We start from the raw sequence: 72,089 nt of genomic DNA, 5'->3' as shown, positions 1-72,089 counted from the left end.
CTTCTCTCAATATTTTTTGCATTTGTGACATCCCAGAGAAGCAGAGTGACTTCTCCAGGTTCTACGGCAGACGGCTGGGGCTTCTGCTTTAGGATTTGAGGTTCCAGCTCTGTCTTGGCTTAGTTCAGGGCAAGGCTAATCACTTGTCTGACAGGAACCAGATAGGGAACATCACAGTGTTGGTCTGGGGACTGGTGGATGGTTCATGCTGTTAGTTGTGAGGGGAGTAATGGAGTCTGATTCATGAGGGGAATTAGGAGAGAGGACAGAGAGAGAAGGAAGGGAGCTGATACCAGGGTGTGGAGGGGAATTGCAGTCTGGGGATGGATGAGTCTCTGATTCTTGTCAATTCCCCATCCTCCTGACCCTGCTTATTTTTCTCCGCCTCCTAAAATCCCCCACTGTTTGATGATATATAACAGTATCTTCATTGTCTGACTCCTCCTAGTAGAACGTAAGTTCCATGAGGGCAGAGCTCCTTGTATTGGCTGCCACTGGGTCCTCCATGCTCAGTGCAGGCCCTGGAGCAGAGCAATATTGATTGTCAGAATAACAGCGGCCATGGATGCACATGCTGAAATAGTCCCCATCGTTCACACCAGGGATGGGACCAGTCATGGCTTCATTTACGCCTGAGGTGCTCTAGGTGACTAGCCCACTGCGATGCTGCTGAAAAGTAGTTGCTGGTCATTTGGACCCAGAAACCAGTCCCCTTATTCTAAGCATGGGGCTCAATCCCCACATTACTTTGCACATAAAGTCCACAATCTTGGCAATACCACTTTGACTGTTGCTTCAGTGTTTGTGAGCGGAAAGGGAGATCTGAGTTAAAAGCTTGAAATGTAAGAGATTCCTGGATAGAGTACTGTATTACTCTGAATTGTAGTGGTTGACACCAAGACAGAGCGTGTCATATTGAAATAAAAGTGATATCAGTTTTATTCCCAAAACTTTGTTTGAAGTTGTGATCCAGATGGAAAGATGGAAGTGTTTCCTGAGTTTCAGAAATAAGGTGGGAGCCTCAGTCCTGACCTGGTGCCCAGACTTGGAGAGCCCTCAGTGAGTCAGGAGATTACTCCATTCATAGAATTACGGCTCAGAGGCTCACAAGGCTCAGGGCTGAATGGACCTTAGAAAAAACTATCTGGCTCCAAGTTTTACAAAGAATTGTGCATAGACTCTGGTTAACAAGAATATGAAAATTTTATATTTTAATAGTTACTACTTATTTTAATGTGTAGTAGACAAAAATAACTACTTCATTAATCCCACCATGTCAGGCTATTGTTGTTGAGGGGAAGGCTTGTAAAAAAAAGTGTTTTTAAAAAGAGAAGTATTAGGTTAATTAAAAAATAGGGATATAATAAAATGGCAAAAATCCTTTTGGCACATAAATGTCTGAAGTTTGAGAAACATAATTTTGTAGCTGAGGAAAAAAAAAAATCAAAGTCACTAAGCAAGTTGTGGCAAAGCTGTGACTTAAGCACAGGTCTTCTCTTTCACTCCCAGGCAAGTGGAGTGCCAAGGAGGGAATGTCATCGTCCCAGCCTCATCAACAACTGTGTTCATCCTTTCCTGACTGCACTGCTGTGTCATCCCTCCATTCAACAAATGCTTCTTGAGCAGCAGTGGCCAGGTATTGGGTGGGATAGAGAAGTTGTGGATGAATTATGTCACTCTCCCTGTCACCAAGGAGACTTCAGTCTATTGGTGAAGCAAAGCACTGACAGGAGGCAAGAGTGATCACCATACACTTTTAAAAAAAAGGTTTATTGATCCAATTTTATTTTTGGCAGTGTTGGGTCTTCATTGCTGCACACAGGCTTTCTCTAGTTATGCTGAGTGGGGCTATGCTTTTTAAACTTTTTTTTTTAATTGAAAGATAATTGCTTTGCAATGTTGTGTTGGTTTCTGCTGTACAGCAACATGGAATCAGTCATAAGTATACATATGCCCCTTCCCTTTTGAACCTCCCTCTCTATTCATTATGATGTGCAGGCTTCTTATTGTGGTGGCTTCTCTTGTTGCAGAGCACAGGCTCTAGGCACATGGGTTTCAGTAGTTGTGGCCCACGTGCTTAGTTTCCACGTGGCATGTGGGATCCCCCCAGAGTGGATATGGAACCCATGTCCCCTGCATTGGCAGGCAGATTCTCAAGCACTGTACCACCAGGAAGCCCCCATTATATGCTTTTAATCATGAGCCCCATCAGTCCCCTTTTATGATTCAGTTCCGTCACTCAGTTGTGTCCAACTCTTTGCAACCCCATGAATCACAGCACACCAGACCTCCCTGTCCATCACCAACTCCCGGAGTTCACTCAGATTCACGTCTGTCGAGTCGATGATACCATCCAGCCATCTCATCCTCTGTCGTCCCCTTCTTCTCCTGCCCCCAATCCCTCTCAGCATCAGAGTCTTTTCCAATGAGTCAACTCTTCGCATGAGGTGGCCAAAGTATTGGAGTTTCAGCTTCAGCATCAGTCCTTCCAATGAACATCCAGGACTGATCTCCTTTGAAATGGACTGGTTGGATCTCCTTGCAGTCCAAGGGACTCTCAAGAGTTTTCTCCAACACCACACTTCAAAAGCATCAATTCTTCGGTGCTCAGCTTTCTTCACAGTTCAACTCTCACATCCAAACATTACTACTGGAAAAACCATAGCCTTGACTAGACGGACCTTTGTTGGCAAAGTAATATCTCTGCTTTTGAACATGCTATCTAGGTTGGTCATAACTTTCCTTCCAAGGAGTAAGCGTCTTTTAATTTCATGGCTGCAATCACCATCTGCAGTGATTTTGGAGCCCCCAAAAATAAAGTCTGACACTGTTTTCACTGTTTCCCCATCTATTTCCCATGAAGTGATGGGACCAGATGCCATGATCTTCGTTTTCTGAATGTTGAGCTTTAAGCCAACTTCTTCACTCTCCTCTTTCACTTTCATCAAGAGGCTTTTGAGTTCCTCTTCACTTTCTGCCATAAGGGTGGTGTCATCTGCATATCTGAAGTTATTGATATTTCTCCCGGCAGTCTTGATTCCAGCTTGTGCTTCTTCCAGCCCAGCATTTCTCATGATGTACTCTGCATATAAGTTAAATAAGCAGGGTGACAATATACAGCCTTGACATACTCCTTTTCTTATTTGGAACCTGTCTGTTGTTCCATGTCCACCTGTTATGATTACTTATTTATAAACCATATGTATGTCTTTCTGCACTAGTGTTCTATTTAGGATAAAACATACACAGAATTAGAGACTAATTGATAGTGAGCTAAAAACAAAATAAGTAGCACTTTAAAAATGTTTATTAGTTGCATTTATGAATAGGACAAAAGAAACTAGATATAAAAGGAAATAAATACAAAGGAAACTAAGTACTTATAGAAACAAAGTCCATGGAATAAAGGTGCATTTATTAACATTTTTTAGTATTAAAAGGTTAATTTTGTTAATGGCAAAAGGCATTTTGTTCTCATTCAGAATTATTATTAGTTTTAAAAAATGTATTTGAATATGTTTTAATGTTGGTTTAGCCCTTTGTGATAGACCATTGGATTCAAAGCTCTGGTTCTAAGTTTGGTTTTCTAAAAATACTTAGTTTTAATGGTGTCAGAGCTGAAACAAGAATTTTTATAAAGACATTGAAATCCAAATGGAAGAAATGCAATGTTGGCTATGCTTACTAAATCAAGATGCTCATTAAAAAAAAAATCCCATCTAGCAATTGTGCAAAGGTTTTTATTGAAATTCATCTAGTCAGCTAGTCAGTTTCCATCTTCCTTAATGTCAATTCTTGTAAACTAATCAAAAGTTATATTTTTAACAAATGGGTTCAAGATCCACTGAAGCTCTCCTTGGAAATTTTTAAATAGGTTAGAAAATTGTTTCCAAGTTTTTTTTTTTTTTAAGTGTGCAAATACTAGAGTTTTATAAAGAAAGAGTATTACATATATTATCTTGGGGAATAAAATCACACAGTGATGGAAACATTTACAAACATCTGTTCTCAAAGTACTTTTATTGTAGCACATGTTGCTTGGGCAAAATGGTTATTTATCACTCCTTGTGAAAATATTACCTTTACCTGGAAAATATAGGGGTTTTTTGTTGTTGTTGTTCTTTGTTTTAAATTAAGAATATTCCAGCTGTTAAACTACAAGAGCCAGTTCCATAACAGAAAAGTCCAGCAAATCTAGAACATTTTTTTTTTTTTTGCAAAAGAAAACTATACTCACCTTTACTTAAGAAAAAAGATTACTTTGCCAAGAGATAACCTACAGTCCTCTTATGATACAAAAGATTTTCATGGTCACCCCATATCTTATTTTAAAATATTATAAACATTCTACTATTTAAGATGATGTAATCCATAATTTCCACATATACTATATATATCACAAGATGCTGAAACCATCAGAAAAGTGAGGGAGGCGCCATCATTCCCACTGTATTGTCAGCCAGCCACTGTCCCCTCTGAATTCCCCACATACCATGTGACACATGAGGGTCTGACTTAATGAACGGGTGAGGGCAGCAATGCTTAATCCTGAATTAGATATTTGTAAAGTTTGTGTTACTCTCTAGCCAGGTAATAACACGAATAGAATTTCCTATTCTTTCTTCATACATCCTAGCTTGGAGGTGATTGAATTGGAGACAATCCAGAATGATATACATTGCAGAGTCCCATGGACAGAGGAGCCTGGTGGGCTGCAGTCCATGGGGTCGCGAAGAGTCAGACACGACTGAGCGACTTCACTTTCACTTTTCACCTTCATTTACTGGAGAAGGAAATGGCAACCCACTCCAGGGTTCTTGCCTGGAGAATCCCAGGGACGGTGGAGCCTGGTGGGCTGCTGTCTATGGGGTCGCACAGAGTCGGACATGACTGAAGCAACTTAGCAGCAGCAGCAGCAGAGTTATGTATGGGGTGTAGACTTTAAGGAAAGTGGGCTTGGATGTCAGAAGGTGGGTATGGGTTGGGGCACTGGGTGAGTGAGGTGATCTGGAGGTGAGAGAGGAGCTGATCAGTGTCCATCTGGCAGGACCCCGGGCAGCCTCTAGAAAGGTGTAGGTTCCCTTGTGGCCTCTCCTCCCCACAGAGACTGACAGCCCACCTCCTCAGATAGAGAGTAGAGCAGAGCAGTATGATGGGCCCACTGTTGGTGTTTCTGCCCAACTCAGTCCAGTGATGTCATTTGGTATCTTGAAATCAGCCAAAGGGACATATTTGTGTGTGTGCTCAGTTTCTCAGTCATGTCCGACTCTGCAACCCCACGGACTGCAGCATGCCAGGCTTCCCTGTCCTTCGCTATCTCCTGGAGTTTTCTCAAACTCATGTCCATTCAATCGGTGATGCTATCCAACCATCTCATCCTCTGTCAGCCGCTTCTCCTCTTGCCTTCAATCTTTCCCAGCATCAGGGTCTTTTCCAGTGGGTCAGCTCTTCACATCAGGCAGCCAAAGGATTGGGGCTTCAGCTTCAGTCCTTCCAATGAATATTCAGGGTTGATTCTCTTTAGGATTGACTGGTTTGATCTCCTTGCTATCCAAGGGACTCTCAAGAGTCTTCTCCAGCACCACAATTAGAAAACATCTTCGGCTCTCAGCCTTCTTTATGGTCCAGGAGATATTCCTGACCCAGGGATCAAACCCATATCTCTTGCATCTCCTGCACTGGCAGGCAGATTCTCTACTGCTCCACCTGGGAAGCCTCAAGGGGACATATTTGCATCACAGAAATTAGCAAAGTCTACAAATGAGGGTTCTCTGTTTTCAGCAAGAATCCTGTTAAGTTGGTTTAACAGAAGCCCCTTACCCTTGATGCCTCCTCTTAGGAATTTCCCATCCACCGATGCCCTCACTCTGCTGTGAGGCCACAAGGGAACCTATGCCTTCCCAGAGGCTGTGTTGTCCTTGGAGTTGAGCCCACTTCTCCCCTGTTGTGATGGTTCACCAATTGCAATAGTTCAGAATAAGGTCTTCCCTATCACTTAAAGAAGTTTCAGAATAAGATTTTTTTCTTTAACCACAGCAGGTGTGAGGAGTGTCTGTACCTCTAGAAGCTTCCCTACCCTTGTGTAGACACAGGGCACACATCTCCAGCTCTCCTCTTGGCTCCCCATCCAGGTTTCTTTTCAGAACAGCTGGGACTGGAGTGTCTGCAACACTTTGTCTGCACCACTGAATGCTGCTCTCTCTCAGTTCCTCCTCACATGCTGCTCTCTGTCTGCTCCTCCTTCTGTCCTCACTGTTCTTCCTGGCAAGCTCTCTTGGGGCTCCTGCCCCACAGGGAAGTGCTCTGCCCCTACCCAGCCCTGATGCCCACTTCCTTCCATGTTTCTTCTATTCCTTACGGTCCTAATCTCAGGCCCTTCGTCTCCATTTTGCTGTGGTTATTCCCAGTTATTCTCTCTTCCTGGTCCTTTCAGACTGATAACAGGTTGGAATGATTCATCTAGCTTCTGATGTTCCAACCAAACTGAGTTTTCAGAAATCTTAAACTTCAGCATCAACTGATGCCAGTGGTGACGTTTGTTTGATTGGAACGGGTGGAGACTCAAGGATTCCTCATAGGAGCCCATCACCTCTGTTCACATTCCTTGGCTGGGCTGGGAATGTCAGCAAGGATGAGAATTCTTCTTGAGGTGACCTTGAAGGGAAGCATGACGTTAATGGCCCCATGATCAGACCCTGACCCCACATGTCTGCCCAAAGCATTCACTGGAAAGTACTTGGTGGGGTCCTGGCCCGGCCTTGAGAAGCCACCATAGTTTGTCCTGGGCTGTGCAGGTTGGTCCATGTGGCCCTGGCACAGGCAGCTTCTTGGCCTTTTTGTTGGTGTCACTGTTGTTATGCCTAGTTCCTGATGGATAGGATTTCACTAGGCTAGTTTCCCCCAGTATTAATACTCTGACCCCAGAAACCCTTGAAGATCTAGCTTCTACTCAAGACTCATCTTCTGCCACGCCACAACCCATTCCTAGCCCCACTGCCCTTCCATGCTGAATGGAGGGGCAGGTCCTTATGCAATGTGCTTTTATCTGTTCCAGCTGCCTGAATTATTCCTCCTCTTTTCCTGGTTATATTTTCTTGCCCTTCAACCTTCAACCAAGGGACCATCTCTGTTAGGCTTCTCGCTTGATTTCATTGTCTTTCTGCCCACCCAAGCTGGCACCCCTTTATATCTTCCTGGCACCTGGGCATACATTTTGCTATACCTGACCTCACCTTTACACAGACCCTTTCTCAGAAGACACAGAGAAGCCTGTGCAAGGGCACAGCATAGATTTTTTGAATGAATGAAAATGCTCAGCCCTTTAAACCTGACCCAAAGATTCCTTCCTTTTTTCCTTCTCTGCTTGTATTTCTGAGTCCCAGACATCTGCCTTTCTGTTATGTTTATAGGGGCCTGAGTTTGCCCATGAAACTCTCAGGTTTATTGGCCTTGAACTCAGTGGGGAAGATGAAGGCAGAGGCAGGGCACCAGGTCTAACTTTGTGACTTCGTGTTGGCTATTGTCAAGCTACTCAGGCCCATGGTCCTCTCATCTCATCTTAAACAAGGATGAAGGCATCTCATTCCCTCCTCTTCAGTTTTCACCCCTGACATAAACCCAAGCTACTCTTGTTCTCACTCAGTGTGCCCAGTGGTTCTTTTTGCTGTGATTTCAACTTTTTTAGCATGACTCTCAGGACTTTCCAACTTGGCTTCTGTATTGTTTTAGTTCTTCTCTCATCCACCATGTGGTCCACTCAGTTCACTGTTTCCTAAACATATTGTGGCTTTTTCATACCTTCTGGGACTTTGCACATACTTTTCCTCTCACAAAGAATGCCTCTCCTTCTCTTCCCTGACATACCACCATCCCCATGACCTGGCTTGTTTGAACCTCCTTTAGTTCCCATAGAATTGGCTACTCTTTCCTCAGGGTCCCCATAGCACTTTGAGTTGAAGATCTATGACTCCTATTTATTGAATTTCACCTTAACTCTTTATCCATACTTTACTTTAACTGGAGATTATGCTGATGTCCAACTTTCACATGTTGGACATGTGAAAGTTCCATGTTGCCTCTTGGACTCCCCAACCTCAGGCCTTTGGACATGGGTCTGATCTGTGGAAGGTCCTTAAGAAACACTCGATGTAAGTGGAATATTCTTTCCTAGCTCCATTTTAACACCCTAATGCCTTGCTCTATAACACATGGCCTGTGGACCAGAAGCTATGGCATCATCTAACCATTGCAGTCTGCATTTAATAAGATCCATTCTGGATTCATTAAACACACATTAAAGTTTGAGAAGATCAGACTTATAGTCAAAGAATTCCTTTACGTCTGCCCAAAATCCTTTCTGCTTTTAGCTGACTGCTGGGACAAAACACCATTGCCCAGGCCCTTTATCTTCCCAGTGACTTGAGAATGTTTCGTTGCACCTTTGCATGTCCTCAACCAGAATAAATGAGAACAGTCTTCTTAATGTGCCAGCCAGCAGGTTCTTTTCTTTTAATCAAGTCCATATGCTGTTTGTGACTCCCTTTCTGGAATGTAAAAATAACCCCATTACCAACTCCTCCTTCTAGTAGCCTTTTCTCTGTAGCCAAGTTAATTCCAAATAGAACATCTGGAAATTCTATTTTGTTGCCTAATTTAAACCAGACTAAAACCAATCTGCATAAAAGTTTATGAACTTTCTAGGGCCTCACACCTTATATTTTCCCATCTGCAGAAGCCTGCAATTTGGAAGCTAGAAGAGGAGGGATTTGGCCATCTCTTTCTCTAGGACTGCGGGGAGTGTTTGTAGCTTTGTGCATTGGGGCAGGGAATTGGGGTGGCAGTATGGTGGGTGGGTGGAGGGAGAGGGAAATGAGGGCAATGAATAGAGCTGTACTTCCTTGTGCAAAAATAAATCTGCATAGGTTAAAGTTCTTTTAACTCTAAGCTAAGGTGATAGGTGGCAGAAGGGGCTTGGGAGAGGGAGAGTGCTGGGAGAGGGAGAGTGCTGGGACCGAGGGAGAGTGCTGGGTGAGGGAAGAAAAATGGAGTGTCAGCCAATGGGAGAGGGGGATGGGGAAGGAGACATACATCACCAAGGATAACTGGAGAGGTGCATTTCAACAGCTGCCCATCGAAGCCAGTGGCTCAGGACTTGGGGAGAGGCTAAAGGGTTCTTGTCTTTGTCATTAGCTTGAATAGGGATCCCAGGTGAACTGAATGGAGGGGGAAGCCCAGAAGCAAGGGCCAGGGGAGAGTCTTTGTTAGCCTGGATAGAGAACAGGAAATAAAATGAACTCTAGATATTTTAAGCAAGAGTCCATATAATCCCATTCAAAATGGCAGCAGGCTTTATTTATTTACTTATTTTTGGAGAAATTGACTAGCTGATTCTAAAATTTATGTGTGGAACAGCAAAGTATGTGTGCTAGCCAAACAGCTTTTGGAAAGAAGAATGAAATTAGAGCACTTGATTTCAAGTTTTCCTATAAAGCTGTGGTAATCAAGACAGTACGGTATTAAGCAAGAATAGACATATCATGTTTTGAGCAGAAGGAAATCTCTTGGAATTGTTGTTGTTTCATTGCTCAGTCATGTCTGACTCTTTGTGACCCCATGGACTCTAGCCTTTCAGGCCCGTCTGTTCATGGGATTCTCCTGGCAAGAATACTGGAGTGGGTTGGCATTCCTTTCAGGGTATCTTTCTGACTGGATTGATCTTTCTTTCTGGATTGAACCCTGGTCTCTTGCTTTGCAGGCAGCTTCTTTACCATCTGAGCCATCAGGGAAGCCTTGTGTTACTCAAAAGATATGTCCAAATCCTAACTCCTGGTTTGTGAATGTAATTGTGTTTGGAAATAGAGCGTTTGCAGATGTAATTAAGGTATAATCTTGAGATGAGACTACCTTGGATTGGAGTGAGCCCTAAATCCAATGACCAGCTTCCTTATAAAAGAATATGAGGAGACCCAGAGAAACATAGGAAGAAGGCCAAGTGAAGATGGAAGCAGAGATCAGATCAGAATGATGCTGCCACAAGCCAAGGAATGTCAGAATGTCAGGGTAGGTGGATAAAGTAATATAATGTCAGGAGCCTCTACCAGAAGCTGGAAGAAGCAAGGAAGTATCATCCCCTAAAGCCTTTGGGGAGAGCATGGTCCTGCCAACACCTTGATTTCAGACTCTGGCCCCTGGAACTATGAGAAAATAAATTTCTGTCTAGTCATAACCACTGAGATGTAGTATTTTATTATGACAGCCTGAGGAAATTAATGCAACAGATAAGGAGATAGAGCTGTCCTTGATGGAAGAAATTTTCTTTGAGTTTTTGTTGGGTTGTCTTTTTAGAATTTATAATTGGTTTGCAGGCACCCTGATTTTTGTCTTTTGAGATTGAGCATTCAACTTTTTATCATGTTTTTTATTTAAAATAAAAGCATTTTTTCTCTCCATGAACTTCTTCCTAAATTTCTCTTGCTAATCCAAGTCCTATACCATGGAAGAACCCTGGAGAAGGAAATGGCAACCCACTGAAGTATTTTTGCCTGGAAAATCCCATGGACAGAGGAACCTAGTGGGCTATAGTCCAGGGGGTCGCAAAAGAGTCAGACATGACTTAGCAACAAAATGACAATGAGAAAGAGTAGGAAGATGTGGGCTGTCGGGTCAGATAGCTGCGGGTTTAGGCACTGACTCTGCTGTGGGAACTTGGGCAAGTTGCTTAAATTCTCTGGGCTTTGTTTTCCTCATCTGTGAAAATAGAGATGATCTCGACATGTCTTTCATAGTGTGGGTGGATAACGTAACATACATATCTAACATGATGTAGTATTCTCATTCTTTATCCCTTTCCTTCAAGACCAAAGTCAGGACCCTCTTCCAGGAAGTTTTCTCTCTGAGGAACATTAGCTCCAAAGTCTTTTCCTTGCAGTAAAAATGGCTCCCCTTGAGCATACGCTATGAGTGCTATTCCCCAACGTATATAGACCTCACCAGCTACCTCCTATCCTGGGAGGGAGGGCCAAGCAACAGTCTCCACTTCTGCTTCCTGTTTTTCTTTTGTGGCTTTTATCAGCATCTAGCACAGGGCTAGTGTGCACATGCACACACACACAACCATACGGAAGGGGCCACAAGGAGGTGTAACCCTGAGTGGATAGCAAAGCCTCTGCCCAGCCACTGGGGATATGTGTCTTTACCTCCCGAGCCCCATTTCCTGAGAGTGCCTGTGCAAAATCTCAACCTGGAAATACTCAAGTAGGAACAGGGTATCCCTAGGAGACACATTGTAGAAATGAGGGCTGTAGCCCTTCAGTGGAGTAGAAGTTTGTTAGTACTTACCTCTCTCTGTTGCAAACACAGTAATTCTTTAAAAAAAAAAGAAAGAAAAAAAAAGCCTGTCACTTTTGCCCCTTTTCTCAGAAGCTTCTGCACAGCCTCACTGAAGTCGAGCCTCATTACGAGGACTTTATTAAGCTTGCAAAACAGACGGGAAGAGCAGCACACAGAGCTCAAGTTGCCAAAATAAATGAACAAAGCACCTCCTAATGCCTGGGCCCCTCAGGGACGTCAGCCCAGGAGACCTCGAAGGCTATTAGGATGCAACTTTATTAACTTCACTCAGGCACGTGGCAGTTAGCCTGGGGCGGCTCCAGGAGCTCCTGGCTGGAGCACGAAATCCAAGTTCAGGACTCCTCCTCAGTCCTGTCCTGATGCTCACTGCCCTGCCCTAACACGGTTGCTGTTGTAGTCCACTTGTTCCTCTCGCTTCAAGGCCCTGGGATCAGAGGGTCTGTTGGGGGCATCCTTTACTTAGACGTGCCTCTCACTTGCCTGTACATCTACAGCCAAGCCATACTGAAGTGGAGAGGGGTAGGAGAGGGAGAGAGCCTGCAAGGATAGATCACTTTTGGTCAGTATTCTTGTCACACCAGTCTGCTCGACCATTACCCACTCCCACTCAGAATGGTCCACATGCTTGGAAGAGGTGAGAGGGAGTTACCCTAGGATGCCTTTGTCTTCAGGGAGAGTTATTGGGAAAGTCATGTCACCTCTGAGCCTCTCTGTCATCATCTATGGAATGGGACACACATGAACCCCAGCCCAGCGCCTGGCATGTAGCAGGTACCTGCCTGTCAATCCTCCTTGCCTCTTCCTCTCCCATCAGGAGCTGCTCTGGGCAGGGGAACCGAGGTGCATGGGGAGCTGTAGGCTGGATGGGGCGCTGCCAGCCTTGACCTCTCTCTACAGCCATGTGTGCTCTGAGTTGCTCTAAACACTTTACAAAACATCTGCTAGTTTCAGCCCATACTTCCCTGGGGGACTGTATGGTTCCTGTTGCCTTGAAACAAAGGATTTACGCTTTGAGACAGCAGTGTTGAAAGGGACTTTGGGCTGCCCAAAGGTGCCAGCCCCCTAAAGTATCTCCTCTTGAATCTCTTTGAAGCCTTTGAGTTTGGACTGTGATGAGACAGTGATGGAGTGAAGAAGGACCTGGATCAATCCCATAGGGATGTACTGGACAGGGAGGAAGTCTGGCCTAGATGGGGGAGAGTTACATGTGTTCCCACAACTATCTGTCAGGGTGGGCATAGTCAGGGCCAGAGATGGCCTGGCTGACATTGTGGTGAATAGGAGACCCAGCTTGTATTCTTCCCCACACTGAAGGTTCTTGCTCCACCTTAATGGACACAGTTGATTTCACTGATGGTTTTCTGGGCTTGTTTAAGTCCAATGTTGGTGAATTCACATTCACCTTCATGATTTTCTGCTACCAAGCCTGGGGGACCAAGCAGACTAGAGTGTTCTTAGGGAAGGTGACTGGAGAATAGGAAGTGCATTTTCTAGTACTACTTCCACAGACTAGAAATCTAAAACTAGAAATGGCCCTGAGGGTTTTTTCAAAAACAATCTTAATAATAAAAAAGAATCATAGGACCTCTAACACAGTCACACATCTTCATGAGGAAGTGATTTTTTTTTTTGACTTACTGGAAATTTGGGTCATTAATGCTTCTCTTCATGCTACCTCTGTCCTGGTTCCATCTAGAAATAATTTTCTCTGAAGAGTGATCAGTTGAATGCTAAACAGGGAAAGATCCTTAAATTGTCCTTTTGTCTGAAGCATGTGAGCTTGAGAAACTGAAAGAGGGTGCTGTGACTCCCAGCTCCCTGAAAATTGACTGAACCTTCAGGGAGCTAACTGCATTTGGAAAACTAAGGACTCAGCCTGGTGCTTCCTTCAGTTGAGCCTAAGCATAGCTTTCAGGACCCACCAGCTAAGTCCAGCTCAGCTCCAATCAACAGCATCTTCTTTAGCAGAGGGTTCCTTCGAGCACGCTCACTTTGGTAATAATAGTTCCACGTAGTGCCTTGGAGATGAAACCAGTCAGTCCTAAAGGACTATGCAGTAGTTGCTCGGTCATGTCTGACTCTTTGTAATCCTGTAGACTGTAGCCCTCCAGGCTCCTCTGTCCATGGGATTCTCCAGGCAAGAATACTGGAGTGGGTTACCATTCCCTTCTCCAGGGGATCTTCCCAACACAGGGTTAGAACCTAGGTCTCCCATATTGCAAGCAGACTCTTTATCATCTGAGCCATGTGGCTCAGCTAATCCTAAAGGAAATCAACCCTAACATTCACTGGAAGGACTGCTGCTGAAGCTGAAGCTCCAATACTCTGGCTATCTGATGTGAAGAGCCTGGAAAAGCCCCTGATGCTGGGAAAGATTAAGGGCAAGAGGTGAAGGGGATGACAGAGGATGAGATGTTTGGATGACATCACCAATTCAATCAACACGAACTTGGGCAAACTCTGGAAGATGGTGAGGGACAAGGAGGCCTGGCTTGCTATACTCCATGGGGTCTCAGCAAGTCGGACCCAGCTTGGCGACTGAACAACAATAGTGCCTTGGAGCTCTGGTTTTCTGTAGTGGTATCTGATCCAGCAGTCATTGTTGGCAAACCATTTCACGAGTGGGACCACGGACTGTATCAGGGAAGCTATAAGATCTGTCTGGTGCCACACAGAAGATTGGGGTTGAGCACAGAAAGAGGATCTGAGGCCCCTGTCTGTGACCAAGTGCACCCCCCCATCCCCACAACCCAAGACTGTCCATGTCACCAAACAGGCAAACTCAGCCCAGGCTGGACAGCTTTCACTTGTTCTTGCTCAATTCATCTACTCAGTTTAACAGAAGAGGACAATTTTGGGGGGTGGGTTGAGCTTGACTGATCTGGAGTGTGTTCCTAAAGATGCTTCGTTTGGTAATGGTGGTAATTGGTGATGCTGGACCTATTTTCATCCTTGAGCAACACTGCAGGGAGAAGCGTGCACTCGGACAGAGTATAAGCTTCTAAGTGTGAAGCAGTTATTGAATGCTTCCCACCATACAGATGTCTATAAAATAACACGTATATATGTGGGCATGAGGTTTCAAAAGCCATCTGCTCTTTCATTCTTCTTGGAGGCAGTCTTCACTTAAGTTGTTCAAGACAGAAGTGTCATTTTCATTCATTCTCCCTTTTTAAAGAGTGTCAACGAAAGAGAGTCCTTAACATCTGTGGGTCAACAGCTTTAGCATTTAACAACCCTCATGGTCAGGAAATTAATCCTGACATTTAACCTAGATTCTTCTTGTTGACTATTTCCTCCATTCCGGGACTCAGTGGAGTGGGGAACAGCTGCTCACCATTCTTCCTTTGCTCTACCTGCTCACAAATGAAAACTGCCACAACCTCTCTCTTTATCCTTTTCTCCAGGCTCAAGAGTAACAATTCACTTGAGGGTTTTCCCTTTCTTCCTAGGACCTGTTTGCAAATTTATTCTAAATCTTTTCCATATTCCCCACATCATTCTTGAACTGTGATAGTTCAAAGCAATCCTGATTAAGTGGTCCTGTTTTATCCCAGACCATGGACTATGTTCCTTTCTCTCCACTCCCAGGCAATCCCCTCCATTAAAAACAGCCTGACCCAAATGACTTGTGTTATACCTCTATATGCTTGTGGTCCGCTATGGTTCTCTGCTTTTCTTATATGTGCCCATGGTGTATAGTTTCCCTACCTATTATTTCTTTATCCTGAGTCTGAATTGTTTTTTTTTTTTTTTTTTTAAAGAATCCTGCTTAACATATTTCCTTGCTGAATCAAATCTTGAAGATTACAGCCATGCCTGCAATATGGCCCACTGATGTTAGATGTTACAGAGGATTTTCTCATATTTTCTTTTTGTACTTACAGATTACTTGCATGCGTATACCCTTGTGCTTTCAAAATTGAAAACAAAAATAATAGTAGTAAGCACTCGGTGAATACCAGGGGAGTACAGATCTAAGTTCTTTCTCTCAAAGGTTAAGATTTTTTGATTGTACAGGATGTTTACATATAGCATTTTGAGAGCCTCACTTAAGATGGAATATACCCAGGGCTGGCCTGTGTGGTAACAGTGATGGTGAGGAGAGTGAACATTTGCTGGGCCAACTATATAGTAAGCATGTGCTAAGCACATTATATAACTCAATTGAAACAGATAATTAACAAAAGAAAAATTTCAAAAAAAGATTGGTGAGGGATACCCAATCTATCTATCTTATTCAGTGCTATATCCCCAACATTTGGGAGATGCTTAGCATACAGTAGGCGCTCAATGAATATCAGTTACACAAACATTAATTAAACGTTCCCCTCTGTAACACCTACAGCACTACTTATCTCATCACCTTTCATTCGGTCTCTCCTCTGTCAACAAATATGGTGAGCCTATTGTGCAAGGCCCTGTGGAAAATGCTAATATGACTGGGGGGATAGGAAGAGGTGTGACTTGAGTTGCACCTAGACTTGGCCCAGATGTCCTTGCCCCAAGTTCATTGCCTTGCTGGTGCTTGCTGGGTTTATGAAGGCTAACATTTCTAGAGACAAGAAAATTGATGGATATTTTTAAGCTGAGAAGTCTTGTTCATGTTATAATGGTATGTTGTTTAACATATGACTTCTGTCTTCATGAAGGATCATTAGTGCAGGTGAATTTGGGGCAAGGGGTGGCTTCCCAGGATATGGCCAGATTTTGCAAAATGATTTGCCATTTGACAAGAAAGTAATGGGCAAGGGGTTGTAGATAACTTGTTTTCTTAAGACTCCACATACCTGGGTCCATTTTCATCCATGCCCAATAACTGTATTCAAAAATGGCATAAATTCACACTTTTCTGTGCCAGAAATAGGAAGGAGGGTGAGCCCTCAAAGTAGGGTGAGGGTCCTGGAAGATGAGGGGGTGACTGTGCCTCCAGGGAGTTGTGGGTCTTTGGAGGTATAAAACATGAAAATAAGTAACAAGACGTGTGGTGGGAGATATGCTAAAATCAGAGCCTTCTATCTGATCCCACCAATCCAGCAGAAGGCAGCTTTCCTCTCCTCTGAACAGCCCCTGTGTAATAGCATTACACCTACCTGGTATCTTCTTATATATACATTCATATATATATATATATATTTGTATATGTGTATGTACTAGTCTATCCTCTCCTTGGCTGTGAGCTCCTAGACAGCAGGCTTGTCTGCTAAGGTCAGTCTGTCTCCCCAATCATTTTAGCATTTTCCACAGTGCCTCGTGCAATAGGCTCACCATATTTGTTGACAGAGGAGAGAATGAATGAAAGGTGATGGGATGAGTAGTGCTAGAGGTGTTACAGAGGGGCATGTTTAATTAATGTTTGTTTAACTGATATTAATTGAGCACCTACTGTATACTAAGCATCTCCCAAGTGTTGGTGATATAGCACTGAATAAGACAGACAGAAACCCTGCCCCCAGGATGCTTATACTCAGGTTGGGGACATTGTTTCTTACTTGAGGGCTGAGTGGGCTCTACTGTAGAACTGGTTGTGACCTTGGCCTTGGAATATGGAAGGGATTCTGGTGGGTGGCAAAGAGTGAAGAGGTCATTTTAGGTGCAGGGTGTGAGCACAGCCTGAAGTAAACTATGTACATTTCTATCACATGAACATGTGAGACATGACAGCAGATGACCTCACTACAGATTTTGCTGTCTGCTCGTGAGTACTCTCTGCTATAAGAAGACAACGTGGGGTCCATGCACTGATTCTGAAACTGAGGGAGACATAGAAAAGGAAGATAACTATTTATTGGGCTGGACTTTTTTCATTTACTCTGCACAGTGGTCCTGCAAGTTGGTTATTGCCATCTTCCTTTTGCAGAAGAGGAAACTGTTGCCCAGAGAGGATGTATAATTTGCTTAAAGTCACAGTGAAAAGCAAAAGTGTTAGACTCTCAGTTGTATCCAACTCTTCGTGAACCCATGGACTGTAGCCTGCCAGGCTTCTCTGCAATGAGGTTCTTCAGGCAAGAATACTGGAATGGGTTGCCATTCTCTTCTCCAGGAAATCTTCCTGACCCAGGGATCAAACCCAGGTCTCTCACATTGCAGGCAGATTCTTTACCATCTGAGTCACCAGTGAAGACCCTGAAGGTCACAGAGGAGGATCTAAATCCAGCTCTGACTCCCAAATGTGCACTTTTGACACTTTACCACTAAAGCAAAGGTTTGAACCAACAAACAAGCAAATAACAAGCTGAATCTCTTCTGGTAAACCTCTTGTCCCCTGGTGCCTACTTTATAAGAGTCTTCCTAGGAGTTCAGTTCTCACCATGCCATGATGACTGTATTCTCTTTCAAGTTCTTGGTAGCTGGAAGCTGGATGACTCTGCTCGGGGTTCATGCCTATTCTCAAATGTTAGCTAGAGGCAGTGAGGTCCATGGGAACTCCTCCAGGTTATAAATGACTACAGGGGAATTCACACGGGAGATTAGGAGGGACAGGAAAGGAATGTCACCAGACCCAACACAAAGTCATGGGGAGAGTGGGGAAGACTTCCTCCCATGCTTTCTTAGACTGTTTGGATGAAATCATGGAGCATTCTCATGAGTTTTGTAATGGTTACATCCAATGGGACACTTCCTTGATTTTCTCTAGTTTCCTATTCTTTTTCTAGAAGCATTGATCTGATCCATCTCTTGAATTTCATTAGCCTCAAGATTGTCTGAAGACTTGGACACTGTTTCCCTAGCCCTTCAGTTTTAGCTTTCCTGGGAATAAGCATATGAACTATTTTTCAAATAGGAGCTCTGATCACTGAGGCTGGATCTCTGCATCATATTTCCTGTCCCTCCTTTATAGCTGGGTAGAGCCTTGAGATTAAGTTTCCTCCAGTGGAATGTGAGCAGAAGTGATATGGCCATTTCTTCCTGACCCATCAAATCGCTCATGCTTTCTTTCTTGTTCTCATTGGCTGGAATGGTGAGGACCAGGGCTGCCTTGAAAACCTCTTGTCAAAGATGACAGAGCTATTGGCCTGGATCACTGACTGACTGTGTGTAGTAGAGCTACCCTCCAATATGGAGCTTGTCTCTGGACCACTATGGTAAACTTCTGTTGTGTTCCAGCCATTAGACCTCTTGGGTGTGTTGGTTACAGCTGTTTAGCCTACCAAACTGGATTCATTCCTTACAGCTGCTGTAACAAAATTTTCCTTGGAATGGAACTCAACCACTTTCTGTCTTCCCAAGGAGTTACCCCAGTTTCTGTGATAGATTCTGGGGTTACCAGTCTCCTTCTCTCTTCGGGGTTGGACTCAGGGAGGCAGCTGGCACCTTAAGCCAGTTTAATATATGGTCCAGCAAAATAGAAGCCTGTGTGTACATATTTATTACTTTAATTCCTCCTCCATTCCATGGCTCCCGATAAATAAGGAAATTTTAGAAATAGAGGTTGACTGTAAGATAAAATAAGAGGAAAAGTTGGAATGTAGAAATGCCTATAATAAATCTGGTGTCACTTTCAGAGATCATCTTGAGAATCCTGGTAGCCCAAGAAAAAAGTAACCAAAGAACATGACTGATTATGAAAATGAGCAGGTTGATCCTTAGGAGAAGCCCAGCTTTCTTGGCAAGGAGGTCTGAACCCTTATCTCCTGTGATCCTCGGTGCTATTTGTACACTAAATACACAGTGACTGCATACTATACATTTTCAGTTCAGTTCAGTCACTCAGTTGTGTCCGACTCTTTGCAACCCCATGGACTGTGGCATGCCAGGCTTCCCTGTCCATCACTATCTCCCAGAGCAGGCAAATTACATTTGTACTTACTTCTTTTATTTCATTATTTAAAATGATGGCTGTGATGCTCATTAACATATGTCATTAGGGAACTTCAAATTTAAATAAGATGTCATGACTTACCTATTAAAATGATCAAAATCCAAAATGTTGGCAACATCAAATGCTGGCGAGGACATAGGATAATAGGAATTCTTATTCATTGCTGGGGTAAATATAAAATGGCAAAATGACTTTGGAAGACCGGCTGGTAGTTTCTTACAAAACTAAACATATTCTTACCATTTGATCCAGCAATTGTGCTCCTCGATGTTTAACCAAATGAGTTGAAAACTTTTGTCCATAGAAAATCTAGCATACCATGCTTATAGTAGCTTTATTCACACTTGACAAAACTTGGAAGCAATTAAGATGTCCTTCAATGGATGAATGAATAAGCAAACTATGGTGCAGCATACAATGGAATATTAGTCAGTGATAAAAAGAAATGAGCTTTCAAGCCACAAAGAGACATGGAGGAAACTTAAATGAATATGGCTAAGTGAAAGAAGCCCATCTGAAAAGGTCACGTACTATATGATTCCAACCATGTAATGTTCAAGAAAAGGCAAAATTATGGAGCTAGAGAAAGATCAATGGTTGCCAAGTCTGGGGGTTGAGGAGGAAGGGTGGGATTAATAGGTTGGCGCACAGGGGATTTTCAGGGCAATGAAGCTATTTTTCTATACAATACTATAACATTCATCAAACAGGATGTATAATACAAGGCATGAAACCTAATGTAAACTATGGACTTCAGTTAATAACAGTGTATCAGTATTGGCTCATCAATTGTAACAAATGCACCACACTAGTGCAAGATGTTAAAAATAGGGAAAATCAGGATGTGTGAAGTGGTTTATGGGAATTTGTATTTTCACTCAATTTTTTTCTGTAAATCTAAAACTTCTCAAAAAAGTCCATTAATCAGAAAAAAAGATGCATGTGTAGATACTCCTGGAATTGCAAGACACTGGGGAATGGACTTGGCACCCCCAGCGGTGCCAAAGTCTTCCTTTTCTTGTACTCGTTTCATAGGGCCAAGGACCCTGCAGGCTTCCAGAAAAACCTGCTGACTTACCTCCAGTGAGGGAGCCAGGTCCCACCCAAGGAGGACAAGCCAGGGGGTGGGGGAACTAACATAGAAAAAAGGTGCCCCTTTAGTCCTTAAGTCCCTTCTCAGGGCTGCATATTTTACTCTCAGGCAGGATCTTTTAATAGCTTTTCATCTATTACCTAACCAGTGTTGTAAAAGTGTCACTTTTAGAGAACGTATTCAGCTTGTCTAGGGCAGCAATCCCAACCTTTTTGGCACCAGGGACTGGTTTCATGGAAGACACGTTTTCCACTGACCTGGGAGGGGGGATGGTTTGGGGATCATTCAAGAGCATTACATTTATTGTGCACTTTATTTCTATTATCACTATATCAGCTCCTCCTTAGAACATCAGGCATTAGATCCTGAGGTGGGGGACCCCTGGTCTAGGGGTTTATTATAACTCCCATTTTGTAGATCAGTAAGGCAATGGCACCCGACTCAAGTACTCTTGCCTGGAAAATCCCATGGACGGAGGAGCCTGGCTGCATCCATGGGGCCGCTGAGGGTCGGACACGACTGAGCGACTTCACTTTCACTTTTCACTTTCATGCATTGGAGAAGGAAATGGCAACCCACTCCAGTATTCTTGCCTGGAGAATCCCAGGGACAGGGGAGCCTGGTGGGCTGCCATCTATGGGGTCGCACAGAGTCGGACACTACTGAAGCAACTTAGCAGTGGCAGCAGCAGCAAACTGAAGACTGGAGACAAAGTCCACAGCAGAATTGGCAGGGAGGATTCAACCTAGTGCTAATGGCATGCTCTCAACAACACACAGATCTGTTCAGCTGGGTGGAGAAGCAACCTCCACCCCATCTCCACCCCATCCTTCCCACCTCTTGCATCCCCTCCATCTTCCTCCTGCCTTGTGTCCCTGGAGCCCTGCCCCAAGGCCAGTTCAGCCTTCACCTGGCCCCACCCCTGCCTCTGCCCCCAGCCAGTGTCAGCTCCCTGAACTTTGGGCAAAGCCAAATGCTTGGGAGATGCAAGTTCACATGTACTTAGCACCAGAAAAGTGAAAAAAAAAAAAAAAAAATTCTCCCTAGCCATTCATGTTAAAAAATATGTGACCCAAAAGATATGAAAAGTGTACACACAACAATAACAGATGTTGTTTAACAGGCTTGTAGGACATTCCCATAAAGTTATAAACATATCTTTCAATGGTTACTTAAGATAAACAGATACAAGTCACATATTTTTTGGTACAAGAGACAACTTGCTATTTGGAAGCCAAATAAAGATTCCTGAATGTGAGATGCACCTGAAAAAGATTAGGAGATCATATCAAGGATATTAAACTTGAGCCAAATCTAACATGCTTTGCTTGGAGTTGTATGTCTCAGCAAAACAAGGGTTTCCATCTCCATGCAGTGGACCTGGGGCTGATAAGGACTCAAGGGACATTTCTCCACAACCCTACTGCATCTCCCTTTTCTGGCGCAAAGCCACAGTCACTGGGGCAGCCTGTGCTGCCGCCCTATTGGCTCAACTTAGCCAACTTTTGCCCAGATCTTCCTGTGGGAGCTGGGTGCTGACCAGGGGCCAGGCACAAAGAAATGAAATGGAGAGCACTGTCTGATGGGAGAAGCAGATGTAAAAACAGACACTTTAATCAAACAGGACCATTTATGGGAGCATCATGTGCTCAGTCAATGGGCTCTGGAAGCCAGACTGCTGGGGTTCAAACCCTAGCTCTGACAATTACTTGCTCTGTATCCTGGGGCAAGTCAATTTACATCCCTGTGTTTGAGTGTTATCTTCTATATAATGGAAGCATAAAAGTACCTGCCTATATAATATATTGCCTTTTGTGTAAAAACTTACCCCAAATGTAGTGGCTTAAAATAACAAATACTTCTAATGTCACAGTTTCTGTGGATCAGAAATATGGGCATTGCTTTTGGGTGCCCCTCCTCCCAATCTCTCATGAGAACATGGTCAAGGTGCAGCTGGGCTGCGGGCACCTCGGGGCTCCACTGAAGATGGTCTGCTTCTTGGTTCACTCACAAGGCGGTAGGTGGCCTCAGGGCCTCTCTGGCTGTTGGCCAGAGACATCAAGTCTTTGCCACATAGGCCTATTGGACTACGTACTTCTGACAGCTTGCTTCTCCCACAGAGAGAGGGGGAGAGAGTGAGAGAGTCAGAAATCAGTGTTTTGTGATCTAATTTTGGATGTGACCTGTTAGCACTTTTGCCATATTCCTATTTGTTAGAAGCCAGTCTCCAGTTGTGGTCCATACTGAGGGAAAGGGGATCACACAGGGGCAGGAACCCCAGTGGGGGTACGGGGACAGGGGTTGCCGTCTAGGCCTTCATACAGGGGTAGCACTCACCACATGAAGGGGAGTTGTGCCTTTGCACCTGGGGCCCCAAGCCCATTTGTTTTGACCTCTTCAGAGAGTAGCCAGGTGCTGAGGTTTTCGCTGGGTCATGGGAGAAGCTGAACAGCCTAAAGAAGAGATAGGGGACGGGCTTAACAGTGAGGGCCGGACCTGTGGCCAAGCCTGGCTTTGACTTGCAATTCCTAAATTTGACCCTGGCCCCTCAAACTTTACTGTGATACTGTCCACCTGGGAGATATTGGATTTAGTCATGTGGGGTAGGGCCTGATATTCTGCCTTTCTACCAAGCTCCCAGGAGATACCAAAGTGGCTGGGCTGTGGACCACACTTCAGTGAGCAGCAGGGAATCAGGCAACAGGCCCTCCTTCAGTAGCTCTTCTTTACACAGACCCGGAAAAGCCAGAGTCTCCACCCCTTTTGTGCTTTGTCCAGCTGAGCAGTTAGGCTATGTGAAAACAGAAAGAGAACCAATGATACAGAAGCAAATGTAACTAGGGGTAGGGCCATGGGGAGAGAGGGAAGACCCACTGGATGAGGTGTGATTAACCCTGCAGGATAGGTTCACTCCATAAGGATGGAGAGCAGGGCTTTAAATTGGCTGGAAAGAGAAATTTAGGGTCCAGAGAGCAAAGGACCAGGCTAAATGCCAGGCTAAAGTGTTTGGATTTGGTTCTGAAGTCTGGCATTGCCAAACTCAAATGCCTGCAAGCGTACATGAGAGACAATAAGGAGTGGTGGGATCTGTGGTCAGCCAGAGAGAGCCCATCTATCAAAAGGGGCCGTTCCTATTCAGGCCCAGCTGATTGTAACCACATGGGATTGTAGCCAGACCATTTGGCTTTTCAAGCATGGTCACATCTGGAATTTTATGTAAAAATGTCCAACTTTCAGATGTTGTGAGGCTAAGTAAAATTAATTTCCAATCATATCTGGCTTGAGAGCCCCCAAATCATGACTTCAGATGAAGGCAGGAGACAACCAAGGAAAGTTTGGGTCAGGAAGCTGTTTAGTAGGGGAAACCAGCTTCTACTGGCTGATGTCCACAGAGAACATTGGTCAGGAGAGCGTGCTGCCTGATGCCACTGCTCTGCACCTGTGAGCTCCAAGTCTATTTCAGCAGTAACTCATCTGGGTAAGAGGGCTCCTGGGCACCAAGGGAAGGTGTTCACTCTGCGTGGAGACAGTTGCCTGCTTTAAACACAGAGCTAAACGTGCCTCCTCGTCTTCCATGGTGCCCTGAGACTGGCCATCTCCAGCCTTGTTAGAGGCCATTGTTCAATTTAAGGTCATGTAGCAAAGGAGAGTTGGGGATGTTTGTGCGCATCTCAACCCTGTCATCTCGTAGCTGGTTCTCTGCCAGCAAGTTTTGCCTGTTTCCTGTATTTCTAAAATAGTCACAGATAATTGTACTTCTCTCACAGGGTAGCTGGGAATCAAATGCAGTAATAGAGGGCAACTCCAGTTTCTTTCATGGATTAAGTGCTCAATTAATAATGTTTTTATTATTATCACTATCCAGTTTGGGGCATTAGAACACTAGCTTTGCAAGGGTCATTTGGAATTATCCAATCCCCTTTCTTTACAAAGTGGGAAACTGAGGCACAGAGCTGGTGGGTGACTTGGTTCAGGGTGAGATGGAGTCAGCCAAGATCCCCCAGCTCCTGCCCCTGTGTCCTGGCTTCTCTCTGGCGATGAGCACAGGACCCCTTGCGTGGCAGAGTTGGGAAAGAAATGAATGGACCAAACATTGTGAGAACCAGGAAATGAGAACTCTCATTTCCTCCATTTCCTCCTCCTCTTTGTAACACTGCATTCTTGAGTCTGGTGGCTCAGTGGTAAAGAATCCAGCTGCCAATGTAGGAGACACGGATTTGATCCCTGGGTAGGGAAGATCCCGTGAAGAAGGGAATGGCAACCCATTCCAGTATTCTTGCTTGGGTAATCCCATGCACAGAGGAGCCTGGTGGGCTATAGTCCATGGGGTTGCAAAGAGTTGGATACAACTTAGTGACTGAACAACAACAGAAATCCTTGAGTCATTTAAAAGTGTGTGAAGAGATGTATGGGATCCAGGGATTTGGGCATTTAGAGATGTTGAGGAATTCACCAGAAGTTGGACTTACTTGTTACTGTTTCTAGCTACATTCCCTCCCCGCTCCCCCCACCTCCCCTTCTTCCCTCCTTCCTTCTTTCTGCCTGTGTGCCTGTCTGCCAGTTTTTCCTTCATTTAGTCCATTTTTATTGAGTACCTACTATACTCCCGGTTCTTTGGGCACTGTATTAGGCACTGGAAGTACAGGACTGAATGAAGTTGTCATTGCCCCTCCCTCACAGGACTTACAGTCAAGAAGGAAAACCCTTAATCATCAAATGATCTCACAAAAGGGGCTATGCTTTGAAGGGCACAATAGGGGCTGTTATAGGGAGTATGTGTGTGTGTGTGTGTGAGCATGAGGGGGAGAGCAGAGCTCTGACCTGGTCAGGCCCCCCTAAGGACATGGCCCTGGTGTGAGCTGAAGGGCCAGTGTTGGGAGAGGGGCATATCCCAAGAAGAGGGAACAGGGAAGTGCAAAGCCCCTGAGCAAATGCAAGAAAGCCAGAGATGGTGGCTAGAAGGCTTGGTAAAGTTTTTTTTTTTAAATTTCTTTAGTTATTTAAATTGGAGGATAAATACTTTACAATATTGTGATGGTTTTTGCCATACATCAATATCAATCACCCATAGGTATACATGTGTCCCCTCCATTCTGACACCCCCATCCCTCCAATTTGTCACAGAGCAGCTTTGGGTGCCTTGCGTCATACACCAAACTCTATTTTACATATGATAAAGGTAAGAGTTTGATCTTGATTCTAAATGCTGTGGGAAGCCACTGAAGTTGTTTGCTTGTTTTTAGCAGATCTGCATTGTAAAGAGATCCTTCTGGCTGCTGCGTGGACAAGGACCTCCATGGGGCTGGGGGTGGAAGGAGGGAGATCAGCTCAGGCAGGGGTCAGAGCTGCAGGTGGTGTGGAGGCTGAGAAGCGTGCATCAAGAGAAATTTGGGAGGTAAAACTGTCAGGATATAGGCAGTTGTTAAATGGTTGTAAATACTTAAAGGATTTCCTCCACAGAGTGAGAAATCCCTGGGCTCAGGGAGGCAGCTGCTCTGCTCCCCCCAAACAGAGCACATCAAGCCCCAAGCACGGTCCCTGGGAAGCTGCTGTCTGCGTGCTAACACCGATTTTCCACCAACACCGCATCACTGAGGATTTATTAAGAGCCCACCATGGGCCAGCACTGGGCTAGGCACCATGGCCCTCTGCCCTCCTCAAATTGATGGGGTATGGGATGAAACCAAAGGCTGCATGCACAGCTGGTCACTGCATCTACTACCTGAAAGATCTGGGGGAGAAGCAGACTGGATTGTATTCTTCTAGATGTTTCCAAAGGTCCCCAGGTTGCTGTGGCCAGAAGGATATTTAGGTTTCTTATGGATAAAGGAATCTTTGTCCTTCAGAAATTTGTATCATGTCCAATAAATATCCATCTAGGCTTTCTTCGGAATGACATCAAACACCTATGTGCAAGTGGTGAGAAATTAGGATATTTTCGAATAGAAGAAGAATGACTTGGAAGTACTAGGAAATTATGCACTTCACAGACTGAATTTTTCAGGTTTTAGCCAGATGGCAGGGTTTGGAAAGCTCTTCTTTAGCACTGTCTGCGCAGCCATTCCAGAAAACTGGAAGGACGGTTTCTCTTTTGGCAGCAAATGGAGATGGCTGAAATGATAAGAAATAAGTTTTTCCTATTGTGTGTATGCTCAGTCACTCCGTGTCTGACACTTTGTGACCTGCCAGGCTCCGATGTCCATGGAATTTTCCAGGCAAGAATACTGGAGTGGGTTGCTGTTTGCTTCTCCAGGGGATCTTCCCAACCCAGGGACCAAACCTGCTTCTCTTGCATCCCCTGCATTGGCAGGTGGGTTCTTTACCAACTGTGCCACCTTTGCCCTTTATTAGCTGCATCAAGCTGTCTGTCCTCACAGGTTCCTGGGAGCCCAGCCCTCTGGAGGACCTCGGACTGAGCCTTTCTTTCAGTTCTGGACTGAGCCCTGCCCAACTATCTCCCTCCTGCTGCAGACTCATCAACTGGATGGTGGCAAGGAGGTGAAGAAAAGTCTCTAAGAGAGAAAAAACACAATCTCTCCAAGTGTTTCCAATGCTAGACCCTATGGGCACTCTATTTCTAACAAAGGCTGGTGGATAAGAAGTGAAGCTGCTGCTGATTTGTTGGTTTGACTTTACTGATTTGAGAAGTGCATTCCACGCTTTAAATGGCACTCTTGAGCATTTCTCTTCCCTCTACAGGTTCCAGAAAATTCACCAGGCTGCAAATATTATTGCTCCAGATCACTAGGGAAGGGCTGTATCGGTGACAGAACAAATAGAGAAAGAAAACTATGTTTGCAAAAAAATGCATGGATGAGTAAGAAGATATTTAGGCTCAGATTTACAAATTCTTGCAAATGCCACTTCTAGGGTGCTCTTCTTATCCAGAGCTATTCCCTTTTATGGAAAAATCATTCTTAATAAAGATCTCATCACCCTTAGTAAACCTTTCAACTCAAGTTTTCTTTCATGTCTTAGAGGAAATTTCTCTCCATTAGGACTGTTGGTGGATTGGTTTCCCAACAAGAGGAGACACATTTACTGCTTGCTTGTTTAACATGCGGGAAAAAATGAAAGAGGGAGTCTTTTTCCTCTGGTTGTTTTCTTGAGCTTATAATTCAAAAACTATCTTCTTCCAGGGTCCCTTATCCATTGACTCTCACAGAGCAGAAGTTAGGCAAAGGAGGTCTTTCTGCCTGCCATGTCTGCCTCCCGCTGTGAAATCACAACAATGCAGGCTGGAATAGCTGGGTGAGATTGCAGGTATAGCTGGGTGAGAATCCCCAGGAATAGCTGGGTGAGAAATGCAGGAATAGCTGGGTGAGAATCCCCAGCTCCAATGCAGTTGTGTAATTTCTTATGATAAATAGCTTGGACGACTGCTAATCAAAATTACTTTCTGGTTCTACCTTATTCAGCAAGACGAATGCATGACATGGCCCCAGAGGCTGGCATTTGTTAATTTGCAGATGTCTTTGCTCACGTTTGTCTGACCATGCTGGCAGACCCCACCTCTCTGTGCACACAGGAGTCAGGTATAGGCCCCTCTGTCACGGCATCCTGGCCTTCTCACATGCTGACCTGCTTCTACAGCCCGGGTACCAGCCATCATGTTCTTTCAGGGAAGCAGCTCTGAAAAACCTACATTCCAGAAAGTAAGAGGGCTCCCAGTGGTTAGAGGACAGTGATGCTGACAGTGTATATTATCATTCTCATCTCTAGAATTCCCTTCTTCCAGCAGGCTGGAGGATATATGTGGTCAAATGAGCAGGAAGGTGTGAGAAAATCTTTTTTTTTTTTTTTAATTGGATATTGGGACCACAAGATGAAATGTGTCAAGAAACTGCAGCTTGAGAAACCCTTATCCAAATGGATTGAAGGATTTTGGGAAGAGGCAAGAAGATAAGCTGAGATGATGTCACTGCTGTTTTAGGACTCATCTAATGGCATCAGGGAGAAGGAAAGGCTAATTTCAACCACATGAAGTGGCAAACATGTGAACAGTGATTTACAAGTTCAGCTTCGGGGTTTGCTGCCTTCTGTTTTGGTGGCTTTGTGAGAGCGACCAAGTAAAACCACAAGATGAAAAATATCAATCTGATGGGATCAAATTCCTCGGCGTGAGCTTGCACAGTCACACCTATGGACCATCTGAGTAGGAAATGTTGTCTGGAGTGAGAGTGATTCCAAGCATGGATGCTATTTCCCTCCTAGGTCTTAACCTTTCATAGAGAGACAGGCAACCAAGAATGTAGGAAGTCAAAACAAGTCATGTTTAGCCGAATTTTACCTTCCATAATCTCTTTACCATGCTTGATCCAGCAAGGCAGGAATGCTCTGGTCGGTCCATTCTGCACAAATCCATTCCAGAGGGCTGTGATTTACAGCTTAGCTCTGTTCTTGACTCTTCCTGAGAGTGAAGTTTAATGACTCAAGAATAACATTACTCTGCATCAGGACTAGTGAGATAGGTCTTCTAAAGGGTGGTCTCCAGAGCAGGTTTTTAACCAGGGAAACTTAAGCTCAGAGACCACTCCAAAGTCCTGGTAAAGGTCAGGTCTCCTTCCTATTTGCAGAGGTTGACAGCGTGGTGAGTTATGAGGTTGGAGGGATAAGTGGGGCTTTTTTTGGCCTTCTCTCCAATGAATCTTGCTTGATCCAGGCCTGGACAGTTCCACCTTCCTCCCAGCGTCAGGCCCTGTTGATAGTGATGGACCCAATGGAAAGACGAGAAGGCCCTTCTGCCTCAAGCTTGATGTAGAAAGATATCCGCAGTGTTGGAAGGCAGGTTAAACAGGTAGTCCCAGGCGGAAGTGTCATTGGTTAAAATATCCTGATGTAAAAGCAACCCTCTTGAAATACTCTGAGAGGGTAAAAAAAAAAAAAAATAAAGAACAACAACAAAAAAACCCATCAAGCCACCTGACGGTGCTTATAAATAGACGAGTGAGATGTTGAAATTATTTTAAGATGGATGCCTTTTTAAACTGCATTCAGAACACCTTTCGGGCCTCCTAGTTGCACAGTTCCTCAAGCAGGAGGTATTTCATCTTCACAACATCTGGAACTGTCAAAGAGGTGCGCTACAGACCTCAGATGCAGGCGCTTCTACATAAAAGTGCTCCAACAAATCATGGCCGTAATCGCAGAGCACCGCGCGTCGGGCACCGCGCACCTTGAGGGTTTCGGAGGCAGCCTTCAGAGAGAAGAGCGGCTCTGACCGGGGGCAGGGGAGGAAGACTTACCGTAACTCCTACTCCCTCCACTTTTAATGCTGAATCAACTGTTTAAAGCGGCTTCTCTGCCATCTCCACCAAGTGGCTAACAACTGCAAGCAAGTTTATTTTCTGACCTTGTAGGAGGTGATTGACACAAAAAGTCCTCCCTCCACCCACTGCGCGCCTCGGGTAAAATTTCCTCTGTCCTGTAAATCTGCAGGCTTGACAGAGTTGGGTAAATCTGTGCTGTTGTTTAAAGGCGTCTTCATGCTTACTTGCTTTGGGCTTTCCACTGGACCTGTTGGGAGGAGGGATGGGGAGAGTGAGAGCCCCATGCTACATGAAGGTGGCCTTACACCACCTTCTATGCTATGCTATGCTATGCTAAGTCACTTCAGTCGTGTCCGACTCTGTGTGACCCCATAGACGGCAGCCACCAGGCTCCCCCGTCCCTGGGATTCTCCAGGCAAGAACACTGGAGTGGGTTGCCATTTCCTTCTCCAATGCATGAAAGTGAAAAGTGAAAGTGAAGTCGCTCCGTCGTGTCCGACTAGTAGCGACCCCATGGACTGCAGCCTACCAGGCTCCTCCATCCATGGGATTTTCCAGGCAAAAGTACTGGAGTGGGGTGCCATTGCCTTCTCCGACACCGCCTTCTAAGTGTGGGCAAAGTCAGACCTGGCCAGGGTATCCAGCTGGAAGCTGAACTCTCAGCCAGTGAAGGGCCTTCCATGACAAACCACAAAAATACCAATGATGCTTGAATCCATCTTTTCAGGGGCAAAGGCTCAAATGAGCCTTAAAAACCTGTGGCTTGTTTCATTGCTTAAAATCTGTGTGTGTGTGTGTGTGTGTTTAGTGTGTTTCCAGAGAGAAGTAAAAACAGGAGGACCCCATAAAGGACTGAGTTTGAACTTCACAAAACTTTTCTGTAAATTCTAGCAATAAAACTAATACTGCTAATAACACGGATGCTAACTGTAAATGCTTTAATCAGTTTAACTAAAGCATTTTGGAGCTTGTGGGGCAGATGGGAAAATGAAACTGGCTGTTGGAAGCTTTGGAATTTATAAGGACCTCTCTGGTCAACATATAAAAAGAACAGAAACTTATGTGGGGGAAGGAAGAGCTGGTGTTATAATCTCAGTCATCATCACTGTTTTAGCTTTGCTTCCATGGCAAAACAGGCACTGCTCTGGTTTTCTAAAGCATCCTTTAAATTCATTTCCTGGCAAGTGGAGCAGTACTCCTGGAACTTGACAATGCAGGCTGCCTGGGCTACGTTAGGGCTGAGGAAACCCAGCCAGGCATGGCTGGGGGTGGCGATGGTTTCAGGGGTCAAATGTTTCAACATCTGGTGCCTCTGAGAAGCCAGCTTCAGTTCCGACACCTCTGTTGGGGCTGGGGTTGGGGGGAGGGACCGGCAGCGGGACAGGAAGACCTGCTGCCATTCTTTGCATCGGAGAGCTTGGTTTCTTTTCCCCTCTGCTTTTCAGAGAGGACGGCCAAGTGCATGACTTCTACCCCCCTGTGGTAACATCATGCCATGACATACGCTCCCGAGACAGGGGCCTTTGTTGCCGTGCTTGCGAGAAACATCACCCAAGGCACCCGGGTCCCCCTTTGCATTCTGCTGTCCACAGGGTATTTTTAGGGAAGTGTTGGAGGTCAACCCCAGCATGTATTTTCCAGGTTTGAGGTTTCTCAAAATCACCAGCCCTGGGATTTTAATTTTGGCCATGAAGCAGAACCAGAACACACGGCAGCCAGAGCCACCAGTGAAGTCCCAAGTCCAACACTCACTGAGGGTCAGGGGTTCAGGAGGACAAGTGGTCTGTCCAGTGATGCTGATACAGTTTTTGCAGTGTTTGCATTTTCTCACAGCCTGTACAGCTCCCAAATGTTCCCTTTGCACGGCATGCCCCCCACCCCCAGTTTTATATGGAGCAGATGGTCTTCAAAGAAATCAAGGAGCAGAAGCTGCAAAAGGCTTAAAGGAAAAAAAAAAAAAAGACAGTGAAACTCATATATTTCTTCAAACGATAAGATGAACTACAGATGTTTGCTGAAGGGTGATGGTGCTCCCTACAACTTAAGTCTTGACTTAAAAGAAGAGTCCACTTGTGTTTAGCGTTGGACAAGCCCGGTAGCTGTCAGGGTGTGATTTATGGAGGTTGTTTGTGAGATTTTATGTCACTGGGGACATGGCAATTAAAAGGCTCTGCTCTTCAACTTGCAAAGAATCTTTCTCCAGGACCCAGGCATCCCTGACGGAAGTGTGGTGTCGCCCTGCAGCCAGGGAAGGGTGGATGTGGCCATCCCAGGCCTGGCTTGCAGGTTCTTGAGCTTCCTGAGTTCTGACCAACGTGTCTTCTGACTCCTGGGCCTCCCCCCTCACCCTCCACAGGATTCTTGGTTTTTGCAAACAGAGTTCTGCTTTTACCTGACACCTGCAGTCAGATTAATCTCACAATAAGCTTGACAAAGTTGCTAAAAGAGAAACAGTTGTCTGTTGCAGGGCCCAGCTGCATATAGAAAACAGCTGCTCCTTGGGCACGGTTTTTAAAAAAGGAAGAAAAGAATCACTGGAAAGCGTTAAAAAAGAACATAGAGCATATATTGGAAGGGCCAGTAGAGGCCTGTAATTAACACAACAGTAAGTATCTGTGTTTCCATGAAAAGCTTCTTTTTCAGGACTTGTTGTAACTTGGTCATAAATACTTATTACAAACTGAAACTGAGCAAACTCTGCTGAAAGCTGTCTCCCCTCCTGTCTCTCTGCTCTCTGAGGCTCATTCTTAATGGGCAAAGAGAGCGATGCATCTTGGATGCATCTTGGACGCACTCCCAAACACAAGCCTCGGTACACATCTGTGCAGATGCAGTCATCTAGCCCATCACAAGTGTGCTTGGGGCCCTGATTCAGGCTGCTGAGGGGTGGGTTCGAGGCAGAGGCCGAAGGGCCTTGAGCAGAAGCAGCGGGAGGAGACCCCAGAGAGCCTCTGGCCTCTTCAGCAGGAACATGGGGAGCCTTTGAAGTTACCACAACTCAGGTGGAAACCCCTCAGAGCAGCCAAGGAGGAAATCATTCGTTTTCAAACAAAGGGGAAAATTCCTCAGGACCCTGGTGTTTCCACTCAAACAAATCTCTGAAAAGTTATTCTCCGGAGGATCAAGGCCCAGCTGTTCTCCATCTCCACAAGGTTGGGAATAGAGGAAATGGGCTGCCGGTCCTGCAGCAGGAAAGATGGAGGCTAGATAGCAGGAGATGGGCAAGGGCCTTGAAACGGGGACCAGGAAGCCCCAGTGGCTATGTTCACAGGCAGGGGGATGGAGGGCACAGCTTTTCAAGGTTGCCCAGTGTTCCTGTTGAAAACAGAAAGCCATTGCCTCTTCATACCAACACTGAACTCACTCACTATGCAACTCAGAATGAAAGCTGGAGGGACTCTGGCCCATCTTCTCTCCTTTCCCCAATTCAGGCAGAATTACATCCAAAAGCTTCTATGGAGATGAGAATCTTGCTTATTTTTAAAAGACATTAAATTATCCAGTAGTGGACACCTGTCATCTCGCTTTGTTCTGTTTTGATCGTTGACTCTTAATCCCCTTTCTTGTGTAGGAGTTCCCTATGTGGTGGATCACTGTGGGTGGCAGAAATCTCCTCTCATTTCCGAGACTGAGAAGTCAGGGCCCTTTGCGGGCCAGGACGGAGCTTATCTTGGCTTCATTCTGGCATCTCACCCGTGGAAGGTAAGTTTCAGGTGAAGGATGTGCATTGTGCAGTTGGGTTGACTTCAACACTATTCGGGGAGGTGATAATAGAACGAACAGCCACTCCGAGTGCCTGTCAGTCTGGGTGCATCTAACATTGGGTTCAGGTGTGAGGGCTGAGTGGATCCCATCAAACAACCCTGTAGTAGATAGATAAAAGCCTGAATAAGACCTGTGGACAGCTGGCCAGGGTAGAGGGAGGCAGGCTTGGCAATCTTTCATGAAACCACGGAGTCTGGTGACATAACTGATGGTTTCACAGACAGAGCTGGATACAGTTCTAGCTGAGTGACCCTGGGCAAGGCTCAGCTTCAACGAGCCTCAGTTTCCTCACCTGCAAACCAGAAGCCCTTTCAGTATTGTTGTGCAGGTCAAACGGGGCTCACTGCCTGGTTCATGGTAGGTGCTCAATAAGTGACAAGCTCTCTGCCCCAGAGGGAAATCCAGAGGGAGAAGACGAGGCTGAATGTTTGTGGGAACGTCGTGGGGTACGACACCATAGCCTTCACCACAGATCCTCAAATGGAAAATGTATGTCTCACAAATAGCAGATTCCTCCCCAGTTATCCTGTTTGCAGAGCCTAATGGAGGAGCTGGACTAACAGGGCTGTGCTTTAGTCTTCATTTCTGCCCCTGCCCCAGATCCCTTTGGTTCCCTGTCCTGTTCTCTGGGGTTGCAACTGACATGCACATACTGCATCTCCCAGGCTCCCTTGCCCTCTGGCTTCTGGGTTTGGCCAATTTCAGCCTGGCCTGAGGTCTCACCAGGCTCCAAGAACACCATTCCCTTCAGGCCAAGGGGTGGGTACAACTTCCTGCTGCTGCTGCTCTCTGGGACTTTGATTTCCAATGGTGGTTCTTTAAGTCCTATTCATATTCCTATAAATGGTCCCTCTATAAAAATTCTCCTTGGTATCTCATCTAAGTGTGTTTTCTTTTTCCTGCTGGGAAACCAAAAAATAATGAAATTGGACACAGAGTCCACCTAGGAAGACTTCCTGGAGGAGGGTGTTTCTTCTGCAGGTTTTTGCAGGAGAGGCACAACAGTTTGACAGCAATATAGAATAGAAGGCTGCTGTTCCTATAAGGGAGACTGGAGCCAACACATGCTTAGGACTTAGACTCTGCGTGGTCTCTTCATGAGGATGGCGAATGTACTCAGCAACAAGACATCCCTTCAGAGTCAAGAAGGGAGAGAATAATGATATTAAAAATAGAAAATAGCTGTCCTTCAGTTATTGTCTACTGTATGATGAGCACACACAACTGTGTAATAGGTATGGTATCACTGTTTTACAGATGAGGAATGAAGGGTGAGAGAGGGTCAGTAATTTGCCCAAGGTCACATTACATTGTGGAGTTGGGATTCATAAGGACTGCTTGGTACCCAGTCAAGGCTGCCCAATGATCCCAGGTTGCCTGGAGCTGAGGGCTTTCCTGGGATATGGGGCCCCCAGGGCTCATTTTGAGTTAATGGCAGAATCTATTGGGTAGCAATGGAAACTGGGCATGATCAATCATCCCTGTAATAAAGTTAATTTTCTTACCTCAAAAGATGCACTAAAATTGGTTGGTAAGAGTGGAATCACATGAAGGGGAGAAAAGATGGAGAAAGAAAACTACGGATTCAAATCTTCGGGCAGCAGGGAGGTGGTGCTGCCAATCCAAATGGTAGACACTCCAACAACATTTCTGTTTGTCTTGAGAATGTGGAATTGTTCTTCCCTCCAACAGATTTACCTTTGCAATTCTTTTTTGTGTCAGACTTTATTTTTGGGGGCTCCAAAATCAGTGCAGATGGTGATTGTAGCCATGAAATTAAAAGGCACTTAAACTTATTGGAAGAAAAGTTATGACCAACCTAGATAGCATCTTCAAAAGCAGAGATATTACTTTGCCAACAAAGGTCCGTCTAGTCAAGGCTATGGTTTTTCCAGTGGTCATGTATGGATGTGAGAGTTGGACTGTGAAGAAAGCTGAGTGCCAAAGAATTGATGCTTTTGAAGTGTGGTGTTGGAGAAGACTCTTGAGAGTCCCTTGGACTGCAAGGAGGTCCAACCAGTCCATCCTAAGGGAGATCAGTCCTGGGTGTTCATTGAAAGGACTGATGCTAAAGCTGAAACTCCAATACTTTGGCTACCTCATGCAAAGAGTTGACTCATTGGAAAAGACCCTGATGCTGGGAGGGATTGGGAGCAGGAGGAGAAGGGGACGACAGAGGATGAGATGGCTGGATGGCATCACCAACTCGATGGACATGAGTTTGAGTGAACTCTGGGAGTTGGTGATGGACAGGGAGGCCTGGCATGCTGTGGTTCATTGGGTCACAAAGAGTCGGACATGACTGAGCAACTGAACTGAACTGAATAATGGAGGGTGCATTCTTTAAAAGCACAAGGAGAGAAAAATGGTGGTATCTGGATTCTGTGGGCTTTGAAAGAGAGTTAAGCCCTGTTATTGGCAGAGTGTAACCTCTGGGTCTCTGGAGGTATGCACACTGTTAGCCCATAGACCTGCCATTAACTCAGACTCAGCAGGCAAGTGTGGAATGGATGGCATTGTCTGTGGTTCCAGGATCATCACAAGTCCAGTCAAGATGCCCCATAATAGCAACAGAAATGAAATGACCATGCATGGAGTAGTCATCTTTGTTCTAGGTGTGCCATAAGCATTATTTTAAATGTTCAGGAAAACTTTTCAGAGAAGGTGTAATTAATCCAGTTTGCAAGATGAGGAAACTGAGGGAGAGAGAACTTCAGGAAGTTCTCTGGGGACCTCTGGCATGACCCAGGCAGGTCTGGGCTCCACACAGACTTTTCTCCGGTGTCAAATCCTGAACCAGGATCTAGCTGCACAGCATCTGAGTACCCAGGGCTCTGGTGATGTCTGGTCGTGTTCAGTGAACATTCATGAGGTTCTGGAGTACTCTGCCAGTGGAAGGATGGGCTCTTGGAGGTGCTGAAGATCTTGGGCAGGTTTTTTAGTTCCTTCCCATTCCCATGATATCTGCCTCATGTTCCTCTAGCTTCTGTGCATTTGCACACGCTGTGTCCCTGCTAGAACAGCCTTTCTTCATTTGACCATCTGGATAGCCTCTACCCATCATTCAAGACTCAACTCAAGCACTACCCCATGGATAAGGCTCTCCCAGCTCTCTGCCCTCCAATCTGGGTGAGGTCTGCCCTTCTGGCATCTCTTCCTATCCCATTTGGACTGTGACTCCCAACACTGATTATTCTATAATCTTCTAATGACTTTTCTGCCATCTCCCTGCCCCCCACAACCCCAGACTGTGAGCTCCATTATGTATGTGCCAGTGGTTTCTTTGATTGATGCAAGGAGCATACTCAACTTTGTTGAGTCAATAAATGACAGAAGCCAGAGTATCCCAGGAGCTCTGGCTAAAGCTTGTTGATTTCCACTGCCTCTGCTAGCAGCTGGAAGAACCTCCACAGCACCTTAAGTTTGCCTTTTTAAAAAAAAAAAAATATTTTTGACTGCATTGAGTCTTCATTGTGGTGCACGGGCTTAGTTGCTCTGTGGCATGTGGGATCTTCCCAGGACAGGGGTCGAACCCATATCCCCTATATTGGCAGGAGAATTCCCAACCCCTGGACCACCAGAGAAGTCCCTTAAGTTTGTTTTATGTTAGATTCCCCCTCACAATCTCCGAGGAATCATGTTTTGTTAACCTGCACTGGGATGCTTTTTCTAATTTGGTGTGGTTTTTCACCTGTCAGTGCTAAGACTAGGTGCTGTCCTCATGTATTCTTAATTAAGGGTGGTGATTTGGGGAAGAGAGATGGAGGAGCCACCATAAAAATGTATACTGGGGCAGCTACCATCTCATTTTATCAATCTCCTGAGGTTTCATTAAAGAGACCTGTAAGGGAAGGGAGAGCTTAGACACAAGCTTAACTACAGAAAGTATTTTTCACAAGACTCTTCTCTGAGGAAGGATCCAAGCTCTATAAATGTTACATGCCAGATCTGAAGGGAGGAGTTGATTTACAAATTTCCATTTAGCCCAAAGTGGATCATCTGCTCTTTAGAGAGGGCTTTCCACCTGGGTCCCTCCAAAGTGGTTGGCAGCTTTGGGGTAGGGGAGGAGGGGTCAGAAGATTGGGCTCCTGACAAGATCTACCACTTACTAGCTGGGTGGTGCTGGGGGCGAGCAGAATCCTCTGGCTCTGGCATCTCTAAGATGGTGATGGTAAACGTCTGCCAGCCTTCCTTGTAGATCTAGATTGAGTATGGCTCATAGATACTTCCAAATGCAAATGAACATATCCTTATTTTAGCAGCTTTATTCATAATTGCCAAAACTTGGAAGCAGCCAAAATGTTCTTTAGTAGGTAACTGGATAAACTGCAGTACATCCAGACAATGGAATTCTTTCCAGTGCTAAAAGAAGTAAGCAACTGAGTCACAGAAAGAAATGGAGCAAAATTAAATACATGTTACTAAGTGAAAGAAGCCAATCTGAAAAGGCTATATACTGCATGATTCCAACTCTATATGATATTTTGGAAAAGGCAAAACTATGGAAATAGTAAAAAGATCAGGGGTTGGAGGAAGGGAGGGATGAATAGGCAGAGCACAGAGGATTTTAGGGCAGTAAAACTACTTTGTATTATAATGGTGGATACATCAAACCCATAGAATATGCAACACCAAGAATGAACCCTAATGTAAACTAGGGATGTAGGGATAATGGTAACAAATGTACCACTTGGGAAATGGGGAAGGTTATGTGTATGTGGGAGCAGGGAGTTTATGGAAAATCTCTGTATATGCCCCTCAATTTTGCTGTCAACCTAAACTGCTCAAAAAATAAAGGTTTAGAGAAAAAAAAAAAAATCAAAGCTAAAGAATGATTTAAACAAACAAATCTGCTTCAACTCTTCTGTTTTGCAATGTAAGCGAGGCCCAGCAAAACACCATTCACAAAGCTCTCTGGATATGGACACCCCCTGATGCTGAGTCCATACCAGTGAGATATGACCCAGGGAAGGACCCAACCCCAGCTGGAACTGATGGGAACCACAGAATGCCTGGTGAACTGCACTTCCTACTTCAGTTACACAAGTTATGCTAGGTGTTTGTAGAGCTTTGCCTCTCGATCAGGAATATTCCCTTGTGATAGTGCTACTTGAGTTCATCATGCTGGTGCCAGAAATGTAAATATGATTTAATTGATTAATAGGGATTAATGGCCAGTAATTAAGGCATAACCTGTAGGCTGGTAAAAATCACACAAAACAAACCTATAGGATTTCCTTGCATCTGATTGTTCTCCCTTGACTGTGGACTGTAGCTGAGGGACAGCTGCCTTCTGAAATATGGGTAATAAATGAAACAAAATGCATATGTCAATATATGATTTAGAATCCATTTATTGTACTTTCACTGAAAAATATCTGAGCTTTGTCAACATGAAGCTGGTCCTTAATCTCTGATTTGAAGGGCATCTGTTGAGGAGAAGGCCGTCACCCGTGCTTGGTACGAGTGATCTACTTTTACTGGATTCACTGTCTAGAAAATCCTGGGCTTCTGTTGCATTCAACCTTCTTTGATTATCGAAAACTTTCCTCTGCTGCTAACATTTAGGAACAATGTAATAAGTAACTTCCAATTAAAGTTTTCCATACGTGGCAAAATCGTAATGAATGAATAAGTAAAGGACACATAATGGAAGCCTATTAGCCAAGTGAATATACTCCTTTAAGCCAAATTTCTATACCACTTTTGTATTATCTCCCATCAGAAGAGAACGTGCAATTACCAATTTTATCTTATCTCGGGCTTATTATTAAAGAGTAGTAAAGGAAACTTCATTCTCGAAGCCATAATGTGATTTTTGATTAATAGAGGGATTCTTATGTGACAAGAATATTTCTCCTAGGCAGAGTCTGCCCATGGATTTCTGCCTGTAACTGGAAGCTACATCTCAAGTGAAACAACCTTTCAACAATAGAGGCTATGTTTCTACATGGGGATCAGATTCTTAAGGTGAGAAGGACAGGGGAAAGCATGAGAAGGGCAGGGAAAAACTGACGTGGGCTTCTCAGATACTGTTGTTTATTTAGTTGGTTCCAATCATTCTGGTGGCTCAGTGCTAAAGAATCCACCTGAAATGCAGGAGATGCAAGAGACATGGGTTCAACCCCTGGGTTGGGAAGATCCCCTGGAGAAGAAAATGGCAACTCGCTCCAGTATTCTTGCCTGGAGAATTCCATGGACAGAGGAGCCTGGTGGGCTACAGTCCATGGGGTTGAAAAAAATCGGACACAACTGAGCATAGCACAGCACAGCAGATGGCAATCATAATATCAAAACTGACACTGATTCTTGTCCAAGAGTGAGAGGAGCAGCCCACACAACTCATGACCTCCCAGCCTCTGTTGGAAACCATCAGGCACTTGATAGAGATCTATGAGTCTAAGGACCCAAATGTCTGCACTCTCACCACCAACTGCACGTTAAAATGGTTTGAATTTGAATTCCAGCCCTTCAAGCCAGCTTTTCCCAGAGAGCTGCTGTAAGGAAGTCACCTGGGAACTTGCCCTTGACTCTGAGTGGCCTGTGTTTATGCCAGTGACCTGGGGAGTTGTAGGTAGGGGATAAGGGGAGGGCTGTACTGCAGTCAGCACCCTCCTCTTTTCAGAATGTGGCAGGACCAGATGGCTTCCTGTGGATCTGGCATTTCTCTTGCCAGCTTCATGACACTGAGCAGACATTCAAACTCATCTGAGCCTCAGTTTCCTCAACTGGAAACAGAGGTTCTACCTCCTTGGGAACTTATGAGGATTGAAGCAGCGCTTTAGCACATAAGCATCACCATGGTGAAAATGAAGCTATTGGTCTAATGGGCTAGGTTCCTGATATGGCTTCATTCTTGTGCTCTAGGGAGCTCAGTTCAGTGCTCTGTGATAACCTAGTAGGGTAGAATGGGGGGGTGGGAGGGAGGATCAAGAGGGAGGCCACATATATATACATATGGCTGATTCCCAGGCGATCAAGAACCCACCTGCCAATGCAGGAGACTTAAGAGACGTCTGTTCAGTCCCTAGGTCGGGAAGATCCCCTGGAGGAGGGCATGGCAACCCACTCCAGTATTCTTGCCTGGAGAATCCCATGGACAGAGGAGCCTGGCAGGCAACAGTCCATAGGGTTGCAAAGAGTTGGACAGGAGTGAGGGACTTAACATGCACATGGCTCATTCACGATGGTGTGCAGCAGAAACTAACACAATGTTGTAAAACAATTATATTCCAATAATTTTTTTTAATTTATGTGTTCCCTGTGGCTCTCTGTCCTTCCTTGAGGCTGCTCTGCTGGCTCTGGTCACCTCCCAATCCCCAGCGTAAGTGTGGTCAATCCAGGGGACCCATACCTTTGACAAGCTTCTGAGATGGGATTTAGTTCTGTTCATAAACTTTATTTCTGTCATTTGGCAGGAGAACTCAAATGCCTAAAAGAGCAGAAGCCCTTCCTTCAGAAATTTTCCTTCCAGAAGTTGATCATAGAGGAAATAACTGAGCAAGCATAAAAGGTAACATATATACAAATATTCACTGGAGCACTGATTTTAAGTGCAAAAAAATGGGATAAAATCATAATGGGGGGCTGCTGGTCACACTGTGGTGCATCTAAACAGTGGGGTCCTGTGAAGCTAATTAAAGATAATGTTGTAGAAGAATATCTACTATTGTAGGAAGATGGTTATGATTTGGTAAGTGGAAAATCAGGTTATAAAGGAGAATACATCATATGATTCTATTTTTTGAAAAACAAAACAAAGCAACTTAGGGATTTATTCCCAGAAAATAAATATCAAACTGATTGGTTCAAGATTGAAAAGGGAATATGTCAGGGCTGTCTGCTGTCACCCTGTTTATTTAACCTGTACACTGAGCACATCATGAGAAATGCCAGACTGGATGAGTTGCAAGCTGGAATCAAAATAGGTGGGAGAAACATCAACAACTTCAGATATGTGGATGATACCACTCTAATGGCAGAAAGTGAAGAGGAACTAAAGAGCCTCTTGATGAGGGTGGAGGAGGAGAATGAAAGAGCCGGCTTAAAGCTAAATATTAAAAAACCTAAGATCATGGCATCTGGCCCTATTACCTCATGGCAAATAGAAGGGGAAAGGTGAAGGGAGTGACAGATTTCCACTTCTCGGGCTCTAAAATCACCGCGGATGGTGACTGCAGCCATGAAGTCAGAAGACGCTTGCGTCTTGGCATGAAAGCTATGAAAAATATAGACAGTGTGTTGTAAAGCAGAAACATTCCTCTGCCAACAAAGGACCATATAGTCAAGGTTATGGTCTTCCCAGTGGTCATGTACAGTTGTGAGAGCTGGACCATAAAGAAGGCAGAGCGCTAAAGAATTGATGCCTTTGAACTGTGGTGCTGGAGAAGACTCTTGAGAGTACCTTGGACAGCAAGGAGATAAAACCAGTCAATCTTAAGGGAAATCAACCCTGAATACTCGTTGGAAGAACTGATGCTGAAGCTGAAACTCTAGTGTTTTGGTCATCTGATGTGAACAGCTGACTCCTTGGAAAAGTCCCTGATGCTGGGAAAGATTGGCGGCAGAAGGAGCAGAGGGCATCAGAGGATGAGATGGCTGGATGGCATCACTGATGCAATGGACATGAACTTGGGCAAACTTCAGGAGATGGTGAGGGACAGGGAGGCCTGGCATGCTGTAGTTCATGGGGTTGCAAAAAGTCAGAGACAACTGTGTGACTGAAAGACAACAATAAATATCAATGTCTTAGGATAGTGGGTTCACAAGTTGTTTTATATTCCCCTTCTCTCTTTTGCTTACTTCTAGATTCTGATTTAAAAAATAATCAATAAGAACTATGAACTACATATGTATTTTTCTAAAAGTGAGAAAGTATCTTGTTAAGTCTTTCTTTCAGATTGAACTTGTAGAACATGGAAATCTCCAGCTTCAGCCTGGACTTGCTCAGCGCCTGAGCAGAAGTCAGTGTGGGAGGTGGGCTTGCAGGGGTCCTGAGGCCTTTTCTGAATCCCCACTCCCTCCACCTGCCGCCCCTTCTCAGCACATTCTCCCTGGACAGAGCACCTCTCACGAGAGTTTTTAGTTCCTGGTCCCTTGGTGGGACAGCAGGGCAGACAGGGCATCTGGCTGTCCCAGTCTCCCTTGCGGTCAAGGGTAATTCATGTCTGGGACTAGATATGAAGGGAAGAGTAGACAGAATCTGCAAGAAGAGAGGTCTGGGAAGGGAGGTGGAGGAGGGCAAGGAGAGCCTTGGGGCCCAAGGGTGAGGCTCCAGGACAGCTGGTTTCTTTCCAACTTTGCTACAAAATTTGGTGCCTTCCAGAAACAGGAGATGCTGTGGGTGGCAAACAGGAAGGGATGGGCTGGGGTGACTCTGCCCTGGGAGACACCGTGCTCCACTGGCTGTAGACAGGGGCTTGGCAGGAGGAGGGTTACATGCAGCCAGCTGCAAGGGGCAGGGGTAATTGGCTTCTTCCTTTTGAAGGCAGAATGCTATAACTGGAAGGCCGCAAACGCAGTCTGTGATGAAGATAAAGCCACCAAAGAGGGGGCATTTTTGGTCCCTGGGTGTTGGGCCTTTTCATTAGCTGCCAGGGCTGTGGTTTGGCCAGGCCTGGTTCCCTTCATCCCTGCTGACATGGGAACACTGTGACACGGGACATTGACGACGTCACATCGCCTATGGGGTGGAGCCTGGGTGCTTCACGGTGACCTGACCCAGCTGACCTCCCAAGTCTTGCCCCTCCTAGCACACATCCTCCTCCAGCTTCTTGGAATTTGGCCTGGCCCCCTCATAATGTTTTCTGCCAATGCGGAGGCTTTAGTCACGTGCTGTTCCCTTTGCCTGGAAACCCCACCTCCTTCTGTACACCCTCAGCACTTATTCATCTTTCAAGAGCCTGTTGGAAATTTCTGTCAGGAAGCCTTCCCTGATTCACTTCATCCCACAGAAACCATCCTGTGTTTCTTAAACACCTAGATGGTTAGCGATGTGGAGAAAAAGCCGAACAGATAAATGTGTTGAGATCTTTTCCTTTGAGATTCCAGCTGTGTATGAACTCCAGATATAAACCTTGACCACACAAGGTACTAAACATTACCTTGTTTGGATAATAATGTTTTCTACTTTATTTTAAAATAGGTAATATGTTCATATGATTCAAAAACATAATGTAAGTAGGAGCTAATCAAATACTACAGTATTCAGTGAAAAGCTGACCTTTCACTTTATCCTTGAGACCTACCCCTTCAGCTCTCTTCCCCCACAGATAACCAGTGTTACCAGTTTCTCCTGAATCCTTCCCAGTACATGAAAGCAAACACACACACACACAAGCACATACACTCACATACACAGAGTTCCTCAGTTCTTTAAAAACAGGGCCATGCCATATCATGCTATATGCCCTGTGCTGAACTTTGTTTTTTCACTCAACAAATTATTTTGCAAGTCGGTCCATATCAGTTCATTAGGATATTTTTTTTCAGGTTTTCTTGTTTTTAAAATTCCTTTGAACCAGTCTATCATGCTTCCTTCAACTCATCCTCTGTTGATGGGCATTTAGGTGGTTTCCAGTCTTTTGCTCTTATAAACTGTACTCACAACTTTCTATGTAGTCATTTCCCAGAACTATATGTGTGTGAATGAATCGTAGGGTAAATTCCTAGAAGTGGAATTGCTGGGTCAAAAGAATGTACATTTTAATTTAGATAGTTATTGCTGCATTGCCCTTCATGAGAGTTGTGATGATTTATAGTTCCCACAGAAATATTTAATGTGGTCAGTTAATATCCAGTGCTGACAACTCTGTGTGAGTCACACAGAACATGTCGATAGGCCAGAGTTCCCCCAAAGGGTGTCACTTTGTAAACTCAGCTTCAATTTCTGCAAAACATGTAATGGACAAGGGCTGTTGGCCTCAGCATCCCCACTTTTATGCGACCACTCAGTCCACTTCTGGTGTTACTCCCCTAATTCCCACCTGGGCCAGGCACATGGCTGGTCTTCACCACAGAGTTGATTGATTGATGGCTGACACATGGGTCAAGCTGGATCAATCAGAGAACGTCCCAGGATTCCTACTGAAACCCAGGTAGGTAAATCATCCTTTATTTTCTGGGATCACAAGCAATAGGGATGATGAAGTCTTGTTGGTCTCCAAAGCCCAGTTAGGCACTACATGAAGAAAATCTCTCTGCAAAGGACTGTAAGTCAAGGGCAGCAGAGAGAAATTCTGAGCCCCAGTCATGCCCTTAGAGACCCTGGATCCAATGCTGCCTGAAACTAACAATTCTGGACTTCTAGGTTATGTGATGGGAGAAGGCAATGGCACCCCACTCCAGTACTGTTGCCGGGAAAATCCCATGGATGGAGAAACCTGGTAGGCTGCAGTCCATGGGGTCGCTAAGAGTCAGACACGACTGAGTGACTTCACTTTCACTTTCCACTTTAATGCATTGGAGAAGGAAATGGCAACCCACTCCAGTGTTCTTGCCTGGAGAATCCCATGGACAGAAAAGCCTAGTAGGCTGCAGTCCATTGGGTTGCACAGAGTCGGACATGACTGAAGCAACTTAGCAGCAGCAGCAGCAGCAGCAGCAGGTTATGTGATTAATTAATATGCTTTTTTGGGAAGGGCTTAATTTATGTTATTTGCAACTAAAAGAATTCTAACTAATAGAGTGCTTTATATGTATGATTTCATTTGAATCTAATAACAATCTTTTAAGATAGGTTATTTTTCTTCCACTTTAGAGACGAAGGAATTGACCTTCAGTGAGTCTAAGAAATTTTCCAAAGGTCACAAATAACATAACTGGATTCAAATTCAGGTTGTTTAACTCCAACATCTGTGATTTAAAATTTTTTCTGCTCTGTTTCTAACAGCACCAACTTGTTTGGTCTAATACATTCTTTTTGCTCCCTTCACATTCTGACTTCTGTCCATGCCCATATAGCTAAGCCATGCATTTGGAACTACATCAAGGTACAGGTTCAAGAAGCCTGCCCACCTGGAGTTCATACCTGTGTTTGGAAAGCCAGCTGGCAAGATGTGGCAGGAGAGGGTATCATTCAGATCATCCACCTTCCCTTAGAGGGAGTGGCAGATAGACATGTAACCAGAGAAGGTGGTGGGTATGGGGCTACTGATGTCTGTTCTGTTAGAGGTCAATGCTGGGCCCAAGCTATCCCCTTGTTACCACAGAAGAGTCACTCTGAAATATGCAGCTTGCCAGGCCTAAGCACTTTCTGTCTGCAGGCTCCTCACAGGCCACAAAAGAAACAGAGGTGGGCAGGCCTGTGCTTCATGCTCCTGCCCATGTGTTTTAAAATGTAGTGTATTAATAGAAGGACTTCCCAGGTGGCTCAGTGGTAAAGAACCCGCCTGCCAATGCAAGAGATGCAGGAGACCTGGGTTTGATCCCTGGTTTGGGAATATCCCCCTGGAGGAGGGCATGGCAACCCACTCCAGTATTCTTGCCTGGAGAATCCCATGGACAGAGGAGCCTGGTGGGCTACAGTTCATAGGCTCAGCTGACATGACTGAGCACACATGCACATATTAAGAGAAAATTAAGGTCAACAGGATCAGGAGATGATTGTCATTGAAAAGACTAAATCATAGTCCCTAAGAGAAAGGGACAGGCTACATGGGGAAGAACAAGGGTCAGTCAGGAGGCAGGGTGACAAAGGGGCATATGTGAGTATGACTATAATCTGCACGGGAAGGAATGGCTGAGGCCAGGTCAGTGGCTTAGATCGGTATTTGAATAAGCTCAGTGGGCTCTGTGACCCAGGGTCTGTCCCAGGTTGCCTGGTACCTGGACTTCAGGTATTAGGATAGGTGGAAAGGGACTCCGAGTGAGAAAGCCCAACAAAGGAGGTGGTGGGGTGTGAGCTCTGGGTGGGTTGGTTCCTATTTAAAAATTGCCCTTGCAGGTGAATCCTTTACTACCAATAAGAAGTGAATACTATCATTAAGAAGTAGCTAACAGATGTGAGAGTTGGACTATAAAGAAAGCTGAGGGCCGAAGAATTGATGCTTTTGAACTGTGGTTTGTAGAAGACTCTTGAGAATCTCTTGGACTGCAAGGAGATCCAACCAGCTAATCCTAAAGGAAATCAGTCCTGAATATTCATTGGAAGGACTGATGCCGAAGCTGAAACTCCAATACTTTGGCCACCTGATGTGAAGAACTGACTCATTGGAAAAGACCCTGATGCTGGGAAAGATTGAAGGCAGGAGGAAAAGGAGGTGACACAGGATGAGATGGTTGGATGGGATCACCAACTTGATGGACATGAATTTGAGTAAGCTCTGGGAGTTGGTGATGGACAGGGAAGCCTGATATGCTGCAGTTCATGGGGTTGCAAAGAATTGGACACAACTGAGTGACTGAACTGAACCCTGAAAGAGGAGGGCAGTCTTTCCAAAGTCAGCAAGACCCCAGATGTCATCAGATACAGAAAATAAAAGCCATAGTGAGTATACAGTGTGACTAGGAATTGGGACTGTGCATGGGGGTTTGGTCAGCTAACCAACAGTGTCCACACAAGTGCATAGTGCTTTGGATCAACAATTCCACTTTTATAAAGAAATAATTGGGCAAATAAGCAGAGATATGTGTATAAGGACTTTTTATCAACATGATGTTTATAACAAAAAGGGGAAAAAAGCCTTAATGTACATCAATTAGCATATGGCCAAATAGTTTATTACTTATACTGTACAATGTATCATTGCACAGTAATTGAGAGTATTGATGTTAGAGGTATATTTGCTGATATAAACACATAGTCACAATATGGGGCTTTCCAGGTGGCACTACTTATAAAGAACCTGCCTGCCAATGCAAGAGACAAGAAATGCAGGTTTGATCTCTGGGTTAGGAACATCCCCTAGAGGAGGGCATGGCAACCCACACCAGTCACAATGTACTATTGAGTGAAAAAAAATTAATAATCAATAGGTATCAGTCAGTCAGTCAGTTCAGTTGCTCAGTCATGTCTGACTCTTTGCAACCCCATGAATTGCAGCACGCCAGGCCTCCCTGTCCATCACCAACTCCATAGGTATATGTGACTCTAATTTTGTTAAAAATACATTTACTTATATTATCACTGTATTTCTATTTATTTTTGAAAAAAAGATTGGAAGGAAATGTATCAAATTATTAACAACAGCTCTCTCTAAATATAGCTGCAGGTGGGAAAGAAATGACAGCAGCAGGAATACACACATTTTCCCTGTTTGTCTCTGGGACAATGTGGATTCTCAACACACCTGCTCATGTTCCACAGTGTAGCCTGTATTTATCCTTCTATCGTGTTCTGGTAATGACTGCAAAACCACCATCCGAACCAAGGCTGCAAGTTTGTTTGACATTCACAGAAGGAAAAGGACAATGAACCCAGTGCAGACTTTGTGGTTCCTTAAAGTGAGTGGTGAGGCTGCCAGTGCTGGTAGAAATTCATAAAAATGTATCCTGAAGCATCTCTATTAGTTTGAATCACATGCTGCTGCTAAGTCGCTTCAGTCGTGTCCGACTCTGTGCGACCCCATAGACGGCAGCCCACCAGGCTTCCCCATCCCTGGGATTCTCCAGGCAAGAACACTGGAGTGGGTTGCCATTTCCTTCTCCAATTCATGAAAGTGAAAAGTGAAAGTGAAGTCGCTCAGTCGTGTCCGACTCTAGCGACCCCATGGACTGCAGCCTACCAGGCTCCTCCGTCCATGGGATTTTCCAGGCAAAAGTACTGGAGTGGGGTGCCATTGCCTTCTCCTTTGAATCACATGAAATTGCCCCTATTCCACCATCTCTGACCTATAAAATTATGATTTCTATAAGCAAGACAAGGCCTTTCTGAACTAGAGGATGAAGTAAATCAGAGAACATCTGTTTGGGGTTTTTGCAAAGTATTTTCTTTGAAGAAGTTTCTGAGGCTCAAAAACTACGTGAAAAATTCCAGAATAGGAGATCTCTATGGTCTTTTTTAAGTTGAAAATATTGTCTTTTCCTTCCCCACTCCTCCTGACTCACACTCCCTGGTGGCCCATCCACCATTCGTATCTATCCAGAAGAGGCTCTCCAGGTCCCACTGGCCTTTCTGGAAACGAGGGTCCTTCCACCTGCTCAGTGCCCAGAGCTCAACAACCAGTTCCGTGACTTTAGCTTTAATCCTTGCCTCAGGTTACCCGCAATCCACATTCTCTTGGACATCTGGACCAAACCATCTCTTTTTATAAACTATGTTCAGGCCACAACTTTGGCCTAAAGCAAAACTTCACAGTCAAGTGAAGCTGTCATAGACTGTTCAAATATGACTCCATGGAAAGCCAACCCCATTTTGGCTACTGTTCGCCTGACTACTTGCAGGGAGGGCAGATAAGGACAGATATGGACAGATTCATGGTGGTGGGGGCTCCCTAAGGATTGCTGCACAGTCACGGGTCAGCTGGGGCTCAATGTACCATGCCAGTGATAGCCTCAGAAGCTGGAGGTTGGATGGAGTTCTATGCAAGGTGGGAGGACTTAGAAATCATTGTCATTATCATTGTTGTTTGTTGTTATTGTTATGACCACAATCAAATCTTGGAGAAGGGAAATTTGAGACTGTATATCTGTATCTTGAAGGAGGAAATAGAAAAGGCTTGGGTCTGAGCAAGATGTAAGGAGGGACCAGAGGAAAGGCCCCTAGGTGGAAATTATCCAAGGATGCATCATCAAGTGAGCAATAAAGGAGTTTCCATAGTAACCAAGTCCAAAGGCTGTGAAAGCAGCACCTGCCACCAGCCTCAACATGAAGAATCTACTGAAAGAGGGAGATAAGGAGGGAACACAGAGGTCAGGATGACCTACTGACCAGGATAGGCCTAGGTAGAGGAACGGTGAAGAAGACAGAGAGTCTCAAAGAAAATGAAGATTGTTAAGAAGAGGGAGGAGTCGACTGATGCCAGGTACGGGTGGAGATTGAGACTGGGGGAGAGGGAGCCCAGTGCTGGGAGTTCCCAAGGTGCCTGCAGAGGCAGGTGACTCCCTCCCTCCGATGTTTTGCAGGACCCATCCTGGCAGAGCGTGCCTCCCCTTGGAAAGCTCTGTGGGAAAAGCTGGGCTGTGATTAAGATCTTTTAATTAAGGAAGCCATTTGCACAGGATGAAACAAGAGGTGGATGGAGAGTTTGCTCAAATTGGATTTTTTTTTTCCAGTTAACTAGAAAAATAATGAGAGGAACTCGTCTTTGTATAAGTCAGGGGGATATGTCATTTTGAAGGGAGACACATAGCTACCTGGAAGAATTCATCTGTTCCTTCATTCATTCACCCCCAGTGCGCATCTAGTATCACCATGACTATAAATATTGAAAAATAATGCTGACTGTGTCAGGTGCAGCGCTAACTGCATTGCATCAACTGTGTCTTTCACTCCACTCAATCACCCCATGAAGCACATGCTGCTACTCTACCGTTTCTGCAGGTGAGAAAACTGTGGGCCTCTTGGATGGAAGAGGGGGAAACTAACATGAGAGGGGAGGCAGAACAGGGCTAATGTGAGCCCCAGTTGCTTTTTTTTATTGCATCTCTCTCGTTCTCTTTCCTGTGTGAAGATTCCTGATATCCTTCCTGACTGCGCACATCTACATAAAGCTCCTGCCCCTGCCACCTCGGATGTCCCCAGGGACACAGTGCAAAATGTACTGAGGTTGCCTGGTGGCTGGCTTCCAGGGCCTGGACCCAGGCAGGTGAGATGGTGCTGATACCAGTCACCCCATCTGTTGCTTCCTTCAGTGCCGATGCAGCCTTGAATTTCAACAGTCCCTGGGCTCTGGGGCTGACCCTGCATCAAAGCTCTTGCCTCCCATGCAGGACTCCTGGTATTGATTTCATCCCCAGTTCTGAACTGTTTTCTTGGTTCTGAGTGGTATAGTCAGTGGCCTTGTTTCTTACCTTAAGTCATATAATAACATTCAAGACCGACAGAAAGGACAGCTCCTGAGTGCCACGATCTTTGACTGGGTGCCTATCTGCCAGATTCTACCCCACAGAGTCAGTTTCCTGACTTCAGTCCCTCTACAGTCTAGTGTGGAAGAGAGGTCCGAGCACTAAGCCCCATTCCATGTGCCCTGTGTGTTGTCCAACATCTCTTTCTTTGTGGGAATCCTCCTTCTCCTCTAGGGGCTTCCCTGGTGGCTCAGAGGGTAAAGCGTCTGCCTGCAATGCAGGAGACTCGGGTTCTATCCCTGGGTTGGGAAGATCCCCTGGAGAAGGAAATGGCAACCCACTCCAGTACTCTTGCCTGGAAAATCCCATGCACAGAGAAGCCCGGTAGGCTACAGTCCATGGGCTCGCAGAGTCGGACACGACTGAGCGACTTTACTTTCTTTCACTTTCACTTTCCTTCTCCTCTTCCACAGTATTCCTGCTTGGTTGATGGTTTGGATTGAGAAGACTATGGCCACCGCTCTACCCTAGTTGTCCAGGTTGGCCAGAGGACGCCAGCTTCTTGGCCCCAGTGATTGGCTCCCCAAGGGCATGTGACTCAAGCTGGGCCAATCAGAGTCATCATAGCTTCCTGACAGTCTTCGCGGGAATGAATTATATCGTCCTACCCTTGAGGATTCTGAGATCCTACAGCCATGCAAAGAGCCTTTTCTGGGAGTGAAGTTAGACCTACCAAGCAGCTCTGAGAGAGGCTGTGGTTCAGAGACAGCCATTTGATCCCTAAATCTCACTGTGCCTGAAGGGAGAATGCCCCTCGAACTTTTCAGCTTTGTGTGCCACACATTCTGTTTTGTTTTTCTTAAATGAGTCTGAATTTAGATTTTGACACTTGCAACTGAAAGAGTCCTGGGTACTGTGATGTTTTTCTATGAGATGGTCTTTATTTCTTACACCCAATCTCCAGTTTTGGCAGAAGACACAGAAAAACAGGAATGACACGAGTCTTGTGATTTGCCCTGGTGTCTCCCCATGGCTTTTGTTTGCTTTTTGCTTAAAATGTTTTCATTTTGCTTTTACACCTGAGTGGTCAGTTGGCTGTAGGAAGAATTTTTTTTTCACTTTTTTTTGAGAAAGATTTCAAGCATATATAAAAATAGAATAACATATCAGCTTCCTGGAAGCCAAGTCAGAAAGAGAAATGTGACGACTCTCTTAGTCTTATAGTCAGCAAGAGTAGGTGTTGGTAAGGAGTGTCAACATTTTAATTTTCTTGGCATTAAATTTTGTAAGGTCTTTCTCACACAACATTTTATGGAATGGACGTGGAATGATGAAATGTGCAATTTCCTCAGTAGCTGTTATTTTATAAATAAAATATAATTTAAAGCTGGAGCTCTCCATTCTGGATTCCAGCTTAGGACATTTAAAAAATAGAATAATGTCATAGAGTCTTCTGTCCCTGGGTATTTTAAAGATTTCTATTAGTATTGTTGCTGTTGTTCAGTCACTATGTTGTGTGCAACTCTGTGACCCCATGAACTGCAGCATGCCAGGCTTGCCTGTCCTTTACTATTTCCCTGAGTTTGCTGAAACTCATGTCCATTGATTCTATTAGCATAGCGTTCTTAATTCATTTGAGACACATTTGTTGAGCTCTTGTTACGTGGGTGGTTCCAGGGCTGGAGATACAGCAGTGACAAGATCCAAGGTTCCCTCTCCGGTGCTTGTATTCTAATGGGGAAGATGAATATAAGCAAGTTTACAAATCCACACACAGGCCATTTCAGAGAGCAATTAATGGTGGGAAGAAGAGAAGTCAGGCCCTTAAGTGAATGGTGAAGGAAAGCTTCTCTGTGGAGAGGTCATCTGAACAGAGTCCTGAAGGATAAGAGGGGATCCTCGCATGTGATTACCTGCTAGGAGACTTCCCAGCAGTCTCATCAGTATGTGCACAGTCCGTGATGTTCAAGAAGGCACATGAGTGGAGCAGAGTGGTAAAGTGTTGGCCTAAGTAAAGGGCACACAAGGTGGAAACCAACCCAGAGCGGGGACTAAAATCTCAGACCAGGGCTGCCTGTCTGGTGTCATAGGTTGTGCACTGCATAATTCTGGGGCAAGTCATTCATGCACACCAGGGTTTGGCAAACTTTCCATCAAAGGCCAGATTGTAAGTATTTCAGGTTTTGTGGGCCAGATGGTCCCTGTCACAAGTACTCACTTCTGCCCTTGTCACACCAAAGCAACTGCAGACAATATATAAATGAATGGGCATGGCGGTGTTCCAACAAAACTTTATGGACACTGAATCTGAATTTCAATATTAAAACTAAAACAATTGAGATATATCTTCTTTTTTTTTCAACCCTTGAAAAATGTAAACCCATTCTTAGCTTTCAGGCTGTACAACAGGCAGCCCATTGGACTTTGTCGACAGTCTGCAGTTGGCTGACCCTGACATAAACTGTGTAGTAGCCTGGTCATCTGAATGTCCCTGTGTCCCTTCTTCACTGTCTTTGCTTATACATGACCCCTACCTTGAGGGTCTACTCTCTTCAATGCCCTCCACTGGGCAACAGGTGTAAACCAGACATGGGAATTATAAAGATGACTAAGATATCTTCCTCGTTTGAAGGAAGCTCCCAAATAGTTCATCATTCCAGGGTCAGGCAAAGCCCCTTCCGACAGTGAAGCATCCCAGGTCCCCCCACCCAATAGCGCTTTCTCCCTCCCCCAAGCTCTTGGAATCCTTCTTGTCTGCAATAGTTCCTGCTGAAGCTATTTTGCAGGTTGTGAGTGTGTGCCTCACTTCCCACTTGGAGTCTGGTTCTTTTGAAGTCCATCTCCATCTTTGGGTCCCTAGCTGAGGCTGCTAATGTGTTTTGCCTGTTGAATTGGTTTTGAAAGAGCCTGATCTTATCAGGAAGAGCTAACCTCAAATGATGGGAGCTTTAGGGAGGAAGAGGAGAGGGGTGGGGAGTTGAGAGCAGGGTGTTCCCAGGTACTCTGACTGGATTTAACTGGGATTAATTACTGCTAATACTACTGTCTCATTTGTCTGCATTAGGCTGTCACATAAATGGTTTTTTTATAATGTTTTAATGATGAAAGGATTGCTGTTTATAGAAATAAGTACCCAGCTACTCTGCTATAATTGCTGTCTCTTTCCTGGCTACACTCTATAGTCACCTCTCAATGATCTCTGTAGGCTTTAACGCCTTGGTGATTTCTCACTCTTGGCCTTGTCAGCCTCTCATTAAGTAGTTATTGTTTGACCTGGGAAAAAACATAAAAATTACCACCCTAACCTAAGCCATCATCATCTCTTGCTTGGATTATTGCAGTAGCTTGCTAACTGGTCTCCTTGGTAGGAGATCATGTATATTTGCCCCAAATATACTCACAACTTTGGCAATTCAAATTGAATTGACAATTGAATTGATGCTTTTGAATTGCAGTATTGGAGAAGACTCTTGAGAGTCCCTTGGACTGCAAGATCAAACCAGTCAATCCTAAAGGAAATCAACCCTGAATATTCATTGGAAGGACTGTTGCTGAAGCTGAAGCTCCAATACTTTGGCCACCTGATGAGAAGAGTTGACTCATTGGATATGACTCTGATGCTAGGAAAGATTGAAGGCAAAAGAAGTGGGTGACAGAGGATGAGATGGTTAGATAGCATCACCGACTCAATGGACATGAATTTGAGCAAACTCCAGGATATAGTGAAGGACAGGGAAACCTGGCATACTGTAGACACTAGGGTCGCAAAGAGTTGGACATGACTTAGCAACTAAACAACAGCAACAAAATACTCTCAACTCAGAAATCACTCTGATCTTTAAACATATGTCATCTCAAGTAACATCTCCATTTACCCCGCCAATGATTGCCTCTCCCAGTTGGAATAAAAGTCCATGTTCTTGTAATGACTCAAAAGATCCCATGGCAGGGATTCTTAAACTTTGTGATGCCCTGGAAACCTCTGGAAGCACAGTGAAGCCTATGGATCCATTCTTGGAGTGTTTTTAAATGCATAAAATAAAATAAACAGAATTTCAAACTAAACAAGCTATCATTGTCTTATTGTGGAGCTATGACAACATACCATGAGCAGCTTAAATGACAGAAATGTATTTTTCACTGTTCTGGAAGGTGGAAGTCTGAGTTCAGGATGCCAGTATGGTCAGGGCATCTTCCAGGGTTTTCGATAGCTGCCTTATCTCTTTGTCTTCATATAGCCTTTCCTTTGAAATCTCTCTCTCTTCCTCTTCTACTAAAGGCACTAATTTCACAATGAGGGCCCCATCCTCATGACCTAATTAGCTCCTAAGAGGCTCTGTCTCCAAATACTGTCATACTGGGGCTTAGGGCTTTAACATAGGAATTTTAGAAGAACATAACACCAATTATAGTGGAAAAGAGTTATCAAATTATTAAATAACAAAACTTGGAGACAGTGATATACACACTTCATTATTACTGTAGTACATAATGAAAATACTTTAAAGAATATCAAAAAGTTAATTTTTGAAAGGCACATTAGGATTAAGGTTTTATTGGCCTAACCTGAATAAAGAACACTCAACCATGGGTGGTCTCTAGCAGGATGACATGCATGTCCTGTTAGATGTGAAGATGCAGCTGTGATTCTTTTCCCAGTCCCATTCATGGACACACTGAGAGCTCTCTGTGGGCCCTGTCCAATATGATCAACCCTCTGCTCTTAACCTCTCAGAACTTGTTCCACATCTACTCACCCTGTTCTCACTCTTCCCTGCCATGCTGGCCTCATTGCTTTCATTTCATCAATACTCCAGGCACATTTCTACCCCAGGACTTTTGAGCCTGTGGTTATCTCTATCTAGACTGCTCTTCTTGCTGATATGTTTGTGGCTTACTCCTTTATTTCTTTCAGATATTTTCCTTAAATACCACCTTCTCATGGGTTCCTGTTTGAATATCCCCCACCAGTCCCGTGCTCGCCAACCCCCTTCCTTACCATACATTTTGTATTGCCAGCTAACCTATTTTATATTTTCCCGACCTATTACCTATATTCTCTGTGTCCTTCAACTAGAATGTAAAATTCATGTAGATGGATATTTATTGGTTTTGTCCACTGCCGTACCCCACCCCCATGTGCCTAAAACAGTGTTGTGCACAGAGTAGGCACTTAATAAATATTTACTGATGGATGTACAAGCTAACAATATTGGCCTGAGCAAAATATAATCAAAGTGTAAGTCTGTGGTTTAATTTCCTACCAGATATTGATATCCTGAAACTTTTTTCTGATTGCTACAGTGGAAATGTGCTCCTGCTGCTGCTGCTAAGTCACTTCAGTTATGTCTGACTCTGTGCCACCCCATAGACAGCAGCCCACCAGGCTCCCCCGTCCCTGGGATTCTCCGGGCAAGAACACTGGAGTGGGGTGCCATTTCCTTCTCCAATGCGTGAAAGTGAAAAAATAAAGTGAAGTCGCTCAGTCGTGTCTGACTCCTAGTGACTCCATGGACTGCAGCCCACCAGGCCCCTCCGTCCATGGGATTTTCCAGGCAAGAGTACTGGAGTTGGGTGCCATCGCCTTCTCTGAAATGTGCTCGTAAGTGCTAATAAAACCTCCTTAAAGAATCCAGGGCATTTGGGTCAAGTATCCATTTAAAGATGATGTCCAATTACTGAGATGATGTATGAGTGGCAGGAGTGGCAGAGAAGCAAATACTGGGTCACTGTCCAGCTGTGTGACTGTGGATGGGAATATCACCCTCTCTGAAGCTCACATCCTCATCTATCAGAAGAGACAGACTATCCCTATGGATCCCCAAGAGCTGCTCTGAGCTTTAAATGAGATAATTCATGAAGAAGGCAAAAGCAGGCTCAAGAAATAAATGATAGCTCTTGGCCTCACTTGTAATATATCAGAGAAAAAGAAAGCAAAGGGTTCCAAGAAGTTTGCTGCTCTGCAGGAGACCTTTGAGGTCCTGGGGAGAAGCCACAGTCCTGCTAAAGGGAACGCACTGTGCTGGAGTCCCCCTCCCAGCCTTCCCCAGGTGCTGCTACAGCCTGTCTGCAGGGCCTACCCCAGTTCTGGCCACCTGTGGATGCCTCTGGCTTTGAGAAAAGGCCTGTAAATCTGAGCTGAAGGGATGGGATGGAGAAACTCAGGCCAGGCCAGGATTCAAAAGGCAGCAGGAAATGAATACATTCATTGGAACTCATGGCAAAGGGGATTTGAATTGTCTGGAGGGTAGTCATCAGGTATGCTGAGATTGGAGTAGCCCCTGGCTCACAGGCTTAAGGGGACAACTTGGAGACCAAGTGTGAACAATATGACATACACACAGCCAACCAGACTCATCTTCAGATTAGCTTCTGGTTCAAATTATTTGGTTGCCCGCCCCCCGTTTATTTTTGCAGATGATTGGAAATTGACTGACTGTAAGTACATTGTGCCTTATTTTATTCATCCATTCACCAGATTTATTAATCACCATCTATATGCAAAGTACTGAGTTGGACACTGGGGGCATACAAAGATGAATAATATTTGAAAATGATATAAAGTTCACAAAAATAATCTTACATTGTCTTCAGAACATGAAAGAGATAGAAGCTAATTTACCTTAGTGACTGCTTTGTTGACTGATTGTTGACTCATTAAATCATGCAATAAATACTTCCTGAGGACCTACTGTATGCTAAGTTCTATGCTAGATGCTGGTAAAAACACAATAAAAACCTGCCATTGGACTTGAACTCCACATGAGACAGAACATAAATAAATAAGCATGCAGTAGAGTATCAGGATTTGGCTCAGATGTAAAGAATCTGCCTGCAATGTGGGAGACCTGAGCTTGATCCTTGGGTTGGGAAGATCCCTTGGAGAAGGGAATGACTATTCATGCCAGTATTCTTGCCTGGAGAATTCCATGGATAAAGGAGGCTGGTGGGCTACAGTCCATGGGGTTGCAAAGACGCAACTGAGCAACTAAGCACTGGTGCCAGGAAAGATGAAGCCAGGCTGGGGTGGTTGAGATAAAAGTGTTGGCAGAAAGGCGGTGGCTTTGAGCACAGAGGCCTGAACAGGGTGAGAGAAGTGCACGGGCACTTGTGTTGGGCAGAACCGTGGTTCTGTACTCCTCTCTGGAAACTCCAGAAAAATGAATCGATTTTCCCAAGATCACACAACCTGACTGTAACTGAGCTGGGCACTGCTCTGGCCTCAAGATCATAACCTGTGCCACCTAGTTTTAAAACACTGCCTGTGCGTTCAAGGAAGCCTATGGTCCAGTAGTTGACCATAGCCTCAGTTCAGTTCAGTCTCTCAGTCGTGTCCAATTCTTTGCAACCCCATGGACTGCAGTATGCTAGGCTTCCCTGTCCATCACCAACTTCTGGAGCTTGCTCAAACTCATGTCCATTGAGTTGCTGATGCCATCCCACCATCTCATCCTCTGTCATCCCCTTCTCCTGCCTTCAATCTTTCCCAGCATCAGGGTCTTTTCAAATGAGTCAGTTCTTCGCATCAGGTGGCCAAAGTATTGGAGTTTCAGCTTCAGCCTCAGTCCTTCCAATGAACACCCAGGACTGATTTCCTTTAGGATTGACTAGTTGGATTTCCTTGCAGTCCAAGGGACTCTCAAGAGTCTTCTTCAACACCACAGTTCAAAAGCATTGATTCTTCAGCACTCAGCTTTCTTTACCACTGGAAAAACCATAGCTTTGACTAGATGGACCTTTGTTGGTAAAGTAATGTCTTTGCTTTTTAATATGCTGTTGGTCATAGCTTTTTTTTTTTTTTTTTTGTAGGTTGGTCATAGCTTTTCTTCCAAGGAGCATGGGTCTTTTAATTTCATGGCTGCAGTCACCATCTGCAGTGATTTTGGAGCCCAAAAATCTAGAGTCACCTAAGTACTCAATAAAGAGCACATGATGAATCCTTTAGTAAAGTACATATGTACACACACTTAGGTAAGTGATAGACGCTCTGGCTGGTGTCCAAGCAGAGGTGGGGGAGGTAGTGAAATCATGAATTAAGACCCTGCTCCTTTGCAGTTCTTTTCTTAAGATCAGTGCTTTATTTCTACTCTTTCATTCTGGAAATTAGCATATGAAAGTGTTTGCTGAGTTTCATACTTTGAGGTGCGCTGATGCAAAACTCAGTCAAAGAAAATGTTTGTCATCGGCAAGTTCTCTTCTATGTAAAGGCAGTAGCAGTTTTCAGTCATAATTCTCTTCAGAAATAGAACTGTAAACTTTTATCTCTTGCAAGCATTTGCTCCTCTTTTGGCCTTGGTAGCATGAGATGGAAATGTGTATTAAGGCCTGGCTTCTGAGGGAGAGTGTTGTTTAGTGCTCTTCTCCCCTGCAGCTCCCAGTGCCCAGAGAAGGGAATTCAGCTGCCAGGTGCAAAACAGAGGGCTGGGATCTTAAGGACAATAGCAAGGAACCAAAAACCACTTTTGCTTTTCTCTTTGCTTTTGAAAGGGCTTCCCACGTGGCGTTAATGGTAAAGAACCCACCTGCCAATGCCAGAGATGTAAGAGATGAGGGTTCAATCCCTGGGTTGGAAAGATCCCCTGGAGTAAGAAATGGCAACCCACTCCAGAATTCTTGCGTGGAGAATTCATGGACAGAGGAGCCCGGTGGGCTACACCCCATAGGGTTGCAAAGAATTGGACAGGACTGAAGTGACTTGGCACGCATGCATGTGCTTTGGGAAGGTTTATTTGATACTTGAGAGCTTGAGAGCCCAGATGTTTTGTCCCCTCTTGTATGTCATTTTTCTTCCTCTATGTTTAAAAGTAATGTATATTTATTATAGGGAGTTGGAAAACACAGAAAAGTAGAAAGAGTACAAATCTCACCCATAATCTCACTATCCAGAGAAAACAACAAAATCATGTGTTGTTTTTTCCCCTGATCTTTTTGTACTGGGTATATAGTTATATAATTATATAGTTAAATATAAAGAATTATATATATATATATATAAATAAAACTCTCTATCTTTACCTATATATATAAAACCTGGCTTGCTGCAGTCCATGGGGTCACAGAGAGTCAGACACGACTGAGTGAACAATAGCAATATATTAAAAAAATTATAATCAGATCTCAATAACTTATTGACATCTGATTATATTTATAACTGAGTTTCTTATGTTTTAATTAACAATAGCAATACCGTATTACACATATCCTGGGGGAGGGCATGGCAACCCACTCCAGTATTCTTACCTGAAGAATCCCCATGGAGGGAGGAGCCGATGGGCTGCAATCCATGGAGTTGCAAAGAATTGGACATGACTAAAGTGATTTAGCACATTACATGTGTATTTATTCATATCACTAAACATCAGGTAGAATTTTTAAAGTTCTTCCCTCTACTTTGAATATATTACATGTTTATTGTGGAAACTTTAGAACACATGCAAAAACTGTATTTTGTGTGACAAAGGACACAATCAAAAAGTGAAAAGTCAACCCACATAATAGGAGAAAATATTTGCAAACCTGTTAAATACTTGTCTGAGAAGGCAATGGCAGCCCACTCCAGTACTCTTGCCTAGAGAATCCCATGCATGGAGGAGCCTGGTAGGCTGCAGTCCATGGGGTCCCCAAAAAGTCGGACACGACTGAGCGACTTCACTTTCACTTTTCACTTTCATGCATTGGAGAAGGAAATGGCAACCCACTCCAGTATTCTTGCCTGGAGAATCCCAGGAACAGGGGAGCCTGGTAGGCTGCAGTCCATGGGGTCACTAAGAGTTGGACACGACTGAGCAACTTCACTTTCACTTTAAATACTTGCAATCTGTTAAAGGAGTGATATCTAGAATACATTAAAGAACTCATGCAATTCAAGAATAATAATACAAAAAACTCAATTTAAAAGTGGGCAAAAACTTGAATAGGTATTTTCCCTAAGAAGATATACAAATGGCCAATAAGTACATGAAAAGATGCTTGGCATCACTAATCATTAGGGAAATGCAAATCAAAACAATGAAATCCTACTTCATGGTCATTAGAGTGGCTATTATCCAAAAAAAAGAAAAAAAAGGAGAAAATAACAAGAGTTTGCAAGGATGTGGAGAAATTGGAATCTTCATGTTTCTAGCAGGAATGTAAAATACTGCAGCTTCTATGGAAAAGAATATGTTGGTTTCTTAAAAACATTAAATGTATAATAACCATATGACACAGCAGTTCCACTTCTGGGACTATACCTAAAAGAACTGAAATCAGAGACTTGCACAGCTACTCTCGTGTTCATGACAGCATTATTTACAGGAGCCATAGGAGGAGAGGATGCAAATATCCATCAATGAGTGAATGGATAAATGAAATGAGATATGAACTGTTAAAAGACAAATCAAGGAACATGAAAAATTTTTGGTTTATTTGAGCAAAAATCAATTCAAATCAGGCAACATCAAATTTTAAGTGGCTAGGAGTGAGTGATCCACCAACAGCAGCTGGGAAAGACTTTTATAGAGAAAAGGTGGAAGCAAAGCAAAAAAAATATTTGGTGATAGCTTAAAGCCTAGTTAGCCGTTTGTGATCGGCTGGTCTTAGGTTTCAATTTCAAAACCTTGAAGCATTTACGGGCTCAGATTTTGTTTACGTAGCCTACCGTGACATTAGGGCTGCCTCAGTCTAATGACTCTTTGTTTAGTTAATATAATGTGTGTGTGCTTAGTAGTATCCAACTCTTTTGGACCCCATGGACTAGAGCCTGCCAGGCTCCTCTTCCATGAAATTTTCCAGGCAGGAATACTGGAATGGTTTGCCATTTCCTACTATAGGGGATCTTCTCAACCCAGGGTTTGAACCCACGTCTCCTGCATTGCAGGTGGACTCTTTACCACTGCACCACCTGGGAAGCCCTAAGGTAACAATATATACAATGAAACACTATTCAGCTCTAAAAGGAATGAAATTTTGACTGCTAAAAAAAATTGGTTCTGAAAGTTGCTAAAATGGTAAAAAATACTTTTTCAAGATTACTGCAGTTGACGTCAGGACTATCACAATGGGGGAGAGAGAAAGGGCTCAACTCCAAATACAACAAAGTCAGCTAGGGATTTACAGCCAACAAGCAGAGTGAGGGGGTCAATGGATGGGAAATTCCTAAGAGGAGATGTTAAGGGTCAGGGCACTCTTGCTAAACTAACTGAACAGAATTCTTGCTGAAAACAGATCAGGAATATTAGATGTTAAGGGCAGGGGATTCTTGCCAATCTGACTCAGCAGGATTCTTGCAAAAACTGGATAATGCAGAACTAGAAAGGACAGGGATCAAGGTAAAGGTCCTAGTTGAGAAAAGCCCTTGAAGACACAGTTGGTGGAAAGGTGAAATAAGCTAGACATGAAAGAACAGATACTGTGTGTGTCAACTTATGATGATCTTAGAATAGTCACATTCATAGAGACAGAAATGGAATGGTGGTTGCCAGGGGCCAGGGAGTGGAGTGGGAAAGAGGAGTTATTATTAAAATTTATTGTGTAGAGTTAGTTTTAGTTCTGGAGAAGGCAATGGCACCCCACTGCAGTACTCTTGCCTGGAAAATCCCATGGACGGAGGAGCCTGCTAGGCTGCAGTCCATGGGGTCGTGAAGAGTCGGACACGACTAAGCAACCTCACTTTCACTTTTCACTTTCATGCATTGGAGAAGGAAATGGCAACCCACTCCAGTGTTCTTGCCTGGACAATCCCAGGGATGGCAGAGCCTGGTGGGCTGCCGTCTATGGGGTCGCACAGAATCGGACACGACTGAAGTGACTTAGCATCAGCATCAGCAGCAGTTTTAGTTTGGGAAGATAAAAAATTTCTGGAGATGAATGGTAGAGATGGCTGCACAACAATGCAAATTGTACTTCATGCCAAAGAACACTTAAAAATGGTTGAAATGGTGAATTTTATGCTTTGCATATTTTACTATAATTAAAAAATCAATACCAATAAAAATCACCTGTTTTTTAACTACTCTGAGATAATGCTAATCTCTATTAGCATTGTGCTATATTCCCTTCTCATCCTATTTACATCAATCTATATGCTAGCTATTTATACACATAGATGTGTGTATATATAGATATACATGTATTTATATATATATGTACATATATATATATGTATTTGAATATCTTCATGTGTGTGGCTTTCCCCACTACATTTCAGATTAATTCCTTAGTTTGACTTTGGCTAAACTAAAGTCAGGAGGTGAGAATGTTTTTAAAATCCTTAAGTTAGATTAGTAGGGTGTTACCCCTTCTTCCTTCCTTCTTTCCTTTTCCTGTCTCTTCTGTTTTTTTTTTTTTTTTTTTTTTCTACTTTTCTGGGGGGAGTGTGGCAAGTAGAATTCCATTTGGGCTGCAAGATTCCTGACCCCTGGAATATACACAACTTCTCCTAGGTATTCAACTAAACACTAATCTAGCTCCTGCTATAAGGAGATTCTGCAAATATAATTAAGATCCCAAATCAGTTGACCTTAAAATATGGAGATTATCTGGTGGGGTCTGACCTAGTCAGATGACCCTTTAAATTTGAGTCTAGAGGTCAGACACAGGGAGACTTAGAGATTCAGAGCACAGGAGGTTTGACTCAGGTGAAGTGCTCCATTGTTGGCTTGAAGACTGAGAGAATGTTGGGGGCAGGGAGTGGCTTCTGGAGCTAAGAACAGCTGACAGCCAGCAAGGAAACACAGACTCCAGGCTCACAACTACAGTGAACTGAGTTCTGCCAATGGCCCGAATGAGCCCAGAAAATTGTCCAGAGTCTCAGATAAGAACTCATTCCACTGGCATCTTGATTTCAGCCTTGTGATAGACCCAGCAGATGGTCTAGCCAGGGTGGGCCAGATCTGACCCATGGGACTGTCCACTAATAAATGGGGGATATTTTAAGCCATCAAATTTGTGCTAACTTGTTATGGATAATAGAAAACTAATACAGAGATGTACTTGTGTTTGTAAGGTGCGTGGCTGTGTGTGTGAGGTGGGGGGGCTGGGCGGGGCAGCAGGGTATGCACAGCTAGTTTGTTGAAGCTTAGATTTCACATGATCCACTGTGGTTTTATGGGTTGGTTATCTCTCATCCAAGGCCTTTACAGGGACACTTTACTTATATTTGCTTGTCTAATACCTCTATTAAATATATGATCAGACTTATGATTAGACTAATTTCACAGATTAGGAAACTGAAGCACAGAGGCATTGTCATGGTAGCGTAGCTGGTGTCAGTGATGCTATTGAAACAGAGACCTGAGTATGTGAACTCCCTTCCCCTTCTATACCACACAGCTGTCAGCACTTTGGGGTAACTTCACTGTTACATAACTTGGGTAATGAATTTCACTTATAAATCCAACGAGGCCAGAGAGGGAGGTGATAAATTAGGAAAGGAGGGAAAAATGAGGAGTCTAAATATCAGCTTCTTTCAAGGCCCAAGCTGTGTCCTGCCTTCTTTAGGGGATGCCAGCACTTCTGATCTCAGCTCCCCATGACCTCCCCCTTGTTTATTCCTTTGCTGTGGTTCCCACCCATTTGGCTCCAGAGGCTCTGCTCATGTTCTGTAGGTGCTCAGCTCCTGAATGTGCCTGAGAATCCTATCAGCTCCTCTGGGGTGGCTACGCGTGTGCATACTGAGTCACTTCAGTCATGTCTGACTCTTTGTGACCCAATGCTTCTGTAGCCCACCAGGATCCTATATCCATAGGATTCTCCAGGCAAGAATACTGGAGTGGATTGTCATGCACTCCTCCAGGGGATCTTCCCTACCTAGGTATTGAACCCGTAGCGCCTGCATTGCAGGCAGATACTTTACCATCTGAGCCACTGGTGAAGCCCTCTCTGGGGTGGTGGCTGTGTTTTACTCTTTTTTGAACCCATAGCATTCCAGCATCTTACAAGCAGGGCCTGGCATGATCCTACAGTGACTGATAGCCAGGGAAATATTGCTGAAGAAGTAAATGGAGCAATGGCCTCTTCTATTATCCTTAAGAAACGTCCCCACCCTCCATGAGGAAGTACCACCTTTAATAAAAACAAACCTCACCACATTCAGTGCAGATGCTCTAACTCTTAGTCAAAGCTAACTCCCTTTTTCTGGGCTCTTGAAGACTTTGGGAAGCACTTTTATTAGGTGCATGGTTATGTGTATGATTATTACCCCTTTGCCATCCCCATCATGTAGAGCAGACTTGTTTGAAAGTACCAGCTTTTCTCATCCAAGCTGTGGGATGACATGTGGAGACTGACTTGCTCTTTCTTTGATGCTCCTGCTCTGAGTTCACCTGGACATACCACTCTTCTGCAAATTGTGATCAACTCTAGAGATGAAGACTGAATGCTGAAGAATTGATACCTTTGAACTGTGGTGCTGGAGAAGACTCTTTAAAGTCCCTTGGACTGCAAGGAGATCAAAGCAGTCAATCCTAAAGAAAATCAACCTTGAATGTTCACTGGAAAGACTGATACTGAAGCTGAAGTTTCAATACTTTGGGCCCTTATGTGAAGAGCCAACTCACTGGGAAAGACCCTGATGCTGGGAAGGATTAAGGGCAGGAGGAGAAGGGGATGACAGAGGATGAGATGGTTGGACAGCATCATCGACTCAATGGACATGAGTTTGAGCAAACTCTGGGAGATAGTAAAGGACAGGGGAGCATAGGGTGCTGCAGTCCATGGGGTTATAAAGAGTTGGACACGACTGAGCGACTGAACAACAAGCAGCTAGAGATGTCTGCCCACCATCCAGGAGTGTGCACAAGACCCTGTGGCACCTCAGCATCTGGGCCAAGAAAGAGAGCTTGATTCCTAAGTCCTGAGTCCCTGACTTAAGGCCTGTTCCTATCATCTGGTTATCTATCTGAGGACCACTGCCTTTTCCCATAACTCCAGACTGGCTTTCCCTGCTCCCTGGAAGGCTAGATTCTACTTTCATCCACTGATAAGCAGTTGCCATTCCAGCCTGCATAGCATAACTGTGTCCCCAAACAACCTATCCATCCCCTAGTAAATATGCTCATTCATTAGAAAAGAAGGGGTTGGATCCTTGGAGTCCACCTGAAGTCCAGTGGCAGGTTTCATCTTACAGAGTGATGGAATCAGAGGAGAGAGCTCTGGTGACTTGGAGGACAATGACTGGGGAGGTTTCCATGGTTCTCTGGACTGGAGTGAGCTCTCTAGAGGCAAGCAGCTGAGGCTGGAGAGAAGGGATGGGCAGCGCCAGGGACCCCAACCTGAGCACCAGTGCCTGTATTGTCTCCGCACTGGAACCCATGCAGGAGGATTTGGGGAGGGTGGGAGGAAACCATAGCCTCAGCACTTCTGAGCAAGGGAGGAAAAAGATGCAGTAGGGAAGAAGATTTGACAGGGCAGAGGCAGAAAGCAGAGTGGGTAAGCGGGGCTTGCCTAGTGGAATTGACTTGGAATCCTCCCTTTGTTTGTGGAGTGAGTGTCCTGGAGATACACAATCTGAGTTTGGGAACCCTAGTGTGTGGAGGGGTTTGCCTAACATCTTGATCTACTTTCCTAAACTTTTTGGATGGAGAAAACCCCCAAGCCCCTGTGCCAAGCCATTTCCCCCTCTATTTGTTAAACGCATCTGCAGTTCAAGAGAAATCATACTCATGTGTTTTCAATTCATTTACACTTAACTTATTAAAATATTGCTTTGTAAGAGCTATTTGATGTCCAGGAAGCCATTTGTGTCTCTTAAATAAATCTTTAAAGTCCCTTTTTCTTAGAAACAGGAAATTGCATTTTGCCAAATGCAAATTAACTTGCACCTCATAAAGTTCAAGTTGAGCTCAAAACATATACTGCATGAGGGTTGGGTGGGTTTCAAACTTGGCAAGCTGTCTCAAGGTTTAATCGAAACCAAAAGACAGCAATTGGAGGCTCCAAGGACATTCCAAAGGATGGTATTATTGTAGTCTGCCAGCAGAAAGTTAAATTTACATGCAGCCTCATCTCAGTTACTCAGCAGTGGATTATCAGCTCTCCTTCTCCTGCTCCTCCTTCCTCAGCCCTCTTTGCTTCCAGCCAGATTCAGAAGATAAAATTAGGGGCATTCCCCCACCCCCTTGGTCAAGAGAACTGGGGGAAGTTAGGGTGGGATCCACTGGGCTGAGTCTTTGGTTTCAGATTTTATTTGACTTGGTTCCCTCTGAACTCCAGAACCAAGAGACTTCCTCCTCATGGTGCCTAGACTTGGGCTCAGACACACTCCATTCTCTCCTGGCCCATGTGGAACAGGGAGTGCATGTTACATATGCATAGACTCTCTGCCCTGAAGTTTTACAGACCTATTTTCTTCTCCTCTGTCAGTGCTGTCAGAGTTGGGCAGAGAGTATTAGCTTCATTTTACATATGAGAAAGGGAGGGTCATGAGAGGTGACTCACCCAAGGTCACAAGCAGAGCCAGGTCATCTCCTTCTGAAACCAGAGAAACAAGCCCTGGTTTCACCTGTGCCATGCAGAGGGAAGAGCCTCCCAGAATGGCCAGCCCAGACAAATAAAATGCTAGAGAAGGAAACAGTTGAACCAGAGGTCTGTGTGGTATTCTGCTGAGTTTCATCAATGTATCTTGAGTACTCAGCCTATGCTTGGCCATGTGCCGGGTCAGGGAAAAGTAGATATGAATAGTGCATGATCTCTGGCTTCAAGGCACCCTAGTCCAGTGGGGAGACAGGTGCATAAGTAATAACTAGAACAGATGATGGTCAGTGCCATCACTATGGTGTGCAAAAGGCATTTTAGAGGATCTCAGGAGGGGTGCTCAGCCCAGTCTGGGGTTCTGGAAGGCTCCTGGGGGTGAGGGGAAGGAGCTAACTGTACCAAGGCACTAGGAACCAGCAAAGTGCAGCCAGGGGAAGTAGAAGGGGGGGCATTCTAGATGGAAAGAGCAGCAAGAGTGAAAGTGTGGAGCTGTAGAAACAGTACAGTAGAGGTGGGAAATTCTAGGTAGCTTGGAATTATTAGAGCATAAAAGCACAAAAAGAAGTGGGTGGGCAGCAGCCAGACTGTACTAGTTCTTATCTGCCAGGCTAAGGAGCTTAGATTTAATCTTGAGTCCCAGCAGTTCTCAACCTTTTCTATTGGGCCCTTTGGAAATCTGATGAAATCTACGGACCAGATTTTGCTAAGAAAATGTGTATCTTCATGTACACAAAATCATGACTGCAGTTTGGAGAGATTCACCTATTTTCTGAAGCCCAGGCTAAGAATCCTTTCTTCCTTGCTCAGGCGACAGAGAACTACTGACAAATGTTATGCAGGAGAGTGGGATGGTTAGACTTGCATTTCAGAGTGACATTCTCCCTATAATATCGAAACAAATTGGAAGAAAAGTAAGACTAGAGATAGGGAGACTGGTGAGAAGGTCAATGCAACAACTGAAGAGAGAGACGGTGGAGACCTCAGAAGGTCAAGAAGCTTCCCTGGAAAGAAGGTGGCAGAGTAGTGGCCGTGGTCTTGGTTGCAGAATTAATCCCTTTCAGATAGAGAACTTGGTCCTGAGAACAAGTCTGGAAGGACATTTCAGGTCATCAGTGGGACCAGTAAGAGCTGGAGGACCCCAAATAGTCAGGGAGATAAAGCCAAAGAGATGAAGAGAGAATAAAGTTAATATAAGACTTGTGCCCTGTTTTCCCAATGAATGGTAATATACTAGGGTTTACTCATGGCTCCAAATTCTGGGAAAAATATTTGTTGTATACATTACTCTGCCAATTGGATATCACCCATAGATCCTTTGTATGTGATATAGATATTTCATTATTGAAAAGTAATTTTTTACTTTGGATTTTAAAATAAACACCAGTAATGTTGAAATAAACATTGAGACTTCCAGTAATATTAGGGAGAAGAAAGAGTTCTTCATGGTGGTGGGTGAAGGCTATAAAAATATGCAGGACCTCCTGATTTGGAGAAGCATAATTGACCATGGGCCCTGAATGCTGCCCTGTTAAGTCCTTCATAATGTTTGGGGAGTGAATTACTCAAGAAGATAAGAGAAGAGAAAAGATGGAAAAGAGAGAGAGGAAGAGTGGATCACTTCACCTGTACCTGATAGATGACAACACCGAGGCTCCAAGAGATTTCACAATTACCTAAGACCTCATAGTTTGTGTTAGGGCCAAGATTCAAATTCAGATGACATGATTCCTAAGACAAGTGAATTTCTTTTTCCCTAATTGTGTCCTGGATTGTAGCTTTCCAAATTGCATTCACCTTACCTGATATCTCAGACTACTGGGAGCTCAACTATGCTTATAGACCCTGCATTTTCCTAGAATGCTTATCAGGAGGTTAAGCATGATGGTGCCCCACAATCTGTAAATTCAGGTTTTATATTGTGTCAATTGAAAACCTTAGTTTCTCCATGGTTCCCGGAGAAAAAGAGAGAAAAATTTGAATTATTGACACTTTCTCATGCTGACCTTCTCCACAACTCAACAGGAGATGGAGGTGAGATCCATCACTATCTCAGTAATCAAGTTATGACCTCTGTGAAGAAGAGAGGTTAGAGTGTGGAAATACTTGGTCCCGGTTAATAGGACTATTTCCTTGCTGATGTAGTATAAGCAAAATATTCAGGGCCTCACATATGAGCCAAATAAACAAAGCACCAACTTCCCCATTGCCTGCCTGGGGTCAGTGTGGATTCATCCAACTGGCCACATAAAGAAAACTGATGTTATCACAGCATGTTTGCCCTTGTACCCTGAGGGTACTCTCCACACTGCCCTGGAATTCTGAGATGTTTTCAGAACTGGGGATATCTGTGGCTGGAACAAGACCCTCTGTCATTTGGTTTCACTAGGAGGAAATGAATGACTAAGTTAAGAATGGAGAAGGATGGGGTGGAAAACACTTTCCAGAAATGTCAGGAAAGAAGCCTCTTCTCCTACAAACTCATCCATTTATTCAGTGAGGTTTATGAATGATTAATTCTGAGCTAGGCAACATGCATGGGCTTCCCAGGTGATGCTAGTGGTAAAGAATCCACCTGGCAATGCAGGAGACACAGAGATGGATCCTGGCTGGATCCCTGGGTCGGGAAGATCCCCTGGAGTAGGAAATGGAAACCTTCTTCAGTATTCTTGGCTGGAAAATTCCATGGGCAGAGGATCCTGGTGGGCTACAGTCCATGGGGCTGAAAAGAGACTGAGCACGCATATACACACAGAGGCACTGTGCACAGCATTAAGGGTTAGACTTGGGCCCTGCCCTCCAGAAACTCACAGGGCTTGGTCCTGGGAAGCCCTGTGGGCTATTTGAATGCCTGGGTTAGTGCATATTTTGAGCAGAGTTCAGAATTTCTGGCACATGATTGATGCTTCATAAATGTTTGTTGAATGAAAAGGCACAGTTCCTGCCTGCAGAAATATAGATGGGGTCTGGAGAAATAGTCAAGTAAAGAGAAGTGAGCCAGAGAATGAGGACTTCCACCCAAGAGAATCTCAAGTGTAGTCCCCACTTTTTTTAACTCACATTTATCAGTCTAAAAAAGTCGCATTCTCATGAAATAAAATAAAGAAACTTGGAAAGCATAGACATATCTAAAGAAGAAAAGTTCACTTATAATCACAAGATCAAGAGAAGATCATGAATGGAGCCCCCCAACATGAAGATACAATTTGTTATCTTGGAAAGATAATTACTTTTATTAGATGTTCATTGAACACCTGTCCTGGTTTGGCCCAGCCTCTGGAGGCTGTTTGGAGCCTTTTGTGATGAAGCATGGGAACATGGAATTGATGGGGCCGCTGATCTCAGATGGGCTCGAGATGCCTGATTGTGCGTGGGTGTCCCTGGAGGATGTGGGCTGCATCGAGATTCCAGCTCTGGGTTTTCTTCTATCCCAGGGCTGGTATCTCTGAAGCAGCTGTTGGGCCACTGACTATATGCCCAGATAAAGTCCTGTTTTCCCAACTGGTCCTGGCAGGCTTGATAAAGAGAAAGAAGTCAAGGTGGTCCTCTCTAGCCTGACTCCCAGTTCTTTAATCCTAGTGAGCCCTCTATTCTGACCCACCATCCTGAGTCTGGAATCTGTTCTGATAAAATCTGTTACAAAGGCAGGACACTCTGCTTTGGGGTTTTCCAAAATGGGCTTCTGATCAGGAGAAGAACCTGATGATCTGCTGAATACAGAGGACAGCCCTGGTGGACCAGTTTCTTGTTTACATCATGATAACAGTGGGGAAGACCAGGGAAACAAATGTCTACTGACCAAGCACTCTGCTAGACAGTGACTGCAAACCAAGTGGCTGAACTCTAAAGGTCCCAAGAACCCCTCCAGTATCTGCTGTTTGGAAGAGAGGAGAGCAGGAAAGAAGAGATGTGAGGCCAAACTCCAGGTTCTCAATCCATGCCCACCAGACCACCACATTCACCTACTTTACACCCTGGGCTTCCATGGCAGCTCCCCTTTGGACAAAGGACCCTGTGGATAAAACACATTCGAAAAGCTTTGCTCAGCAGTGATGGTCCCTACAGAGCAGTAAGACAGCCCAGTCCTTAAGGATTCAGCTGAGAAAGGACATCCTGTCTCAGGAAGAGACCCTGAGCTCAACACCTTGTCTGCCACTAGCACCTGAGGGGGTTGGGAGCAGGAGGCTTGGACCAGAGGAGACCTAGGTCGGCTGTGTTTGAGGATCCCTGCAACGGTCTCCCTGGAAAATGCACTTCCTCGTTTGCTGGCATTTTCCTCACTGGCATTATTCTTACAATATCCCTTTAAGGTATTCAGACTGCTGATACGTCATATGTCTGGTGGTCAACAGAGGCAAATACAGACATTCTCCTGCCCCATTCCTTCCATCTTGATGGATCTGCTTCTGTTTGATGCCAGTTATGCCCTGTTTCTGGACCTCTGACCTTGAACACTAAACTTATTTGCCTTCATTGATTGTAGACACTTGACTCTTTCTCACCCTCACACTCTGCAAACCTGGCTGCTTTAAGAAGAGACTTTGCTCTATCTCTGATTGCATGCATGCTAAGTCACTTCAGTAGTTTCTGACTCTTTGTGACCCCGTGGACCATATCCAGACTACTCTGTCCATGGGATTCTCCAGGCAAGAATACTGGAGAGGGTTGATATTTCCTTCCCTGGGGACCCAGGATTGGGTCTCGAACCAGGGATTGAACCTGCGTCTCTTATGTCTCCTGCATTGGCAGTTGGGTTCTTTACCACTGATGCAACCTGGGAAGCCCTAAATCTGGTTATTTGGCCCTAAATCTCATACCCTCTACCTTTCATAGCATGACTAGAAACATATTGCTTCTCAGCTCAGTCCTGAAAAAAGTCTGGAGTTGTCCAAAAAGAGCTTTGCTAAGATGTTATAGCAAAACAAAAAGGAAACAAAAAAATCACAGCAGCACAAAATGATTGACTTCAGCAAACTCAAATTCCTTATTCTAATTCTTCCCACAGAGTGGCTTTGCTGGCGCCAATTCTGGGCTCACTGCCTTGGGGGCCTTTCCTCCCTCAGTCCCAAGATGGCTGGGCGGCTTGGTGGCATTCTCTTTCCTGGAAGTGATTTCTTCATTTTGTTTCTGCTCTGGCCCCGGGTCATCACCTTCAGCTCCAGGTCGAGCTGCTACTGCCCTGGTCATGCATCCCTGCCTCTGGAAGGCAACTCCCTTCTGCAGTGACAACCAGTCTTCTTGTGGCCGCTGCTGACATGCAGTTGCCTCCTCTACCCTCCCAGTGGGCAGGTGACCTCCCTGGCTCCCTGAGGTCTTCCCCCTCCCTCTTACCCCCTAGTCCCTTTTGCCATGAAAGTTTGTTCATATAAAAAACATTCACTTCCTCATTCATTCAACT

At 44.6% G+C, this 72,089-nt stretch overlaps 1 long non-coding RNA gene across 4 annotated transcripts; it reads left to right on the top strand.

The window, feature by feature from the left end:
- Positions 1–30,924: 30,924 nt before the first annotated feature.
- LOC129646539 (uncharacterized) lies at positions 30,925–53,691 on the top strand. 4 transcript variants are annotated; one of them, XR_008712015.1, is made up of 7 exons: positions 30,925–32,138; positions 33,105–33,235; positions 39,162–39,268; positions 40,717–40,811; positions 49,511–49,778; positions 49,909–50,043; positions 50,716–53,691. It is a non-coding gene; the product is annotated as an uncharacterized LOC129646539 (long non-coding RNA). The 4 variants fall into 4 exon arrangements; XR_008712013.1 differs by having other exon boundaries at positions 30,926–32,685; XR_008712014.1 differs by lacking the exon at positions 30,925–32,138 and having other exon boundaries at positions 32,693–33,235; positions 49,632–49,778.
- The last annotated feature ends 18,398 nt before the right edge of the window (positions 53,692–72,089 follow it).

Source organism: Bubalus kerabau, chromosome 3 (genome assembly GCF_029407905.1).
Source record: "Bubalus kerabau isolate K-KA32 ecotype Philippines breed swamp buffalo chromosome 3, PCC_UOA_SB_1v2, whole genome shotgun sequence".
Lineage (NCBI taxonomy): Eukaryota > Metazoa > Chordata > Mammalia > Artiodactyla > Bovidae > Bubalus > Bubalus kerabau.
This window is presented reverse-complemented; position numbering and strand designations above follow the sequence as displayed.